The sequence below is a fragment of the Crotalus tigris genome, unplaced genomic scaffold, assembly GCF_016545835.1.
Source record: "Crotalus tigris isolate CLP2741 ecotype Arizona unplaced genomic scaffold, ASM1654583v1 scf7180000020432.61181, whole genome shotgun sequence".
In the NCBI taxonomy this organism is placed as follows: domain Eukaryota; kingdom Metazoa; phylum Chordata; class Lepidosauria; order Squamata; family Viperidae; genus Crotalus; species Crotalus tigris.
The window spans coordinates 1-61,181 of NW_024098022.1; the positions used below are offsets into that span (position 1 = coordinate 1).

Below are 61,181 nucleotides of genomic sequence, written 5' to 3' on the forward strand. Positions count from 1 at the left end.
TTGATTCCCTATTCCTGATCTGTTTCCCATGCCTCAAGAAAGAGACAATGTTGGACCAGAAAAATACCTCAACACTAGTATAGATGCACATTTGGAAGTCAAATGGCACAATGGCAAAAACCCTTTTCTTTCAAGAGGAAGCCATCCAGAGAGATTCAGTTGTATATACATTAATGATCCAGCATATCCCTATGAGAAGGAGGAATCTTTTCCTTTCTTTTATCAATGCTTGAGAAACAACATCTCTCTGAATTTCAGTCCAGAGCTCAACTACCTGAAATCCAACATAAGCAAGTCATTTGTGACCATGCTGAGACTTTTCCAGAACCACAGTAATTTTCATTCTGATGCTAATTGAAAGGAACAGTTAAGAAGTTAATAACAGGAAAGTTCTTAGATATTTTCCTTCATACTTCCAAATCATTTGGGAAAGATAACAGCCATCCAATTAACCACTGAACCTCTTTTGACACTTGCTTGAACCTGATGGCTTATCAAGAGGAGTATTTTGATCCCATGTTGGTCTGCACTCACCTCATCTCAGATCTTTGAATAATCACTCTTGTCCAAGGACACTTCACCTCATCAACTTGGGGAAATATTTTGCAAGGGCTGGAATTCAGACTAACTTGTCTTTTTGAACACTGGTCTTTCAAGACCATAAAACTTCCAACCAGCTGTTTAAATGAAGAGTTTCTGCTTTTGTTAAGCAGAAATCTCTTGTGACACAGCCACCAAACCTCAGGGAATAAGAAAGGGGTCACTTAAGATTAGAATTTTTTAATGTGACATATATTTATTCAAGTATTATACTAGGGCTGAAGAAATTGCAATTCTAACCTTTTAATTAGAGAACTAGATTGAAGCCTTTGATTATGACTTATTATTTATTTACTAAATTATATTATAGCTTTACAGCTTGTTTTTATTTCAGGAACTTAAAACACCAAGAAATCCCCATAGACACAATTCTGTGAGATTGATTGGATTAAGAGACAGTTACTGTCCCAAGTCATCAAGTTGAGGGGAGGTGTATAAGCCTGAATCTTTTATTCTTAATCCAACAGTTTGAGATAAATAAGATACTAAACCAAGGTTTTGATGAACAGCTGTTTGTGATACAGATTTGTCTAAATATCATAGTCAGAAGTCCTGCCATTTGTTCCTTGATAAACAAAATGAGAGAATATCAGGCATTTAAAATCCCCCTTGTCTTTACACAAGATAACACTCCTTTCAGACTTATAAACTTCAAATGTCTGAGTAAACTATTTCAAATTCTCTGAATCCATAATATGCACTACTGGACATGGTACTTGAAATAGGGTCTGACTATTGTGGACTATATTAGGAATGGTATTTCTTGAGATTTAGGAACTACATTTTGATTGAAATACAGTATTGTTTTGCAGTCATATCACACTGTTCTTTAACCACTTAATAATCACAGTATACATACCAGTGATGATATACAAAGGAAAAGCAATACTTTTTATATTTTGCTCAGGACGTTATAAATCTTCCCAATTCCAATACTGGTAGTCCTCAAGAACCATTCATTTAGTGACTGTTTGAAGTTACAATGGCACTGAAAAAAGTGACTTGTGATCGGTTATCACACTTATGACTGTTGTAGCATCCCCATGGTCACATGATCAAAATTCAGGTTCTTGGCAACTGCCTTGTATTAATGACAGTTGCTGTATCCCGGGATCATGTGATCATCGTTTATAACCTTCTCGGCTGGCTTCCAACAATTATTTACTGTAGGTAACTGTGATGAAGCCAATTATGTAGAAAGATAATAGACTGTCCTTCACTGGAAATCTTCCAAGCAAGGGCAGCCACCACTTGAGATACTTTGATGTTGGTTTAATTACTTTACAAACACAACATTTTCTAGCAAAGATGAGTGTGATTTTAAGCCATCTTTTAACCATTGCATACCAAAGATAATAAGTACATCAACTATTTCCAGATTGCTACCATCTTCATACTAAGAAACAAATATGATCATCCTATTCATGAACCAGAATAAGTTATGTTGCTTTTTTTAATGATTTAGAGAAGACCTCAAGCTATTTTTGTATAACAAGCTACTGAATAGCAACTGAAGCACGCACATGCAAGTGAGATTATTATCTTCAGGCCTTTTTCTAAGAGGCATCAGTTGCCCACTGCTAAAACCAGGATTTTGGATTAGTCTAGCAGACTTCTTGCTTGCTTAATTAAAATTAAAATTAATTTTAGGGCAGCATCATTAATGGCTCTCAGTTAAAGGCCATGAAGTATAATATGTGGGGTACCTTCTTCTTATAGCATCTCAATTTTCCCTTCTATTTGCAAGTCCCAAGCTTTACCATTATTTTGATTCGTTGCTGCCATAAGACATTTGATGCACACAAGAACAGATTTCTATCCATCACAGACCTTGAAGAAGTTCAGAGAGGCCCAGCAATTCAGAATGAGAAACATTCCTTCCCCAGAACTCCTCTGGAATGGAAAGGGGAGAAGGAGGTAGAGATAAGGACACTGCTAATTTGTCTTTTTTAATTGGCTTGGAATACTTGAATGAAAGCTGTTTTGTTATCCTTGGCTGAGCCTTGGCTGGCTTCCAACATCTCGAGCTGTGCCAGAGGCTTCTGAAGTGTGAGCCTCTGATAAATACTCTATTATGATTGACTCCATTTCATGTCATTTGGATGGAGTCTAGGGGAAACTGCAGGATTTATTATTACCATATTTTTATTTTGGGATTGGAGTTGGATTTGTGGTAGCCAATTCAAATGAAAGCTATTGAAACCTTTTTGTTTCATTTGTAAAAAAGACCAGTAGTTTTTTTTTTTTGTATTCTAACCTCAGTGGTTGAATGTATCTGTTCACGTGCAAAATATTCCCCATAGAACATATCCAGATTTAAGTTATATACATATTTTAAATAAATAAAATAAAATAAAAGAAATCTGGGACACTTCACATCCTCTTCACAACCTGTTTTCCTTGTTACTTTCTGGGAGGAGGCTTCGTGGTATCCGTAGCAGAACATCCAGATTCAGCCATAGTTTTATCCCATACAGCATTAACCTTGTGAACTCTCAAGCTTCCTCCTTCCGTTATATATTAAAGATGGACAGTATTTAATATTTATTTGCTACATATATATATAGGGATGTGGGTCTGTACATATGTTGTTCATAGTATGTTTAGGTGTGTGTCATGTATGTGTTTCACTTTTGAGAGCGGGCAACTAAATTTCATTTTTGATGTGTGCCATTGTGCCCACAGTAAAAAAAAATGACAATAAAGGTTATCTTATCTTATCTTATCTTATCTTATCTTATCTTATCTTATCTTAAATATAAGAAGTTGGATTAATGAGAGGTCAAGCTAGGTATAGTATCTTGCTTCTCCTAGTGAGCAATGTCATGGTTCCACATCGAGTTTGGAAGCTGCAACTCTCTTTGCATAATTCTCCAGCAATCTCCTACTGATTAAGTAAGTAGGAAGACTATTTCCAATAATGAGGATCCAGTTAATTGTCAAAGTTATATTCTCATTCTTGAATACTGTCTTCTATTTATTTTTAAAACAACTTTTCCTAATTTTATGTTCTGATATACTAAGCTCTGATTCCTATCTTCCCAAACCAGCATGGCTGATAAAAGTGGCAATATGGCAATACATTTCAAAAATATACTCTGTTTTAGGAAGGTACAGTGCTTTTATTAGAATCACAAAATTGTTGTTACTTGGCTACTTGCTATTTAGATGTATAATTAATCCATAATTATAGTAAAAAGTTTTGGTTGTAAGGTCATCCTGATTCACCCTTTAGAGTGCCTACATACATGCTGATTAGAAAATATGAGTTATCATGCTTAAAGAGAAAAACAAGCCAACAAAATAAGCTGTGATGCATGCTACATTGCTTGTGAAAAATAATTACTTTAATTTCCTGTGCTCCTCTTTGGAGCTACAATGCCAGTATCAATGCACCATCCTCAGGTTGCCTGTCTGTACAATGATAGAATACTCCCCTTCTCTTGCCATCCATCCAAACCTTTGTTTGACCATCTTTAAGAAGTCCCATTACATTTTCTATGCAAGCTGGCTTTAGTAGGGCGTAGCATGGGATGGAGTCATAATTAATCTGATTAAAATTTTTAAGGTTTAAAACAAACATGTATATAGTTGTTTCTTGCTACGTTTTAACTTAAATTGAATTTCATTTGGGGATTTGAAATCTATTGTTTCTCCTTGTTTATTTCTACCAGAATACAGCCCTAGAAAAAGTTTCTGTCACAGATTATGAGTGGGAGAAGATGACAAAGAAGAAAAATAAGGTATAAGAATAGGTTATTATTGCCAAATAAGGAATTTGCATCTCAGTAAGCCAAGCAGAGCAGTAACTCACTTTTTCTGGAAAAAGTAAGCTTTGATTCACAACTGGAAATAAATTCTTTTCTAGAAGACACGAACATTTTTTAAAAAAAAATTGATATGAAAACTTGTAATGTGAACTGCATTATTTTTTATGAACTGGAATGAAAAACATTTTCTGTTTTAGAGTGAGATAAAATGTTACAGGTGTTAATTAGATACCTCCTATGTAAGCAGTGCTAATTAGATACCTCCTATGTAAACAGTGCTTTTATGCAGTCCATATTTTGTCTGATCATCAGAATACCATCCCCACCTCCTCTCCTGCCTATAAAATCATCTTTATCCATCCATACCTAAGCGTATATGTGTATATACATACATATATATATACACATAGATATTACTGGAATACATTGTGCATTAGTGCATTTAGCAAAAGTAGCAAATTATAAGTGATATACTGCCCCAATCCTCCCTAACCATGCACCTGTATCTTTGGTTGTCCGACATAACTGATAAGAAGTACTGGGGCATGAGTGCCAATGGCAAGTCTGTTTTTTTTTCTAGGAAACCCATTTTCCATTCAAAGTAAATTTCTAGGAAGCTATTCTTCAAAATCCTTAAAAGGCATCTATCGTAATGTCTTGCAACATGTGCATGAATTTCATGGATTAATTGAAGAACGAATTAAAAGGCAGACAGTTAATCCATTTCGCTCCCCCCCCTTTTTTTGAAGTGATTTGACAGCCATAGTCATTTTCTGCAAGAATCTGACACTGTTTACATGCTATTTGAACTGATCACCAGGCTTTCTATCCTAAACCCAGCAAGATGTTTGATCTTTTTTTTTCTTTTTGTAGAAACATGAAGCTTACAGAAAAAAAAAAAAAATCCTGTCCCTCTGAAAGACAAAAAAGAGAAGAGGTCTGAAATTTGCTGTTCACTGAGGTACTTTGCTACAGTAGATAAGGATAAAAATGTGTTGAAGACCCGCGCCAGGTATCAATGATAGTATTTTTTTTCTTAACGTTATCTGGACCAAAATGGTTAAAAAGTATTGGTTGCTAATGCAGCTCTTGTCATTATTCTGGAATATTGTTTATATTTCAGAGATGTGGATAAAGTCTTCTGTCACTTCTGGCACCACTATACCTCCTGGGAGATTATGGGGAACTGTGGCTGACACTGGCCAAGTTAGCTTTGATGGACATTGTAGAGAGGCATGGTTCCTGTCAAGAGGAAGGTCATGTGGGGAAGAGAGAAGATCTCAAAAGGGTATTTAGGGTATTTTTAGAAAACTTCTAGAGGGACTCTTCAGTTCTGAGACAGCTTTGCAAGAGGGATTCTTAAGGCTGACTCCCTCAAAGTACAATGGCAAGTCAGAACAATACAACACGATACACAAAAAATGAAATCTATATCATTATGTTTCTGGGTTTCTTTTTTCTTACTCATTTACAAATGGTCATTTACTGATAATAGTCCAGATAAGCTACAAAAAGAAGGGAGAAAAAGACATATTCATGCCAGGTATAATTAAGCTGTAACCAAGTTATAGTGGTCATGGCAACAAATTTGTTTGTGAGTAATCATTCCATCCAATCATTCCATCATATGTATGTATTTATGTACATATGTGTATTCCTGTAAATGTACAAACTGTTTTTCACTATGAATTCCAAAGAAGCAGTACAAAATAGGATAAAAGGGCAACACTGTTAAAATGATTAAGCCACAACATTGCAACATCTTAAGATCAAGATAACAAAAAGAGATAACATGAGACTCAGCAGCATAGATCCAGTTGGATAAACAATTAAATTTTCAGCAGGAACTAAAGTTTTCTAAGACTTGGCATCATTTGCAGTTGGACTGGGAGGGAATTCCATTTTCAGGACAGTGAGCACTGGCCAAGTTTCAGTGGCGCCATCAAGATTGCAACTGCATTTTAATGATGGGTCTGATATTCAAGATAAAAAAATATTCAGATTAATTAGGTATCCAAGTTCTAAGCCACAGAGAGCTTTATATCAATAGAAGTACTTTGAACATAGATCAGTAACAAATTAGTGGCAGAGACAGCTACTTATGTCCTCAGAAACTAGATAGAGCCTCCACATATATACAGAAGCATATCCAGCTGTATACCAGAAGCTTTTAACATGATTTGAGAAAGAAAAATAATGCTGATTTTATTACAGTTGGGAGGATTGTAATCTCTGAAGGTGTTGGCCAGTTTAAAACGCATGAACTTCAGCTCCCAGAATTCCCCATCTAGAGTTGAAGTTGAATTCTGGAAGTTAAAATCCAAACATCTTAAATTTGCCAAGACCAAGACTAAAAAAAACCAAAACCTTGAATAAATCTACTGGATGATTTTTATGAACACTGTAGTCCAGCGTTTTTATAAGTTAAAATCTGGCTGCAGCCTTTGTTAGTACAAAGCAAATGTATATCAGATCATAATCTGATATCCTCTAGAACTTATTTTTATTTTGCTTTCAGATTCCAGCAGTTTACAGACCGTGGTGCTATTAAATCATCAGAGATAGTGAGCAATGCTGTTCCTGCATAGAGCAACATTTAAACCTTTTGATCTTAAACATTTATACTTATAGAGAAGTCTTTATATTCAACTCTTTGTTTAGTTTCATTTTTTTTAAATGTGAGAAGAAACAAATTTGAGATGAGCCCAACTGCAGTCTGAAATGATAGAGCTCTGCAAAGGCAGCATCTTGCCAGCCATGTGATAGGCTGTGAGAGATCATGCAGGCTCAATAATGGAAATTACTTCACACATTTTTAAAAATGACACCGCCAGCTCCTGGAATGTTTTCTGGACTTCCCAGTCTAACTTACGGTTTTAAGATTTCCTGATGGTCTCTCATTCTAGGACTAAAGCTGAACTCGCTTAGTGTTCCTTATGGTCAACCAAGCTTGGCCAGATGCTGCCACCTGTTGGAACTCAGATTAAATGTAAACCTCAAGATACAACCCACATCACATAGGTTTTTCACCAGTGGGCCTGATTGTAGGTGAAAGGTGGGGAGGTATGTTTTGAAATCTTTTTAGTGCCAGGCAAAGATTTTTTGAAAAACAATCTCATGGATTAATCCTTTTTAAAAACATGTAAGTCCTTCTAATTTTTTTACTGTGAATTTTAAGCTTGTTTTCCATTTTCTAGTTACATAAGGTTTGAAGTGCTTCCTGTATGCTACCTAGGTAACTTTTAGTTAATGTTGGATGTTTTGAAAAAAGCATGCAAATACATTTTTTTAAAAAAATCTCTGTCTACTCTAACATGAGAATAACAGGAGTGGAAAGCTTTCACTCAATTTTTTGTAAATGCCCCTTCCCCATGAAGTGCTGCTCCTGTCACCAGCAAGACAAATTGGAACCTGCCCCTTCACGGATCAGAAACAAATGGCCACACTCTTGACAGGATGTAGTAATAAGGAGATTAATTCACCTCACAAGTGGCTTCTGAGGGGAAATCCTTAACTCAATCGGAGGAAACCCATGGCCAGCAAAATTCTGCCTAGTTTTCTTCTGCTTCAGCCAAGCTCAGCATTTTGCTGACACAAATGATATTTTTTTCAGTAATCTCCAAATGTTTATTATTCAAGCAGAGAATTTTTTTGTTGGAATTAAATTAAAGGTAAATCTACCATCATATTTCTCCACTCTTGCCACTTCAGCCAACTGAAGTTACCATTTATGTGGTAACAGATCACTTGGCATTGCTTCACCTGCATGTTTTCCCTACCTTTTATATTCATTCATTCATTCATTCATTCACATTAATAGATTCCTTTGGGCTGTTCATTTTATTAAGGTACTTATATTTATGCAGTATATGTTCATCTGTACATACTTCCTGTGAGGTTTGATTTGTAGGTTTTTCTATAGTTCATCAAAACCTGCAAAAGATAGAAGATTGATGGTAACAATCCATATAACCCTTTCTTCACTTGCATTTTCAACAGTGGGTGCAGACCAGATAAATATATGTATTAAGTATTATCTTAGTGTGCCATTTCACTTTTATAAGCCCCTTCACCTTTTAAAAAAACTATGAAATTCATTGTCACAAGATGTGTTGACAGTTTAAAAGTTTTTAAATTATTTTTACCATTAGTTCATAATATATTAGGCTATAGTTGGGGGTCCGGGTGGGCAACATGCATCTGGATATATTTGCCACACCATTGTTTCTGTGTCCAGCTTTTGGGCTTTCTGGGGACATTACTTGGCCACTGAAGAAAAGAAGATTAGGGACTAGATAAATCTTTGTCTTAATCCAGCTGAGCTCTTAGAAAGTTTTGATGTTTAATGAGTTGCTGCTGCTCCCTGATAGCAATGAAGGCAACATGCAACAAGTCAGTTCATTATTGTGTAGAAGATTTTAGCACTGTATGTTCTAGGTAAGTAGTAGTATTACCATTAGTACACCCAGATTTATAGAGTTGGAAAAGAACTTGGAATTACTCTAGTCCCCCTCCTCCAATGGATGTAGAAAGCAGGTCGTAAATGCAACCCTAATAACTAACTGGCATTTGCCAGAAATGGTATAACTATTATCATTAAAGATCACACGGTCGATTTTTGCACAGCATTCAATACTAAAATGTTTTGCATAATGTATAGCCTACAATGTCCAATCATTGGTTCTTGTTCTGCCCTCTGAGACATCTGTTCCACCTTCAACAGCATAAATCCAGTCAGCTATTTCACATGCTCCTCATCAGTGTTGGTTTCCAGGCAATAACTCAGCAGTTCAGTACATGCTATAGGGACAAAAGAGCACAGGTTCAGTCCCTCCTGTAGAAATCCAGGCAGCGACTGCCAGTCTGTTTCAGCAAATCTGGCCTGGACTATTCTAACTCAGTACAAAGCAGTAAATCTGTCACCAACTGTCAGCTGATTCTGCTAGAGTCTTAAGACATAGCTGGCTATTGATTTTGTTCATCAGTGGATTGAGGTTCATTCACCAATGGCTGCATATGCATGCATCAGTATGGATTTAATTTCCCAGCTGTTCTATTTGCCTTTGTAATCAAGATTTGTAACATGCCTTTCATTGACAGCAAGACTCCATGGCCTCCCCCTCTCTCCCATGTAAGGAGTCGAGGCTTCTTAGCTGGGGCTGGTTGATGCAGGTTACTGCTCTCCCTTCTTTATTTCAACATCCCCCCCCCCCAACTGCTGGGTACAGGACAGTCCTGCCAGAAGAGAAGGGCAGACATGGGAATTGGATGCAGCTGTTCTTTGTTGTTACCTTGAGCTTCAGAGAACTTTCTTTCTCTTTCATGATTTAGATGTGCTCAGCTTGTTTTCTCCCCAAAGCACACGGGAGTTGTCCAAGAACTGGAGGAGGATTGCTGAAGGGAGGGAGGCTTCTGGGATGCTAAGGCACACAGATGGCCAGATCCCATGGCCTTCACCTTGCCTCGCAGCCGAAAATGCAGGGAGGGTGGCCTTCCAGATTTAGTTGGGCCTGTCCAGGTTGTAAAACAAAAACAACCTGCTTAGCTTCTGCTGATGCTAATCAGCCTAGCAACCTTGTAAAAGACAACTTTGCACAGCTGCCTGTGTTCTCCAAACCTACAAACAGTGAATGATATAGCTACACTGGAGGCCCAGCTTTGTTATTCCGCTCCATACTTCCTCAATCTGATGTGCATGGTCAGGCTGACCCGGAGTTCTGGGAATTGAAGCTCCAAAAGGTCCAGAGGGCCCCAGCATGGGGAAGGCCATTCTCTACATGTTCTAGAGGAAGCAACAAATTGCCAGCCTCTCCACAGACCCTTATTTGACTTTCTTCTCTATTCTTCAGGCTAACAATGTACAGCAGTGACTATTAGCACAAAAAAGAAAGAAAGAAAGAAAGAAAGAAAGAAAGAAAGAAAGAAAGAAAGAAAGAAAGAAAGAAAGAAAGAAAGAAAGCACTTGATTATGGAGAATTCTTATAGATGACAATATTTCTATTCAATTGATGACAACTGTACTGGATATTCTGGATGGAAAAAGTATGGCTCCCAATAATCTTTTTGCTATTTCCCCAAGTGACTGAAGGCACATGTTACTTTTTGGGGGGTGGGATGGGGAGGAGGGAATGGATATGGGAGATTTGTAGGGGGAGGGGCTACAGGGCAAAAAAGTTGCCTTATGTTTTGCAGAAATATAAGGCACTATTCTATCTCAAAGAATGCTGGAAAAAAACCTTAAAAATTAGAACCTTGGCCCACTATTTTTTAGATTCTAGTCCTTGGCATGCCATACAGGACCAGGTGCAGGCTTTAAACTGCTGAAGGTTGTGGCCTTACACTTTTCAGTTTAGCACAAGAATATGCAGAATCTGAGCCACAGACCCTTATATTGCTATTAGTTAGATTCTCTCTTAGAAAGTTGATGAAGCTGGATGCAGTGAAGGCCCAAAAGAAATAGGAAGTGCAGGATATTGGTGAGGGAGGAAGTAATCAATTACAAGATGAAACCCCAGTCACATCAAGGAGAGGGCAGTTTATACAAACTGCCACCAGAGTATGAAAAATCAGAGCATAACTGGCCTTGGATATAGCTTCTGCTGAAGTCCATTGTCTCTAGAAATGGGTAGTACATATGCAGGGTTTTACCTCCAAGTGACCTCTTCATCCTCTGCTTTATCCACAGGGAAGCAAATCCTGTGATGGCATTGAGGACCAAATTGCATGCAGTCTGAAGGACACAAGAAAGAGAAATGAATGTAAAATATTAGTTGGTTGTGAGGGTTGAAAAGATAGAAACAAAAGGGAATATGACAACGGGGGGGGGGGGCAGTAGAAAATCTGGTGCTTTCCACATCTTGGAGACTACTGTTTTCTTAAGTTCTAAGTAAAGGATCCAGTGAGAAGATCTTATATAATTTTTCATCTGAAAATATCTGGAAGATAATAGGTTGCATTTCTTGTAAACATGTTTGTAATAAAGTCATTGGGCATTTACTTGTTCTTGGGAAGAGATATGAAAATATTAATGTCATTCTTGAAATTCTACGGCAGGTGTCATGAATATTTGGGCCTTCATTTATTGCTGAACTACATTTCCCAGCAATCTCAGCCAATGTGAACGAGAATGAGCTATGCTTGGAATTTAGCATTATCTAGAATCATATATCCCCAGCTCCTATCCCAGAGCCTTGAAATGTGATGTCTTCATAGCCAAATACAATCAAATTATTAAACAATTCTGAAATTACAAGAGCCATGGTGGCACAGTGGTTAGAATGCAGTACTGCAAGCTACTTCTGCTGACTGCCGATTGCCAGCAGTTTGGCAATTCGATTCTTGACAGCTCAAGGTTGACTCACCCTTCCATCCTTCTAAGGTTGGTAAAATGAGGCCCAGATTGTTGGGGGCAATATGCTGACCCTGTAAACCGCTTAGAGGGGGCTGTAAAGCACTATGAAATGGTATATGTCTAAGTGCTATTGCTATTGCTATATGTCTCCTTTTCAAATGGGAAATTTATTAATGCACTCCACCAATACATAAACCAATTAGCTTATGACATAAAAATGGAACTCAACACATACACATGCAGGGTCTGTGACAATGTGATTGGTTTAAAAAGTGTGGCTGAAAAGCATTGTAATTCTATCTTCAAAACTCATTATAATATACCCAAAATGGTTAGTATACTTCCAGGAATATCGCCAAGGATATTTTTTCTGGTCCTTGATTTTTCACACACACATACACACACACACACACGACCAAAAGAACAAAATTTTGCTCAAAATAAAGCATCAAACTTTGTCCACAAGGAGTAATGAAGTTCACTCTATCTATTGATAGAGCCAGTTCACAAGCTATTACAGTTATGGATGCTACATCAGTATGGGTAAATGTCTCTTGCACCATTTCTTACTTCTGTATTGGAAAGTTTAAACATAAGCAAGACAGGAAGAAAATTGACTCGCTTGTGCTGTGGTGCTGGAGAAGGCTCCAACGTATTCCTTGGACAACTAAGGTGACCATCAAGCAAGTACTGGAGCTCATAACACCAGACATGTCACTGGAAGGAAAAATCTCAAAACTGCTTCTCACTTACTTTGACCATGTCATGTGGTGCAATTCATGGAGAAAGCACATATGTTGGGAAGAATTAGTAGTAAAAGGGAATCAGGCTGCCAAAGAACATGATGGCTGGATACAATCAAAGCTGACACCAGCCAGAGCATAGAGAAATATCAAAGAAGCAGTGCAAGATAGGAAGATATGGAGAGACCTGGCCCAAAGAATCACCAAAAGTTGGACACAACTAAATGGATAACATCAACATCATCATTATGAAGTTAACAAACAGCTTCTTTTAAACATTCAGAGGTGTTCAATAAACAGAAAAAAAAACTCTAGTTAGATAAATCTCAAAATTGTAAGAAACACAATAAGTATCCTTATTCACTCTAATAACACTATGTATAATGTCCTATTTAAAATACCATTAATGTGGATTTGTTCAAAACATATTTTAGTATTAATAATACTTCAAAGGTTTTAGGTGAGAAAATCCCAGGATTGGAGACCAAGCAATGGGTTTATAATCTGAGTTTATTATCTATTTTTAAAACCACAAAGTACCTAAATTCACATTAGTTTAGCCTATCATTGTGCAAATCCAGCCACTCTCTATCAAGATTGTTAAGTTCTCAGTGAAATGGCAATGATGCGAGAAGCAGTTGTAGTTCTCAGGAACCTCTTTATTTCTGTTCAGCATACTGGTTACAAGACACCGACAACGCCCAAGTCTCCCTGCCCCTTTTATAGGCGATCCCCGGGCCAAACTGCAACATTTGGCAAAGATGATATTAGTTGCCACTATTTTTATTATTATTAATGGTTTTAATATGAGAATCTTAATGGTTTTTGACTTTCACTTAAAATCTCCTTCAAATTGAGTTGGTGAAAATATTTTCCTAGCAATCATATGGGTATGGTTTGTCCTTACCCCTTTCAGCATTTTTTTCAAATTCATAGTATTAACCTTATCAATTTAGGACACAAAATAATAAGACAGAGTGAGTAAGAAGAAGCCACTATTATTGCTAACTTCACAATTATACATATCAATAATAGGAGAGAATATGTATAGTTCTTGTGTTGAACTGTTGAACACTCCCACATATGTTTTAATGGTCAAGAGGGACAGTTTGAAAAAGTAATGCATATTTTAAACATTCTTAAACATTTAATGCATTACTGTAATGCCTTTTGGAGGAGACTTGAAAGTGTTTTGCACAACGTCTTTTGCACTATTATTCAATTTTCGTCGTAAAAAGCTCTCTTAGCATTCATCTTTTAGCATACACTGAGAGAAGGGAGACACCAAGTGGTCAATTAGAAGAACGATACAATATTTTTTTTCTTGTCCCGCCTTCTGTGTTAAACCTCTTACTGGTATTGCGACAGGAAAATACATATGCAGATTTGTGAGTTTGAATCAGTTTAATCCGAAGCTAAATCCCCTGAATCCATCTTTGGTGGATTGACTGGTACTATTATCATAGTCCTAGGCACTCACGTATATTCTCCCCTTAATATGACTGCAGGGTCCCACATCAAGCTGTATGTTACATAGTGACTGGCAGTAAACTGAGGGCATATACTGGTCCAGTATCTCATTCTTTTATAAACCACACTGTGCTTAAATGGTTAGATGGCCTAGACGTTGGTATTTGGACATAGATCTTTTAAACATTTATATTTTATTGTGTTTTACTAAATCTAAGTGAAATGTTAATATGCTGTATATTGCTAGCCCCTATATGGCAATGCCATACGCTAAATAAATAAATAAGATGTACCTTTATTGATTGAACAAAATATTTCCATTTCAGCCAATTCTGCAATTACTCATCAACATCCACAACAGGAAAAGATGCAGGAAAAATGGCTTTTCCCCTTACTTATGAGAAAGAATATTTGGCTGCAGCTGCCACTTGCCCAGGAGAGCAGAGCAGGCAATAGATTTTTTTAAAATGTGTGCCAATGTGCCTACAGTAAAAAAAATGACAATAAAGGCTATCTTGTCTTGTCTTACCTACCTTACCCTACCTTACCCAACCTTATCCTATCCTATCCTGTCCTGTCCTGCCTTGCCTTGCCTTGCCTTGCCTTGCCTTGCCTTGCCTTGCCTTACCTTACCTTATCTTACCTTATCTTATCTTATCTTATCAAGACCCATCTATTTTGTGTTTAATTTTCTTGATCATTTGTAACTGTCCATACATAATTTAATTATATTCATAATTTTACTCATCATTTGTATTATAATAATTCACTTCTGCTTTACATTTTGATATACATTTTATATGCTATTTGTACATTTTATACATTTTGTGAATTTTATGCATTAATGCTGTATTCTGCTACAAAATACAAAGTAAATAAAATCAGTGCTACATCCTAACCTTTCATCAACAACATATTGATATGTGCTTTTGTGCATATTTGATGCCTAAATTATGTATAATTATAATTAGTATAATAATTATGCATTATAATTATTTAAAGCAGTGGTTCTCAACCTTTTTAATGCCCCGACCCCCAACCGGTCGTAAGTCGAGGACTACCCAACCGGTCATAAGTTGAGGACTACCCAACCGGTTGTAAGTCGAGGATTTTCCCTGCCCGGGAGTGCCGCGCATGCGTGGTGCCGCCCCCTGCACGGGCCGAGGCGTAGCTGGCAAGCGGCAGAGATGGCACAGGCCGACCACTGGCTGGGCCACCAGCTGGCCCAGCCCAAGGGAGATAAGGCTCCCACGGGGCCCCATGCGCGCCAGCAACCCTCCCTGTGCCCGCCAGCCTGCCACCTCCCACCCCTGGCCCTCTTTTACTTACATTTTTAGTAGTTGCTCAGCAGGGAGGGGTGGAAACTTCCAGACAGCTCGCCTTCACTGCAGACAACTTGCAGCACCGTTTGCAGAATGGGACTTTTGGCGGGCTCAGCAGGGCAGAGACAGTCTGGACAATTCCTATTGGCTTTTGAAAGCCCATAGAATTAGACTCTATTCAAGAGAGTCTATTCTATTGGCTTTCAAAAGCCAATAGAATAAAAGGGAGTAGCACAGCTAAGGAAAGGGGGAAAAAATGGCGGACTGCGTTGTTTGGTGACCCCCGTGAAATGGTCGTTCGACCTCAAATGGGGTCCCGACCCACAGGTTGAGAACCACTGATTTAAAGGAACAGTTTAAATGCTTACGGTAAATGCATTCACTAGTTATCAGAATTGTGAGACAGCCTAGGACAGTAGTTCTCAACCTGTGGGTCAGGACCCCATTTGGGGTCGAACGACCATTTCATGGGGGTTGCCAAACAATGCAGTCCGCCATTTTTTCCCAGCATTTGCATTTTGCAGATCTGAAAGACGCTTGCTAGCCTATATGGGCTAGACATTCAGCCACCCCCATTAATCATGTTCATTCCCAAGTCACAATTTAACGCCTTGGTGCATGAATGATTACACATGACTGTACTTCCTCCTTAGCTGCATCCCACACAGATTGTACTGAACTGCGCATTGGCAGCCGTTCATCCACCTACTTGCACACACAGCTCTTTGAATTTGCATGACAACCTTAACACCAGTTCAGCTAGTTAACCAGCTGGCAGAAGGTGCAGGAGCAGCAAATCTGCCCTGGAAGCTGCCAGGTGGAGACTACCCTTGGAGAGAACTTTCTTAGTTCATAAAACTATTGGTCTGATTCCTTGATAGGGATTTCCCAGCTGTAGAGAAAAAAAAGGAAGGTGCAGCTCAATAAAGGATCAATGAATTATATGCACAGCTCAGGTTCCATCTTTAACATTTCTTTTTTCTTAAAAAAATAATTTTATTGAACATTACATATACATATAAAACTAATACAAACTATAAACAAAAAAAATTGCAGGAAAAAAGAAAAACGGAGAAGAAAAGTTTAAAAAGAGAAAGAAAAAAAATGTAACCTCCCCTTTCTTCTCACCCCTTTCTTCTCAGCAAGTATAAGCAATTTTAACAACTTATTACCCTCTCTTAAAATACAACAGTCTTTTCACTCTGTGTCTCACCCAATTCTTTATAAATGCATCTTTAAAACTTCACCTTCCATCCTATTCAGTAAAAGTCCAGGAAGAGTTACCACAAATTTATTTGTTATAAACTTGATCTAATAAATACATTTGAATTCCTTCCTTTTACATTATATCTCATTTTCTATCATTAAACAAAACCTCCAAACACCACCTTTCAAATTTATCAGTAAAAATCTAATAAAAGTTACTGGAGGTATCAACATAACCATTTTAAATATGGGGTCTTTGATGCTCTCTGAGCTTGATCGTTTTCCTGCAGACATTTCATTACCCAACTAGGTAACATCATCAGTGCTACAAGGAAGTGAGGTTTGCTCTCTGTTTATATACTAGTGACATGTCAATGTCATGTAGAAGCTGTTAATCTTTATGTGCCTATTAATGATTGATTAGTCTGAGGCTTCCAAGTATTCTTTAGCAGTTTTGGATTTGGCTTGGTCTAGGATGCTCACAGTTTCCCAGTTGAAACTATGGTTAAGTCTGTCCATGTGAAAATAAAGAGCTTTCATCTTCTAATGCTAATGGGTGTTCATGGATCCATTAAAAATTTCCAGAAATAACCTATTTATTTTAACCTTGATCAAACCAACTTTATATTACTTCCAATGTCCCAACAATCTTTAGTTCTTTTCATTTTCTCTTTGTCTTTCTCACAAAATCACTGACAACCTTAACAAATCCCTTTTGTAAATCCAATACAAAAAAGGTTATCCAAAACAGTCTTCTGATCTTCAACAAGCCCCTGTCGAAAATCCAATACAGAAAGGTTATCCAAATCATTTTTCTGGACTATTATTTATATGTCCTTTTTAGTTATTAGAATTTCAGCTGGTTTCATTTGTACGTTCAATACAAGTAGACCTCGATTGTGACAGTTCATTTAGTGACTATTTGAAGTTATCACAGTTCACATGATTAAAATTCAGACACTTGGCAACAGGCTCATATTTATGATGGTTGCAGCATCCCTGGGTCATGTGATCCCCTTTTGTGACCTTCTGACAAGCAAAGTCAATGGGGAAGCCAGATTCACTTAACAAGTGGTGCTGGGTTATTAGCTTAACAGCTTCAATGATTCACTTAACAGCTGTGGCAAGTGTTGAGTCCGTGGCGGGAAGCAGACACGAGAAGCAGTTGAAGTTCTCAGTTTTCTTTATTCTGCGTTCAGCTTACAAGTAGATGGCTTCTGCAGCTCCCAAAAACCTCCCAACTTCTTATATAGACATTTCCCGGGTAAATGCGATACTTTTCCTGCGCCAGCACCCGCGCATGCGCACGGCGCTGGCGACAGCCTGTCTGGTCCCGGGCAGCTTTGCACCTGCCCGGGACTGCCTGCAAACGCCCGAGCCGTTTGCAAGGCTCGGGACATAACACCCCTTTCCCCCGGGCTAAAACTACTACCAACATATAATCATTTATTTTATGCAGTGTTCTGCTTCTCAGTGCTCCTATCGTTACCTGGCTTTTGTTTAGCCAGCAATGTTATGTAATCCTCTAAGTATTTAGGAGACTTCTTTGCTCTCTGTGACCTTCTCAGCTCTGGGTTACTAGCATGAGTTCCCTGACTGGAGGGAGATGTGAGCCTGTTCTCCTTATTTTGCCTTGGTGCCTTCCAAGGACTGTGCCCCACTGCCTGGCCTGCTTGCTCGCCCACCGGGCTCGTCAGGCCAGGGCTTCTGTCACTTTGTGACCTGGTTGACCTGCCTAGCTATAGACCCTCGGGCCCCTTGAAGTGATAGCCACTGCTGGGCGTCTCTGTTGAACCTCCTAGGTCCATCCAAGACCTGTCAGGAGGCTGTCCATTCCCTGAACCCCGTTCTGTGTCCGGGCTTGTGTGGGTTTCTGTACTTTCCCAAAACTCAGTTACTCCCTGATTTGGGCTAGAGGTGTTGTAGTCGGGACTTGGTTCCTCGACCACCTCCCTGTATGTTTGACCCCCTGTAGGATTTGGGGTAAGGTCAGGCCAACCTTGGGAATTGTGTGCCAGCTCTCTTGCGGGGAATGATTTGTTGGGATGCCCCCGGGTATCCTCCGTGACTGGAGTGCTGTGTGATGTGTGTGGAAAGTGAGTATGCCCCCGGGGTGACTCCCTGGCTGGAGTAGGCGTGGATGCCTGGTAATTAGGTAGGCTCGTAGAATTCTTGTTCGGAGCTCTCGCGGAACCCTGGGATGGGCCGTTTGTAGCTCCATCAGTGGAGATGGGCAGCAGCTCATGCCCTTCCCTTTGCTCCAAAGGGTCCCCCTCCCCCCCTGGAAAAGACCCAGGAGTCTCATCTGAAAAGTCCCGCCGAGGGCGGAGTTGGTCGATGTGCCGACGCAGGACACGACCGTTGTCCAGGGCTACCTCGTAGGAGAGAGGACCTGTGACCCTGGAAATAGAAGCGGGGACCCATGTATGACCAGGCCCGTAATTGCGAGCCCAAACCGGGGCACCCACAAGTAGTTGTCTAGGTGCCCTAGGATGTGAGGTAGATGAAGGCAGTCTGTCCGGATGCAACCGGTCAAGTTTAGTAGTAAGTTGACGCCCCCAACGAAGTTCAGCTGGGCTTCTCCCTGTAGAAGTGGACGGTGTGGTGCGATAAGAAAGGAGAAAGTCAGCCAACCTGTGATGCCAGTCCCCGTAGGTGAGTCTTTTCAATGCGTCCTTTGTGATGCGCACCATACGTTCAGCCATACCGTTGGTGGACGGGTGGAAGGGTGCAGACGTGGCATGACGAATCATGTTTGCCTGTAAGAAAGCTTGGAATTCGGAGGAAGTGAATTGAGGGCCGTTGTCAGACACAATGACATCTGGCAGCCCGTGTGCAGCAAAAATCCCCCTCAGTACCTGAATAGTCTTTGCAGTGGTGGTGGATGAGACAGGTACAACCTCAAGCCATTTCGAATGGCTGTCAACAAGGACCAAGAAGAACTGGCCCTGAAAGGGTCCAGCGTAGTCAATGTGCACCCTAGACCATGGGGACTGTGTTTCCTCCCATCTATGCACGGGAGCTTGGGGCATCTCTGGGCGAGATCGTTGGCACAAGTGGCATGCATGCACCTTAGCCTCAATATCTTTATCTAAACCAGGCCACCACAAGTGGCTGCGCGCAAGGGCCTTCATACGAACAATGCCAGGATGACCCTCGTGGAGGGATTCTAAGACCCTAGTCCTCATTGAGGTGGGAATGACAACTCTGTTTCCCCAAAGCAGACAACCCTGAGAAAGGGACAGCTCGTTCCTTTTGGACCAGAAACTCTGAAACTCAGGACTAGGGCAGTGCTCAGGCCAACCAGACAAAACCCAGGAATGGACACGTGAAAGTGTGTGATCTGTACCTGATTCAGCGGCAACATCCCTGGCACTAAGAGGGAGCTCGGGCAAGGCTTGGATTGATAGAATGTTGACAGCTGGCGCAGGGTCAGCTTCTACTACTGGCAGAGGCAATCTACTGAGGCCATCAGCATGGCCCATTTCTTTTCCAGGCTTGTGGAGTAAGGAAAAATCATATGCAGACAAAAAGATAGACCACCTAAGCATTCTAGGGGAAATGATTTGGGGAGTCTGCTTACGTGTGGTAAACAGTCCCAGCAGAGGCTTATGGTCAGTGAAGACCGTGAAGTGCCTGCCATATAGAAAGTCATGGAATTTTTTAATTCCAGCAACAACAGCCAGAGCCTCCCTGTCTATCTGAGCGTAGTTGCGCTCAGCAGAAGACAATGTTCTGGAGTAATATGCAACAGGAACCTGAGTTCCATCAGACCTGAGGTGGCTCAGGACAGCTCCAACCCCGTAAGGGGACGCATCACAAGCGATGCACACAGGAAGGGACTCGTTGAAATGTGCAAGTACACTGTTAGAAGTGAGCAAAGCCTTGACTTTGTTAAAACAACCCTCATGCGTTTGTGACCACTGCCACACTGCTTGCTTGTCTAGTAGCCTGTGAAGAGGCTCAGCTACACTAGCTTTTTGTGGAAGAAAAGAATTGTAGAAATTCAGGAGGCCCAGGAAGGCCTGAAGTTCGGCCTTGGACTTTGGCCTAGGTGCTTCTAAAATAGCAGTCAGTTTGGATTCAGCAGGGTGAATCCCAGCAGCATCAATTTTGAACCCCAGAAATTCAGTAGAAGGCACCCCAATCATGCATTTGTCTTTTTTGAGCTTGAGGCCTGATTTCCTGAATCTTAACAGAACAGCTCTTAGCCTTTCAGCTAGAATGTGTGTGGAGTCTCCTGCAATTAAGACATCATCAAAGTAGGGGCAAACCCCCGGTATGCCCCGCAGTGTGTTTTCCATTACGCTTTGGAAAATCCCAGGAGCGACATTCACTCCAAACTGCAGCCTTTTTACCTTAAAGGCTCCCCTGTGGGTCACAATAGTCTGAGCTATAGCAGCATCATCATCAACAGGCAGCTGTTGATACGCTTGAGCTAGGTCAAGCTTTGCAAAAACGCACCCCCCCTTGAGGGAGGCCAGAATATGACTGACCACAGGAACAGGATAGGCATGTTGCTGCAATGCCTTATTAAGAGTGCATTTGTAGTCAGCACAAATGCGAATGTCCCCATTTGCCTTTAGAGGCGTGACAATGGGGGTCTCCCAAGGGCTGGAATCAACAGGTTCTAGGATTCCCTGTTGGATCAGTTTGTCTAACTCAGTGTCAATTTTACTCTTTAAAGCAAAAGGGACCCTTCTTGCTTTAATTCTAATGGGAGTGACAGTGGGGTCTAGCTTTAAGGACACAGGGGGTCCTTTGAATGTGCCCAGCTGGGGGCTGAAAACATCTGCAAATTCTTTGCAGACTTCCTGTAGGTCGAGTGTTTGTAAACTGTTGAGTCCTGTGACGTGTATCCCCAGGGCCTCAAACCAATCGAGTCCTATGAGACTCGTTCGTTCACCCCCTACTACTAATAAGTCTAGTGGACCTTCAAAACTCTTGTATTGCACGTTAAGGGTGGCCTCCCCCTTAACACACACTCTTGAATTTTGAAAATCTGTTAACACAATGTCAGAAGGCCTTAACTTGGCCTGAGTTCCACTACCGGAACAAATCTTCCTAAATGTATGCAAGGAGATAATTGAAAAGGCAGACCCTGTGTCTAGTTCCATAGATAATGGAACCCCTTGTAGCTTCACCTTGAGTGACAGCTTTTTCTTAATGGGCTTGTGTGTGCCTGTCCTAAGGATGCTTCTTCGCGAAGCGCAAAACCCTACCCTATTCTGGCTGGGGAATCTGGTATCTTTCAGGCGCAGTTCTTCCTGAGGTTGTACCTTTTGTCGGCCCAGACACACAGCTGCAATGTGTCCTTGTTTGCCGCATGCCCGGCAGGTAGCGGAGCGGAACTTGCAGTCGGTTCTCCTGTGGCGACCTCCATAGCCGATGCACTTGAGCGGAGCTGGAGAGCTTCCCTTCTGTTTTTCTTCCTTCATGGGGTGGAGACGGTCGACTTCCTCGTCCGGATCCTCCTCGGAGTTTCTTTGGACGTCTTCCTGGTGCACGGATGCAACCTCTGGACTGTTTCTGATCGGCCGCATGTTCTTGACAGCGCCGCCTGCTGCTTCTTCTGCGGTGACTTCCCTTAAGGCATCTTGGTAGGACAATTCTTCTTTAGCGAAAAGTCTCTGTTGTAGATCTCGATGCCTTAACCCGCACACGAATCGGTCCCTCAGTCGTTCTTCGAGGTCTTTGAACTCGCAGTGCTTGGCGGCCTTCCGTAATGCGGCGATGAATTCTTTGGCCGACTCACCGGGCCGTTGATCCCTCTGCTCGAAGGTGTGGCGCCATGCGATGACGGACATCTTGGGGTGGAAGTGCTCCTTCAGTAGCTTCTTCAGATCTGCGTAGCTTACAGACTCTACTGGAACAGGTGCTGCAAGGTTTTCTGCGATGTCGAAGGCGTCTTGGCTGCAAACACAAAGCAGGGTGGCAGCCTTCAAGCTCTCTTCCCTCACTTGGTTTGCCTTGAAGTAGTTCTCCACCCTGGCTACGTATGACTCCCACCGCTCTGGATGTGAGACGTCGAATTCCGAAAGCCTTCCGATTTTTGCCATCTTCAGGAGACGGGTCTATCAGCCAGCCTACCCCCGAATGCGCACTGGATTGGTGGGTAGCTGCCGAGTCGACGCCGTTCCGCCGCTCAGGACTCACTTGGGTAAGCTTACACTTCTTCCTTTCCAGGCGGTGTAAGGCGATCCCACCTTCGTCGCCAGTGTTGAGTCCGTGGCGGGAAGCAGACACGAGAAGCAGTTGAAGTTCTCAGTTTTCTTTATTCTGCGTTCAGCTTACAAGTAGATGGCTTCTGCAGCTCCCAAAACCTCCCAACTTCTTATATAGACATTTCCCGGGTAAATGCGATACTTTTCCCGCGCCAGCACCCGCGCATGCGCACGGCGCTGGCGACAGCCTGTCTGGTCCCGGGCAGCTTTGCACCTGCCCAGGACTGCCTGCAAACGCCTGAGCCGTTTGCAAGGCTCGGGACATAACAGCAAGAAAGACTGTAAAATGGGGCAAATTTTACTTAACTGTCTCAGCAACATAAATGTTGGGCTCAGTTGTGGTCATAAGCTGAGAACTATCTGTATTTTTCACTTTCCATAGCCACTTTGTAGTTCATCACTGGGTGATGAAACCAAAGCCAGGCAAAGACATGCAGTAAATAGAGCTTCAGAGATGGATATGCCTTTACTTCTATGACTGGGAACAACTTTGCAAAGTGCAGCTAAGAGGAAATTCTCCCCAACTATTCCATGCTATGATAAAACCAACTTTAGCTTTGATGATCACAGATCAGGTCTTTTGGGGTTCTGATTCATAATGTTTTTCTGTGGTTATATAAAAGTCTTCAAGGGTAGACTGGAGGTATTCAAATGTTGGTCGTTCTTCTGGGTTGTCCTTCCAACATTTTAACATAATTGCATAGAGATTAGACGGACATAATTCTGGACAAGGTATCCGGTAGCCCTGTTCTAGATGTCTGATAACGTCATGATTCATCATAGCTATTGGGAAAAAAAGGAAAGATCAAACTATACACAAACCATATAATGCACAGATAGTTCTTAATTTACGATGGGACCAAAATTATATATTCTGAAATTCTGAACCAACTCAACTATTTCGAGTTCCTGGTAGCTTTATATCTTGCACAATGTATTTTCCAAAACTATTTAAAAGTAAGATTTTCTAAGCAGGAAGCATTACCATTTAAATGTGTTTGTGGTGATTATTACAGTTATTTATTAAGTTCTCCTATTCTTGTTTACCATTCAACTTTGCAAATGCATACAAATCCCACCTGTTTCATCAAAAAAAGCTGATGAGCCCCTTAAAAATAAAGACTAAGAACCTCATGAAATCAAATTCAAACACATTTGAATCTGAATTAGTAAATGAGCCATTTGAAGTGCATCTGAAGGCAATTGAAATATATATTTGAAGCCAGTGGCTAAGGCATCAAGCTAGAAAGCTGGAGACTATGAATTCTAGTCCCATCTTAGCCATGAAAGCCAGCTGGAGATCTTGGGTTAGTTACTCTCTCTCAGTCTAACTCACCTTACAGGATTGTTGTTATGGGGAAAATAGGAGGAGGAAGGTATATTGGTTATTTATTTATTTATTTAAATTTATTTGCCTCCATCTCGTATCAAAACAACTCTGGACAGATAAGTTTGCCCTGAGTCATCTATAAAAATAATAAAGGCGGGATACAAATAAATAAATAAAATAAATAAATATACAATGATGAAAAGCTGTCTAGTACTGGGCTGAACAATTAGCCTAACAATATCCCTTCTGAGCTTTTAGCCATAGCGGAGGAATCAGAGAGAAGCATTGGCTCAAAGCAGTGAAGGGTTTTTGATTGCAGCCTGCCTTACCTGGATAGGGAGTCTGCCCATACGTAATAATTTCAGTGAGAAGAATTCCAAAGGACCAGACATCAGATTTGATTGTGAAAAGTCCGTAGTTAATTGCTTCTGGTGCTGTCCATTTGATAGGAAATTTGGCACCTGCCATTAAAGAAGTCATTTAACATGAAAACCTCCCAGCATAATTTGGTTCTGAATATCTATTTTGAATTTCTTTCTTAAACTAGACAAGATATTCCAAAGTGTAGGAGTATGAACAAGAACATAAAGATGCCAGACCAGGAACTTTTGACCAGCTCACTGATACTGATTACTATTTGGGGATGTGAAGAAGTTCAGCACTGAAAGTGATCCTAAGTGGTTTATTTATTTATTTATTTGGCCAACTTAGTGCAGCCAATATATCAGAGCCAGTTCAGTGTATTGGTTAAGGAATCATGCTAGAAACCAGGAGAGCATGAATTCTAGTCCTGCCTTAGACACAAAGCCATCACTCTCTTTCAGAAGGACACAATGGTAAATCACTATATCAGATAAAATTCAGGAGTCAAGGTTGTGTTTTGAGCTTACCGTGCACTAGATTTTGCATATCTCAATTCTACCCAACATTACTTCTCAAGTAATATTTTAGGCCTGCAGGAAGGGAAGTGGGTACACTGTGTCAGATAAAGGAGGATATGTTCTCTTTTCAAAGCTCAACTATTTAAAATCCTATGCATAGGAGAACAGTTGGGTTAAGCAACATCTGATTTATGTGTTATTTCATACAGGATATTTGAATATTGCCTCTCATGTACTAGACATCTAAGCAGAATATAATAATGAAAGACCAGGCTAGGCTAGGTTAGGCTATAAAGGTGGAGGGATGGATAAATAGAACAGTTTGTCTTTCTGCCTCGATATCCATGCTGTTTCGATATTTTTGACTATAACAAACACTCAGACTATTTCAAAGCATTCACAGAGCTTCCAGTAATCTTTTGTCATAACAATTTGATAATTTTCCTCTCCTACAATCTTTCTGCCATTAACAAAGTTACTAAAAGTAATACACCTGAATACCTATTAATAGGACAAAAATGGGAAATTCTCTTAGGAGGCAAACTTTATATGGGATATCTACTTTCTAAGCTATATATTAATTTATAGGTAACAGCTGGCATTTTGACTTATACTCAGAAATAAATTAATAGCCAGTGCAGCTCCTAAAGTAACAACATTATGTGACATCACCATGATTGTCCAGTAAGTACACTGACAGCTCCATTTTGTACCAGCTGACTCTATGATTGAAACCAGACAGCATTCTTTTGTAGTCAGGTAATAAACCTTGTGCACAAAAAAGCAAATCTTTTACCTCCAGACTTTTCTTGTTCAGTGGAATATGACCCACAATTCTATCTCTTTTACCACAAAGATTCACTAACCTGCCTGTGCAAGGTATTCATTCTCTATGAGTCTAGCCAGGCCAAAATCAGCAACTTTGCAACAAAGGGACTCTGAGACCAGAATGTTGGCTGCTCTGAGGTCTCTGTGGATGAAGTTCATTCTCTCAATGTATGCCATCCCTTCAGCAATCTAGGAGAAATAGTCAACAGTGAACATGTCTGGTGGTGAAATAATCCAAAGGTTATCTTGCTCAATGGGAGAGGAGAGTTTCTGGGTTTGGTGAGGGATAAAGAGAGCCACATATTTCTATTTCTCTCAGTTTTTTTTAATTGCAAGTTGGTTCCATCATATTTCTGCATCAGCTTGCACATTTACAGTTTTGCAAGTCCTTTTCCTCTTTTTCATTACATTCACTAATGTGATTTTTTGAGTGCCATTGTCCTTAACAGATCCATTTGGGAAAAACACTTTAAAAAATGGAAAATTGAGTAATACTGTAGTGAATTCCAAAACAGAAAAGTGTTTTGGCTTTTGCTTGCGGCTTCTGGAAATGAAAATCCTAGTCATTTTTTGCTCTTGCTAAGCCAGGCACGTTATTGAAAATGACTTTCCTACTGTATTAGCAATTAAGATGCAATCCTAGATCTTCTGCCAGCAAACAAAGCTCTATAGCCCTGATGTTCTGCTCAACCCCACAGCTTTTTATTTTCTTCTAACTAAAAGGACACTACATTTTAAAAAATTCCATATAGATTTGTTGGGTTTTTTTCACACGGTTTCAAAAAGGATATGAAAATGTATTTTCCACAACTATGTCATATGCCTAAACTGATTTGCTTTTTGTTCAAATGCTGCTCACCTCAGTGGAAAAAGGAGCACCCAGAAGAGTGTTATTTCCTGTCCTGATGTCAATGTGATAAATATTGGTCTTGATTTCCTCTCAGTGTACTAGTGAGGCTGACCACAGTACCAAATGCACACTGATAGCCTTCTAATTTTAACTTTTGTGTAGAAATAAGGGGTCATCGCTTGGTGTGCCTGGGGCCTATTTACACAAACAACACTATTGCAATGACATTTGCTACTAGACTCTACTTCTGGTAGTCATCTATTGCTGGTATTGGCTGTGTTCATGATGCAGGTACTTTGTGAAACAATTTGAAGTAAATTGGCATTTCAATCAATATGTGTTTTATAGTTCATGGAAATAACTCAAAAAAGTATTTTGTGGGCTTCTACTGCATTCAGTCTTTACCACAACATTGTCAGGCATGTCAGGCTTTGAAACTGATCTCTCCATGACCATTTGGTGAATGTCATGATAGGGTAAAGAGACTCACCTTATTGAGGAGATGGGTGGCATGTAAATTTAATACATAAAATTGAGCCTGAATCTTCAAATATGATACAATAACCAGGAAACCTCTTTTGGGGGGCTCACAGTCATGTTCCCTCAGAGATTATCTGCTGGAATTTACATCTCAGTGGTGATCGGGAAACAAACCTCTCTGTGTCTCTTCTTATTATTTCTGTTGTTTCTTTTCTTTTTCTTTTGTCTCTCACAGATACCCCTTCAATACATTTTTTTTCTTTGTCTTCCTCCACTACTCCTTCACATTCTTTCATTTTGACTCTCTTTGGCAACTCTTTCCATTTTTTTTTCTCTACCACCTAATTTATATGTCAATCACTTCTATTTTGGGTTACTCCCCATTTGCATCTAATCATACCAGAAACATCTCATGGCACCATCTTTGCTTTTTCATGTCCTCAAGATGTTGCAATCAACTTGTCTTCAGCTCTTCCATGAGACACCCTTAAGTTCTTCCTAATTGTATCAGTATTTTCTCCTTAAGCCAAAAGCAACTTGGGGTGGTTTCAATTTATTTCAAATCTGACATGCTTTGTTGCCCATCATGTTGACAATACAGGGGATCGATCTAGTATCTATTATCATTTCAGACCTGTGCTCACATGCTTCCTTCCCTTAAGTTCCTAAGCACTTTCCACTTCTGTCCCTTCCCCTTCCCTTCTTTCCTCTCTGTCTCCAGCCTTTATGCTTATCTGTGCTACCTTTCCCCCTCTCTTCTCTCTTTTGAAAAAAGCTAGATAGACAATGATTGGGGATTCTGATACTATATAATTTCTAGGTTGAGAAGATAATGAGACTTTGTACCACTAGGGCATTAAATAATTTACCTGAGCAGAGAAATCTATCAGTTTTGAAAGAGACAGCTTCTTCCCTTGATTGGTGTCCAAGAAATCAAGCAAGCTTCCTGTCCAAAAATAAAAACAGCAATAAAAATATAAGGACATTTTTGGTTGAAATAAATATTCATAAAGGTGGATGTGAGAATACTTTATTAGTTAAGTCAGTTTTCAGTTGGTATTTGGGTTCAGCTTTAGGCTTTGAATCTTGCCAAGGGGCGAGAATTATACCACTTAATTAGTGATTTTTTAAAAAATCAGATTTGAAATGATTTTGTAATGGTTGCATTACTATATTACTAGATTGGGAATTGACCTCTTAGAATACTTTTCAATTTGCTGATTCTTCAATAAAATTTTGTTTATATTTATGAATAGATTTACTATCAGTGTGGCCTGCCTATGGCACAGCCTTGGGTTTGGTAATCATATTGTCAACATTACTCAGTCCCTTCTTTGGGAAATGGCTAGAGAAGGGGAAAAAAGAGGGAAAAAAGTTGAAGGAGAAAGACTAGATGCTTCCCCTAAAATAGGTCGCTGTTAACAACAGAGTTCCTGCACTCAAAATGCTAACAAAGGTAAGGATGGAAAAATTACAGGCTTTGTGTTGTCTTTGGGCAATTTACTTTGATAGTTGCTTGTACTGTGAACCTTTCCCTATGAACAGGGAAAATAGACTACTCCAAATATTTGAGGCTCATTAAGCAAACCACAATGCTTGGGGAAAAAAAACCCCTACAATCAGGTTTGGCCTGCTTAGTTCAGATCTATAGCACCGATAGAGATCCATTAGAATGATTAACAAGACATCCTTACCATTGGCCATGTATTCTGTTACAATATAAATTGGCTGCTGGGTCACCACAGCATACAATCGAACCAACTTATTATGCTGAAGTCTTTTCATCAAGTTGGCCTCAGCCAAAAAGGCATCGGGGGCCATGCTGCCTTCTTTTAACATCTTGACTGCAACCTTCACATTGTTCTTGTAGTAACCTGCAAAGGGGGAGGGGGGATTAATGACTATTATATAAAACAGGTTTGTGGGCAAATGGTGGCTTTCAAACCTAAAATCAGCAGCCCCCAGAACACTCCAAATCTGCCCCACCACCTTTTGGGAGCAAACCACCGAATAAGAGTGTCAAAGTTTCCATAAAGTTTTCATAGGAAACAAAATAAAAACTGGGGAAAGGGAAGGGCTTTTTAAACCATGGGAAGATTTGAAAGTGGACAGGGAATCATAAATTCCCCCAAACAGGAGGAATTGTTGGGCATATTTTCCTCATTAAAAATCTTTCTTTTGAATTGTATGGCAAGATTTTGGAACTGAGGGTGTGATCATTTATTAGAACAGACTGCTTATTACTTTAGCATAGCTATATCTATTATGACTGGCTGTGGCTGATCAGAATTTTTCCCACCAACTGCTATCTGATTCTTTTTTCTTTAACTAAAAATACCACAGATTGAAACTAGACCCTTATTTTATTTGCTTGTTAGATTTATATTAAGAAATTCAGGATGATTTCTTTAAGAAACACAAGGCTGGCTCAGAACCATTGTATGAAATGAAGCAACATAAAAACAATGCAATAAACAAAGCAATTCAAGCAAAAATAGAACTAATCATCTTTGATACAACTATACCACTGTCTTCAAGCTTCAGTCTCAACTTATCTCAGTGTTGGGGGAAGATCCAATACTTTGGGGCCTTTTGGAAGGTTAAGAGGATGAGGCCTGCTGGATTTCAAGGGGAAGGTTTTATTAGGGCAGGGGCTGCTGTGGAAAAAGCATGCTTCCAAGTTCCCACTTGATGGCAACATTTTTTTTTTTTTTTTTTATTGAAATTTTTCAAAAGTTTTACAAATAAAAATCCACCCCCCCCTCCCCAACCACCCCACCCCCCCCCGACTTCCCAGAACTGAATATAGGATTATTTAACAAATATTTTAAAAATAACATTTGCAATTTATAAAATAATTAATAATAATAATAAAAATCACAGTAATAATATATATAATAATAATATACATAACATAAACTTTAAAATGAATAATATATACTAAAAAAGAAAAAAAAAAATAAAAAAGAAGAGAGAGAGAGAAAGAAGAAAGAAGAAAGTAGACGAAGAATAAAGCATATATATATATAAAAAAAAAAAATATATGAATAATAATACATAAAAAATGTATATATATAAAAAAAGAAAAAGAAGAAAGAAAGAAAGAAAAAACAATCATTACAAATTATAAAAAGGCTAAATAATATTTTTCCATATCCAAATTATGTTGTATAAAATTTATCCATTTTTCCCATACCGCAAAAAATTTTTCTTGAGATTGCTCCTTTAAGAAAGCCGAAATCTTTGCCATTTCTGCCAAATACGAAACTTTATGAAACCATTCTTGTAAAGTAGGCAAAGATTCCTTCTTCCAATATTGTCCTATTAACAACCTAGCGGCTGTAATCAAATTTAACATCAATATAACCTCCTTAGCATCACAGTCAATAACAATACCTAGTAAAAATAATTGCGGAGTAAATTTTACCCTCCTTTTAAAAATTCTTTGAATATTCCACCATATCTTAATCCAAAAAGCTTTTATATGCTTACACGTCCACCAAATATGGTAATAGGTAGCATCCAAATATCCACATCTCCAGCATTTCGGCTGTAGATTAGGGTACATAATGGACATTTTCTTTGGGTCAAGGTGCCATCTATAAAACATCTTATAAAAATTCTCTCTTAAATTTTGCGCTTGTGTGAATTTAACATTTCTTATCCAAATAAGTTCCCAAGTATCCATTGAAATCGTTTCACCAATATTCTGTGCCCATTTAATCATACAATCTTTAACTAGTTCAAGTTCTGAATCTAATTCCACTAAAACCCCATAAACTCTCTTAATATGGGTTGGCCTTTGATCTCTTACTTGTTTTAAAAAAATTTCATCTTCTCTAAGCCAGCCCATTTTACAATCCATCTTCCATCTATCCACTATTTGTCTATATTGGAACCATGAATAAGTTAAGTTTTCATGTGTTAACTCTTCCAAAGATTTTAACTGCCAGTCTTGGCCATCCCATCTTAATAACTGTACGTAAGAGACCTTGTCCATATTTACCCCTTTCCTTATACCTTCTATGGCATGCCGAGGTATAGCCCATAATGGTATTTTGAAGTCACTTTTATAATACTTTCTCCACACTCTTAGCAAAGAGTTTCTTATAATATGAGACTTAAAAACCCAATCCACTTTTTTATTAAATATTAAATAGGCATGCCATCCAAAAAATAGGTCCCAGCCTTCCAAATGAAGTATTTCTGTATTTGTTAAATTCACCCAGTCGCTAATCAATGTCAATACTACAGCATCATAATACAATTTCATATTTGGTACCTTGAGTCCACCTCTCTCACGAAAATCTTGCATTATTTTAAGTTTCACCCTTGGTTTTTTCCCTGCCCAAACAAATTTATTAATACCTTTTTGCCATTCATCTAAATTACGTTCGTTCTTTAAGATAGGTAACATTTGAAACAAAAAAATAAACTTTGGCAGGACATTCATTTTAATAACTGCAATTCTGCCCATAAGGGATAACTGTAAATTATTCCAGTTTTTTAAATCCTTCTGTACCTCCATCCACAGCTTTTCATAATTATTTTTATACAATTTTACATTAGAAGCAGATAATGTAACCCCCAAATATTTTACCTTATCAACAATTTCAAAGTCTGTTAAGTTAACTAGAGCCTGTTTATCACCATTAGTCATGTTTTTAGCTAATATTTTGGTCTTATTATTATTAATTTTAAAGCCAGAAACACGTCCATATTGTTGAATCAATTGTAATAATTTCACCACCGAAGAAACAGGTTGAGACAAAGTAACAACCAAGTCATCTGCAAAGGCTCTTAATTTATATTCTTTTTTATTAATTTCTATTCCTTTTATTTCTTGAGACTCCCGAATTTTAATCAACAAAATTTCCAGTGTTAAAACAAACAATAACGGAGACAACGGGCATCCCTGTCTTGTTCCTTTTTCTATTACAAAAGCCTCTGACAAACCCCCATTTACAATAATTTGAGCAGTCTGTTTTTGATATATATTGGATAATACTTGTAATATATTTTGTCCAAAATTCATCTCCTTGATTAAACACAGCATAAACTGCCAATTCACTTGATCAAAGGCTTTTTCAGCATCCAAAAATATCAGGCCTGCAGAGACTTGGTTATTCTTTTCTAAATACTCTAATAAATTAATAATTTGTCTAACGTTATTCTTCATATACCTTCCAGTTATAAAACCCGATTGATCCCTATGTATAAACTGCTGCAAGATCCCCATAAGCCTGTTAGCTAAAATTTTTGCAAAAATTTTGTAATCCACATTTAAAAGAGATATAGGCCTATAATTTTTAGGCAAAGTAAAATCTTGACTATCTTTTGGAATCAATGATATAAATGCATTACGCCAGGATGGAGGGATCTCTAACCCCTGTAATAAATTATTAAACAGTTCACACAACGGTTGAGTCATCTCTTCTACTAAAGCTTTATAATAAATAGATGTCAACCCATCCGTACCCGGCGCTTTGCCCAATTTCAATTGTTTAATAGCTGTAACAATTTCTTCCTTAGTAATTAAACCATTAATCTTTTTTTCCTGATCTTCTGTTAATTTAGGAAAGTTAACTTTGCCTAAATAATTATTTATATCTGTAATTTGAATATTAGTACCCTTATATAATTTTTGATAGTATTCTAAAAAAGATTTCTTAATCAATTCTTTCTGATAAACCAATTTACCATTATAATTTATTTTATCTATATTCCTCTGTTTCTGTTTTTTTCTTAACTGATAAGCCAACCATCTCCCTGGTTTATTAGCATTACAAAATGTATTTTGTTTCATAAATAGCAAATTAGTTGCAGCTTGATCAGCCATCAGCATGTTAAATTGTGTTTTTAACAATTTTAAAGCTCCTTTAACCTTTTCATCTAAGGGATTTGAAATTAAAAGTTTCTCTTTTAATTTAATCTCCTCTTCCAAGTCTTTCCGTTTCTGAGTCTGTTTCTGTCTATGCAAATTATTCATTTTTATCAAAATACCACGCATAAAAGCTTTACTTGCATCCCAGACCATTGACATTGATGTTCCCTTGTTCATATTTAAAGTAAAATATTCCTTTAAACATTCCTTTAATTTATGAACATTTTTTTCTTGTTTAAATAAATTCTCATTCACCCTCCAGGATCTCCTATCTTCCTTCTCTACAAACAGTTCCATCCAAACTGGACTATGATCGGACAATGTCCTAGGAAAAATTTTTACATTCTTCACCCTGTTGTATAAATCTGTTGTGATCAAAAAGAAATCAATTCTTGAGAAAGATTGGTGTCTATCTGAGAAAAACGTAAAATCCTTTTCTTCTTGATTACGTTCACGCCAATAGTCTCTCAATTCCCAATCTTCTTTCATATCAAAAAAGGCTTTAGGTAATTTAGCCTGTTTAAAAAAGGTAGAAGAGCCTTTTTTGTCCATTTGTATATCTAAGACACCATTCCAGTCTCCCATTAAAATCACAGATCTATAGTCCAACAAAGTTATTTTCTGATGTAGTAACCTATAAAATTGCTCCTGTTGCTGGTTTGGTGCATACAACCCCACAATAAGAATTTTCTTGCCATATAAACCAAGTTCAAGCATAACATATCTTCCGTAAGGATCTGATTCTAACAAGGTAGCGGATAGATTCTGTTTAACATAGATTACCACACCCCCTTTCTTCCCAGGGGCGGGAGATACAAAATGAGATCTTGATGGCAACATTTAAAGGAAGGGACCTGGAGCATGCCTATTTTCCCATTTGGTAGAATGGGTAAGCATCATCAGGAAGAGAAAGTCCCACTGATAACATGCGATATACTTTATCCTCTACTCTACTTGTTCTCATAACTGCAACCATATGAGATAGGTTGACCTAAAGTTGCCCATTTAGCTTCCACAGCTTAGAATGGATTTGAACTTGGATTCCCTGATGCCATTCCAATATTTTAACTCTCCATCTCATCAATTCTGCCTTCATTTCTACTACAATTGATGATGATTCCTCCCTATTTTCAAGGACACAGCCAATGCTAAGCACTTTTTCCCACTGAGGAGCTGAAGAATTCTCCATCCCTCTTTCAGCTCCTGACTACTATACCACTGCAAAATTAACCATCCCCCATGTCAGTCCCTGTTCTACTCCGTTGCCTCTCATTCAAGTAACCTTAATTATCTGGCTTTCTTCAAGGAAGGATATGAATGACAAATCCTAGCATATGATATGTATCTTGGTGGTCCTTGAATACTGTTGGAAGAAAATGTCTAAAACACTTCAACACTAGAACAGCTAAAATGATTTGAGGCTATCCTATATATGGGTTGGGGAAGAGGACAGAACATCATGGGGACACAGTAGGAAAAAAAAAGGTTTCCCAAGGCTTATTTGTTCCATAGGTAATTGCTAGAGGTGTCCACCAATGTGGTGGTAGTAAAAATTGTAAAAATGGTATCTGTGATTATACAATCAAAGCCCTGCCCTTTTTTAAAAGAACACATATAGAAAAGGGGTTTGGTTTCAATTATACAGATGCTTCTGCCAGTTTGTTTTTAACTCCCTTCCCTCCTGCATGGCTGTCTTTGTTATTTACAGTGGGGAGAAGTTCTAAAAATACTCAGATTTAAAAGAAAGTACACATCCAAAACAGGCCTTAAATAAGATTTTCAGGGAGTAACATTAGAAGAGAATTATCTATCTTCTCTGTAAGCTTCCTGAGTGTGTAGGTGTGGCTTGTGTAATGTAGAAAGTAGATCAGAAGGGGTCTTGATTGATCTGATACCATTATTTTAATGTTCTTAAATGGATTGCAATTAAATATCACAATTTTGCCATTTTTGTAAGCACTTTATAAAGTTGAAACCAAATGGAAGCCTAATATCTTCACACAGGCCATTACTTCCTCTTCGCATGTCATACCCTTCAACTGAAAAGCAAGAGCTCATATATGGAATGGACAGTATCAAACTTTTTTCTTTCTCTTTTAATTAGAGTAGAAGTAAAAGGATAGGAATAAAATACCAATGAGTAAATAAGGGATTTCATAAAACCATGGATGTTATAGTATCAGTCTTAACTTACCCATCCACACCTCACCAAACTGGCCTGCTCCTAGTTTCTTGATGAGTTTTATGGCGTCTCGTGGGATTTCCCATTCATCAGCAGCCCAGGGTATTTGTGGAGTCAGAGTCTTGCATGGATATCTTAGCCTCTGGCACAAACCGTTCTCATTAGCTGTGCAGGATGGTACAAAGAGGAAGTACGACAAACCAAAGATAAATTTTCAGAGAATGAGGTAACGAAAATCATTTGGACAGTTTCCTGTTGTTTTGAGGTTGGAAAAGCCACCTCTCTCCCCAAATTAAGGAAGAAGAGAACTTCCAGATATCTTTCCTGAAGGTAAGGAAAGAATCAAGATAAGCAGAGATTTTCACATTTTGCTGCATCACCTTGCCCACTAAAGCTTTTGATCCTTTCATAATGTTAACAGTAGAACCCTGATACCAAAACTTTATGCAATGGGGTAAATGTGTGAAATGCATGGAATCATCATCATCATCATCATCATCATAGATCACTTGCTTCAGGGAACAGTAATTATTCAAATCATCTGCTCTGTGGTGATCTTACTCATGCAGGTAGGATTTGTATGTGAAAAATACTAATGCAAACGGACAGTTTCTCAGTCTTGCCCTTATTGCAGCTTTGCAACTAACAAACAATATATTTGCGACAGCACTGATGGGTTTCCATTTCCTCTACCTCTGAGAGAAGTGGAAGGGGAATAGTCAAATAAGTTTTGGGAATACAGGACAAAAAATAATGTGGTATCTGAAAAAAACAAATCTAATGCAGAATTCAATACAAGATGAAAACTCTTCTTGGGCTATAATTCTACACATGGGCTTTTACTGCATATAAAGTGTGGGTTTCTCTTAAAATAAGAAGTTAACATTTAAGTCTTGGTTTGATTTGCTAAACAAGGATAGGTTCCTTAGATAAGTCAGAAATCAGTGCAATTTCCTCTTCTTAGTTATAGTTCATATTATATTGATGACTTAATTAGATAGATCTAAACTACAGTCAGCTTTTTATTTATTTTATTTTATTTAATGTGCTATTTATCTTTTTCTGTTTTATTTTTCTTGATTGTACTTTTAAATATTTAATAAAAATCAATTTAGGAATAGAAGTTAATAAAAAAGAGTATAAGTTAAGAGCTTTTGCGGATGACTTGGTTATCACTTTGTCGCAACCTACTTATTCTGTAGTAAAATTATTACAGCTGATTCATAATTATGGTTTGGTTTCGGGTTTTAAGATTAATGTTAATAAGACAAAAATTTTACCTAAAAATATGACTAGTCGGGAGAAGCAGACTTTGGTTAACTTGACGGGTTTTGAAATTGTTAATAAGGTAAAATATTTGGGGGTGATGCTATCTGTTTCTAATGCAAAATTATTTAAAAATAATTATGAAAGGTTGTGGGTTAGGGTACAGAGAGACTTGAAGAATTGGGAAAAGTTGCAATTATCCCTCATGGGAAGAATTGCAGTGATAAAAATGAATATTCTACCCAAGTTTCTCTTTTTGTTCCAAATGATACCGATTTTGAAGAATGAGATCAATTTAACTGAGTGGCAGAAAGGCCTTAATAAATTTATTTGGGCAGGGAAAAAGCCAAGGGTTAAGTTTAAAATTATGCAAGATTTCCGTGAGAGGGGAGGACTCAAGGTGCCGAATTTGAAATTATATTATGATGCGGTGGTTTTAACATTAGTTAGTGACTGGGTAAATTTGACAAATTCTGATATACTTCACTTAGAGGGATGGAATTTACTTTTTGGGTGGCATGCCTATTTAATATTTAATAAAAAAATGGATTGGGCTTTTAAATCTCATATCTTAAGAATTTCTTTACTTAGGGTTTGGAGAAAATATTATAAAAGTGATTTCAAAGTACCATTATGGGCTATACCTTGGCATGCAATAGAAGGAATAAAAAGAGGGGTTAAAATGGATATGGTGTCCTATAGACAGTTACTTAAATGGGATGGACAAAACTGGCAGTTAAAATTACGGGAAGAGTTAGCACAAGAAAATATTATTTATTCTTGGTTCCAATATAGGCAATTATTAGATAGATGGAAGATGGACTGTAAGGTGGGTTTTCACAGAGAAGATGAAAATCTTATTAAGCAAGTGAAGGATCAAAGACAAACCCACATTAAGAGGATCTATGGGGTTTTAGTTGAATTGGATTCAGAAACGGAACTAATTAAAGATTGTATGATTAGATGGGCGCAGAATTTTGGTGAGCCAGTTCCATTGGACACCTGGGAAATTATTTGGGTGAGAAATGTCAAATTTACACAAGCACAGAACTTAAGGGAGAATTTTTATAAAATGTTTTATAGATGGCACCTTGATCCACAAAAAATGTCTTTTATGTACCCTGACTTACAACCTAAATGTTGGAGATGTGGTTGTATGGATGCTACTTATTATCATATTTGGTGGTCGTGCAGAGAGATAAAAGCATTCTGGATTAAGATATGGTGGAATATCCAGAGAATTTTTAAAAGGAGGGTAAAATTTACTCCACAATTATTTTTGTTAGGTATAGTTATTGATTGTGATACAAAGGAGGTTATATTGATGTTAAACTTGATAACAGCTGCGAGGCTGTTAGTAGGACAATATTGGAAGAAGGAATCTTTGCCTACATTGCAGGAATGGTTTCTTAAAGTGTCTCATTTGGCGGAAATGGCAAAGATTTCGGCTTTCTTAAAGGGACAAACGCAAGAGAAATTTCTTGCTGTTTGGGATAAATGGATAAAATTCATACAATTTAAATTTGATATAAAAAATATTATATAGTTTTTTCATAATTTTTAACTTTATATATATATATATATTTTCTATTTTATATTCTTTTTTTAAATTTTTTAAACTTTTTCTTTAATTAAGCCTATATTCTGCTCTGGGAGGTCCTGGGGGGGGAAGGGGGGGTTTGGGTAGGGGTGGGGGAAGGGGGGTTTTGTTGGGTAATGTTTGTTTTTTATTTGTATATGTTTTTTGTTTTTGTATTGTTTCTTATTTTTTGTAAAATTTATAAAACTCTTTAATAAAAAAAAATCAATTTAAAAAATAATAACATCCATATGCTTACATTGGCCATCTCAACTCTTGGATCCTCATTGATTTTGGACAAACTGAACTGGCTTGTGTTGCAAACTATTCTGCTTTCGTCATATGTTACAAAGAACCCACAGAACTTAAACTAAATTGTTCTGCTTCTATGGAACAGTCTCCGCTTTATGTCTTATTAAGTATGAACCTGACAGCTTTCAGAAGTATTCTTACTGCAGTAATGCTTGACAAGCTTTTGCATAGAAGAAAATGTAATCCAGGGGCAGATGTAGTATCCACCTTGGTCCATAGTGGAGATTTTATAATGCTTAACAATATCCTCTTGAGAGATGATATCTCTAACAGAAAGTGAAAATGCACCTGGAACAAGAAAAAAGGGGATTATTTATTAGTGCTTAAATTGTGCCATCAGAAGGAACAGTCTATCATAGAGGGGGCTATTCCAACTTATACTTCCAGGGCAGCAAATCTCAGAATTCCCAGTAGCTGCAGCATTCTGGGAAGTGAAGTGTCACCTTGTCTGAAAGGTGCCAGACTGGAGAAAAGTACTTTTGAATTTTTAGCAACATCAGAATACAGGGTCTGATTTCATGTGACTAGGGAAAAGCACTGAACAATGAAAAGAAGACCAGATAACCCTAACCCATCCAAATATGCATATCTATCATTTGTGTCATCTAATGTGAATATTCAATTAATCACTGCTGATCTGGAATGGAAAGAGGCACAGATTCCCTCTATTCCTGACCATTTCCATTTCGGCTCTCTTTGCAAAGCAAAATATTCTATGGTCAATCAATCATTATATCAATCAATCAATCAATCAGAATAGAGCTGAAAGGGATCTTGGAGGTGTTCTAGTCCAACCCCCTGCTCAAGCAGAAAACCCTATACCATTTCAGACAAGTGACTGCCCAGTCTCTTCTTAAAAATCTCCAGTAATGAAGCACCCACAACTTCTGAAGGCAAGCTGTTCCACTGATTAATGGTCCTTATGGTTAGGAAGTTTCTTCTTAATTACAGATTGCTTCTCTTCTTGATTAGTTTTCATCCATTTTTTTTTTTTGCCTAGCCCTCTAGTGCTTTGGAAAATAAGTTGACTCCCTTCTCTTTGTGGCAATCTCTCAAATACTGGAATGCTGCTATCACATCTCCCCCAGTCCTTCTTTTCTCTAGACTAGCCAAAACCAAGTGAGGTTTTTCCCCCCCTTGAAGTTGTAGGCCAAAAGCAGCCAGATTTGAAGTAAACAGCTCACAAAAGCTTATGCCACTTAATAAAAATTATAACTTGAAAAACAATTTTGAATGTGCATTTCCCCTCCCTGCACTTATCTTAAAGAAAACTAGGTACAATCTCAAATTCCATTTCCTGCTTTGGGCTGAGATTTCTTTTATCTGACTGTTGCCAGGGCTGTGACTCTTCCTCTTCTTCTTCAAGATTATTCTCACAGCTCATTTTATAATTTCTACAGTACCCACATCAAGAGTTTTAGGCAAGATCTCCCTCTCTCCTCCTACCATCTTGTCAATACTGCCTGGAAGAAGGGAGGAGAACTATTATAGCAAGAATGCCCATTGTTCCTAACTCTCATAGGTGGTCCTGAATGATACTATAATGGAAGGCATCACAATCACTAAGCAATCAGAGAAAGCTAAGGCAGTTGCATCATTCTTGAGCTGGTTCCCCAGAAGTTACCAACAAAGATGATCAACACAGTTTCGGTATTATTTTCCTGTCTAAAAAGGATTTAAATAATTTTCCTCCAGAGCTATCTGGATCCATAGCCAAACTATCTTCTCAACAACCTTCCCTAGAAAGAAAAGATTGGAGATTGGATGAAAATTATTTCAAACTTGGGTCCAATGACAACATCTTGAGGAGGGATGTACTATCACCTTCAAAAAAAGTGGGACCACTGACTCTGTCATATTACTGTATATACCCAATCAAATATCACCTCCTGGATGGCTTTCACCAGTCAATAGAAGCAAAATTGAATAAACAGTTGCTTGGTGTTTTGTGTCCAAATCTTTAAGAATGACAGGTTCAAACTCACCCCAGCTAATCATACAAGGCCTTAGTTCAGTTACCTCAACAGCACTTGACCAGTTCCAGTCTCTAAATCTAGGTGAATCAGAGTGATTTACTCTCAGATAGCTAGAATATTTCTCATAAAAGCTCTGAAAATGATCTTGCCACCTGCCCTTCCCCAGTCATCTTTAAATAATCTCTAGACTGCTATCTGTGGGCAAGATCCAAATGAAAAAAAAACCCATCTTTTTGTGGTTTTTATTACCATGATATAATCCCTAATCTGGGCAACTCATGTAAATTTTACCTTTATATACAAAACAATTTTACAACTTCTTACCTGGAACACTTTCACTTTCCCTTATCAAAAATGAACCTACACTGTTGCCAGGCATCATTAATAAACGTTCAGCATCTTTTCTGTTAAGGCCTTTAAAAAACCACCTGAAAAAGAATGCAAATTTTTATAGAATGATTCCAACTAGAGCAGTTTTTTTTTTCCAGGCTTGACAACTTCAAGCTTGGCTGGAGAATTTTGGGAGTTGACATTCACACATCTCAAAAGTGTCAAGTTTGAAAAACATTGAGTTTGATCAATAATTTTTAAAATAAGCCTGGAAATCCAGAAAATTGCAAATTATAATTGTTTTTCCTTAGTTTTTCACTAGGTTTTATAGTGAAAATGTTTAAAAATGTTATTTAATGCTATGTAACTGTAACAATTTATTTTTTATATGTTTTGTATTGGAAATTTTTCAAACTTAATAGGCAATTGTACTAGTTTATTCAGAAGAATATATTAAATTTCTCCTGAAAATTCTCCATTTCTTTAATTAACAGCTTCCTCTTTGCTTTCATTTTTATTTTACTTTTGCTTCCGTTTTTGTCCTTTAAATCTGCAGTCTTACAGCCCACACACATTTTTCTGAGATAAGCTCTCTTAAGCTAAGTGAAGATGCATACAGTAAATATACATATGATTGCTTTTGTTAATTGGTCCCTGTCCCTTATAAGGTCAGCCACATTCCTGAATCAGCCATTAACAATACAGAGATTGTGGGTGAAACTTTAATTTCTTCCTTGCAACATCACAATATCACAAAAATATCAAGAGCTCTCCATCTCTCAGCTTCCTGGCTTTCTCAAACTTACTCTTCTTCTTCCAGGCTGTTGATGTAGACCACAAAATTGCTAGGAATGTAGCCCTGCTTTCCAGTAGTAAGGGATTTTGCTAACCACCATTCCCCATCACTGTGAACAAAATACAAACGTAAAAGAAATGAATAAATGAACAAATAAACAAAGTAGATTGAATAAAGAATTAAACTTTGTTTAATCCATTACATATAGGAAAGAGGCCTTATGACGCCTTATTATAGGACAGAGGCCTGCGAGTGGCTATTATGGCATTGTGGCTGACTAGCACTGGGAAGAATGAACAGATACCTGAAATCACTTTTCGAACATTTCCCTAGTGCAGGGGTAGGCAACCCAAAACACTCAAAGAGCCACTTGGACCCGTTTCCCACCAAAAACAAAACACAGGGAGCCGCAAAACCATTTTGATATCTAAAATGAAGATAACACTGCATATATCCTTTTTTACCTTTATTATAGGTGTGTGTGTGTGTGTGTATGTGTGTGTGTGTGTGTGTATGTGTATACACACACACACACACATACACACACACATTAAAAATAAAAGTAAAAATATGACTCTTGGGAATATCCATACTATTAAAACAATGATCACCAAGAGAATGCTTTAAGAGAATAAAATTACATACACACAAAGGTAAAAAAAGGATATATGCAGTGTTATCTTCATTTTAGATGTCAAAAGGGTCTCTCTCTCTCTCTCCCTCCCTCTCTCTGCCCTTGGTCTGCCACTCCTCTTCCCCACTCTCTCTCTCTCCCTCTCTCTTTCTCTCTCTCTCTTTCTCCCCCCCCCTCCTATCTGCTGCTCACCTGGCAAGCTTCAAGCTGTTCTCCAACAAGCTGGGGGTAGGCAACCTCGTCTCTTTTATGACTCATGGACTTCAACTCCCAGAATTCCTGAGTCAGCCTAGCTGGGCTAGCTAGCTCTCTCCTGCCCTTCCTGCTTCCTGCTGCAGAGACGCAGCAAAGGGAGGAGCTCCGCCCAGAAAGCTTTTCAGCTCCTCGGAGAATACTGTGAGTGCACTCTCTTTTACACACACAGACACACAGACACAGACACACAGACACAGACACACACACACACACACAGAGAGAGAGAGAGAGAGAGAGAGAGAGAGAGAGAGAAGAGAGAGAGAGAGAGAGAGAGAGAGAGAGAGAAGCAGGGAAGTGCAATTGCCTCTCTCTGTCTCTGTCTCTCTCTGCAAAGGCAGAGGAGGCTGGGAGCCACAGGGGAAGGCTCAAAGAGCCGCATGCGGCTCCGGAGCCGCAGGTTGACGACCTGTGCCCTAGTGGCAATAGCAATAGCACTTAGACTTTTATACTGCTTTGTAGTGCTTTACAGCCATCTCTAAACAGTTTACAGAGTCAGCATATTGCCCCCAACAATCTGGGCCCCCATTTTACTGAAGGATGGAAGGCTGAGTCAACCTTGAGCTGGTGAGAATCGAACTGCCGGCAGTCAGTAGAATTAGCCTGCAATACTGCATTCTATTCACTGTGCCACCATGGCTCTTGCCTCAAAAAATTAGTAAAAGACTCATAAATGTTCCTCTCCAAGGAAGGTTTTAGTTAAAGGCAAAAGATTTATGCAATCTGAAGAGAAACCAGAGTATGTCCCAGGTCAGATGCAGATGAACAAAACAAGCATAATTCAGGACTTTTCTTTCTGTTCTGTTCTGTTCTGTATTTGAGAAGTATTTTTCTTCACTGATGGCAAAAGGAATATTGGGGCACGATGGAATCAGTCGAAAGCCAGTAAGTTCACCTACCTGCAGAAGACTTCAAACTTCTCTCCTATGGTCAAAGGCAGATCACGATCACTCATAGAGACAAAATCATATTGTGCAATTACACATTGCTTGCCTATAGCGTGAGAAAAACAGAAATATTGGCTGGATCTAGAGTGTAATATAAGTAGAACAAGGCTTTTGGCTCAAAACTTCAGTTAAATCAGGAGAGTTTTCAGATCTTATTCCTTATTAGACAAAGCCAGAATGGGGCCTGAATGACCAAGGCTTGATAGTCTTTTAATAATAGTTTTCACTTGGCTATAACATTCCTGAAACCAGTCCTTCTATAGCCAGTTCCAAGGAAATACAGTAGTAATTCTTTTTGCTGGGACCAGAAACTAGTAAGATACTACCAGTCAGCAATCTTGCAAAGAAGAAGTCACATTCTGTAAAAAAAAGGGCACTGAATAAACACCATAATCCCATACTCTTGGACTGCAGAGCTATCTGCATTCTCCCCGATTCTCTCCTTCCCCCCCTTTTTTGTCTATTTCAGTGTGACACCAGAGAGCACAGAGCATGTATATGTATGTCTATGGAAATTCTCAGTCATCCAGGACACAGTCATCCCAAAGGTGCTTTTTTTCTCTCTCTCAAAAGGCAACTGGACTTCCTTGTTTTTTTTTCTTATGAAAATGTTTCACTTCTCATCCAAGAACATCAGAACTGAAGAAGCTTCTTGAACGAGAAGTGAAATATTTTCAATGGGAAAAAATCAAGAAAGTCCTGTTATCTTTTAAAGCACCTTTGCTGTAGATTTTGCATCACACTGTAAATTATCACAGGAAAGGGGATTAGGAAATATAACATTGAGAAACAATTAAGATGTAAGAGAGATTCCAATCATATGGAGCAGCTACAAAAAAGGCCTGAAGGATTCTAGGCAAATGATCATTAGCCTTGAGATATAGCACAGCAGGCTATAAAAAGTACAACAGAATCAGTCTAATGCTTGCTAAAATGGCTCCTCCGCATGTTTTTGCCTTCCTCAACCAGATGGTCTCTATGTTGGGGATTATTAAGATCATCTCATTTATGTTCTGCTTTCTATTGTCGTATTTTTTTGTCTTATATTTATTAAGAATTCTACATAAAGCAAGAGACAAATCTAAAGAAGAAAGAAAGGAAGAAAGGAAAAAAGGAAAGAAGAAAGAAAGAAAGAAAGAAACCCAAAGTTATGAAATATGATTTTTATCGTCTCTTCAACCAATAATTGCAGTCTTCTAATCCATTCTCCTCTTGAATGAGTGAGTTACATTCTCGCCCAACATGAGATGAGATGGTGATAGCCACATCATCATTTAGTTGTTATTCTTCAATAAAGACTTGACTTCCCTCCAATGCCTCCTCCCCAATAAAAGAGAAAAAATGATTTTATAATTTGAGCTTGCTAGTTAATTAATGGATGGGGAACAGAATATTTTTCTAAATATAGGCACTCATGAGACAGATACTTGTAAATCTCACTTGCCTGACCTTTTCAAATAAAAACACTTTCAAGCTTCTCCTTTTCAATGCAAGGTCACATGTCTCTGGAACAATATATAGTTCTGTGAGAACATAGCTGGGTATTTCTTCTTTTGGATTTAGGAACAGAATCAGAATCATTTCGCAAGCCAAAATATTGAATAGGGGAAGGAGGCAATTTTGATTTTACGCTCACCAGCATTTTGCAAACAAAAGTAAAAGTACAGATATTTTTCCCTAGGAGAAGCTAATGTCTACACTCTTTCTCTCCTTAATCCATAGTACATGTTGCTAATGGTGTTTTTCACTTGTTGTCTGTTGGTTGTATATTCAGTTTGTCTAGTAATCTCTTTATTATACTTTTCCATCTTTCAGAAGTTTATTTCATATGAAGCCAAAGTCTGGAATTATTTTCATATTAGAGCAAATAGCCACAACTCAAATGCATTGCTCTTAACTTTGTTCTTAACTCTGATTTATCTTTATATATATATTTATTTTTATTCCACTTTTTATGTTTTATTGTAAACCACCCAGAGTCATTTAAGTAAGATGAGCAATGTAGAAGTGTATAGATATATTAATAAGTAAAATTGTTCTTATTTCTCTCTTTTATTTAAATGTCATTTCGTGATATTTTATTTGTGAAATTGTTGTTGACATCGTTAAGCATCATCTGGTAAAGAATCTACGATAAATATTCAGAAATAAAGACACAAATCCTTTTTACCTTTACCAAGCTGGTTAGCAAAAGTGATGGGTAAATTCTTGCCCTTTGGAAGAAATAAAAAGAGAAGCCAAGCATTACTTAATTGCATTGAAATTGGATGCGAAGGATACATTTGTATATAATTCTGTTACCAAATGTTGTCGGGGAGCAAAATTCAGCCTGCTGAGAATTTACTCATTCCAGTTAATAGCAGAAGCCATCTGTTTATCTGGAGAGAGCAAATTGGGACCCTTTGAAGTTGACTGAATTACAGTTTCCAAGATCCCTCATTTCTGACCAGGCTATGAGAAGCTGATGGAAGTTGATATTTAATATCAAGTGGAAGATTAGAGTTTCATCCCTCTTGAAATATTACATTATGCTGAAATTTAGCCAGAATCAGCAAGCAACCATATTGAACAAAAATTTTCGCATTACTTACCCGAGGATGGGAAGATACAGGTAGGCCTCGACTTACAACCAAAACTGAGCCCCAAATTTCCAAGCAAGACATTTGTTAAGTGAACTTTGCCCATTTTATGATCTTTCTTGCCACCCTTGTTAAGTGAATCACTGCAGTTGTTGAATTAATAACATGGTTGTCAAGTGGCTTCCTCATTGATTTTGTTTATCAGAAGGTGGCAAAAGGTGATCACATGACCCCAGGATATTGCAATCGTCATAAATATAAGTTAGTTGCCAAGGATCTGAATTTTGATCACATGACCATGGGCATGCTGCAATGGTTGTAAGTGTGAAAAACGGTCATAAGTCACTTTTTTCAGTGTCATTGTAACTTAGAACAGTCATTAAATGAACTATTGTAAGTTGAGGACTACCAGTAGTATTAAAATATATTAATTTAATTCATTGGCCTTAGCTACAGGGCCAATGGTGAGGGAAGATAGGTATATCTGAACACCTGGATATTTTCTCTCTGTGTTTCAGATCTTCCTGGCTACAATTTGCTTTAATTCCAGGGTTGTTCCGAAATAACAGACATTTTAATCAAAAGTCTGGACTCATATTTTTACCATCATAGTGTGACACTGATATCCTGATTTTTGCATACTGTGTTGAAATTGTGAGTCCAGTTACTGTATTTTGAATGCTGACTGAAGCCGAAGGAACAGTAATAAAAAAATTGATCTGATTAAAAATTTGGCTGCTGTTGATTACCATTTGACAGAGGCTAATTTCTTTCCTGCCTCGTGGGCTTCCTGGAAGCACCTGTTTGATTATTATGACCAAGCTGCTGAATTAGATGGCACTTTGATCAAGTCCAGTAGGGACTATGCCTGAAATGAATGCTAAATGATAGCTGAATAATTGAGAAGTATAATGAGAAATCTTTCTAGAGGAAAAGAAATGAAATTCATAGCTGATGGATGGAGATTAAGGTTGGTAGCCAGATGGGAAATTCTTTTTGGAAACTGGACTCAGTCTCTCAAACAATGCATCTGATTGCTAGAATACCTTGTCTGGGTGCAGAACTTTAGTTCTTAAATTATACTTTCTTGAAGATTAAATCTTACCGGTGGTGCAGGGGGTGGAACTTTCCTTTTCAGGGCTCTCTGATGTTTATATAGAGAATTATTCCTTTCTTTCCTGCTTCTCAGGTTTCTGCTTTCACATATTCCCATCCTGTCTCTGAAATAAATGCAAGTAAGACTGGCTTTAAATATTAGCAATGTGATTTTATGTCAACTCAGATGGGATCATTTCACGGATGCCTTTGGTTATACTTATGGTCTGAGTATTCTTCAGGATTGGAATGCCCCTCAATATTTTAAACATGGATTAGATGACAAGATACCATTAATTTAGTAATACTATTTCAGTCCTACATAAAAGCGGCCCCAAAGCTGTTAAATAACCCTGTTGGGTTTGCAGCTCTTTAGTTAAGTTTGAGGAATGACTGAAAATGTTCAGGTATCAATTTTCGTGTGGCCAGTTTAGTTAAAGGTTATAAGCCTAGATGAGCTGTGGTATGATGACAACAACAATATGACAACAACCGTTCATAATCTGCTTTTTAATATAAATATTGTCTAATCCATATCACAAATCTGAACAAATAAAAAGGATAATGAATACCACTTGTTTATTTCCAGACAGTTAGAACAATTAATCAGTGGAACAACCTGCCTCCAGAAGTTGTGAATGCTCCAACATTGGAGTTTTTAAGAAGAAACTGGACAGCCATTTATCTAAAATGGTATAGGGTTTCTTGCCTGAGCAGGGGGTTGGACTAGATGACCTCCAAGATCCCTTCCAAAATTATTATTATTATTATTATTATTATTATTATTATTATTATTATTATTACTACTACTACTACTACTACTACTACTACTACTACTACTACTACTACTACTACTGATCATTGCACAGTCAGCCAGATCTTCAGACTGGATTTGGCATTTTTGTCTATCTATCGAGTCCTTACCAGGGACCTGGGATAGGCAGATGTGGATGTTTGATGGTTTTACAGATATCATTGCAGGATGGAAGCAGTTTCTAGCCTTTTGTAATAGACTAATGGCGAATTTGTCAATGCCAGTAGTGTTCAAATGGTGCTCCAGTTGTTTTGGGATTGCACCCAAGGCACCTATTATTATTGGTACTACCCTTGCTTGCCTTTGCCACATTTGTTCTATTTCTATTTGTAGATCTTTGTATTTTGTTATCTTCTCCAGTTCTTTCTCATCTGTTCTGCTGTCTCCAGGCACTGCCACATCCACTATCCAGACTTTTTTTGTCTTTCTTATTGACAGTTAAGTCTGGGGTGTTATGTGGCAGATGCTTGTCTGTTTGAATTCTAAGTCCCAGAGCAATTTAACTTTATCATTTTCTATGACTTTCTCTATTTTATGATCCCACCAGTTCTTGCTTGCAGGCCAATGATATTTCTTGCACATCTTCCAATGCATCATTGGAAGAAATTAGTCCATCGGTCTCTTTCTTCAATTTTCCTGCTCTTAGCCATTGCCAGGTCTTGTTATTATCTGCTTTCCCAGCTATTTTTTTTATGTACTAGGCATGTAGTGCTTTGCTTCCCATGCCTCCATTCTGTTCTTCATTTGGTCGTTCTTGTAGGCGAGTTTGTTGTTGTTATTATTGTTGTTGTTGTTATTATTATTATTATGGCACTCCAATTTGTCAGCTGGAGAGCTGGGAGCCTGGGTTTGAGACCCAGAGTTCCAAGCAAAGGGGTGAGCTCTTGTTGCTTGCCTCAGCTCCTGCCCACCCAGCAGTTCAAAAGCATGAAAATGCAAGGAGATTAATAGGTATCATTTAGATGGGGTGGTAACAGCATTGGAAATTGTCTTCGGACAACACTTGCTCCCTCAGCCAAAAAACAGAGATGAGCACCATGCCCTAGGTCAGACACCTGACAAGGAAACATTTTCCTTCTTTTAAAACTTGTTTTAGTTACTGAACACATGTTCATTTGTTTGTATTCAAATGTGTTCTTTTTCAGCTGAAAAAAAAAGATTCTAAAATGTCAGAATTTTAGATTTAAACAAAGTGAATGTTCCGATCTTGCTCTTTTCCTCCCCTTTTGCTATGAAATGTTCTAAGCTACTAATTGTCAAATGTAGAGAAATGGGACCGAAGCCATTACATATTATCTACTAACTTCCAGATACCATTCATGTCCATTATACAAATTTTAAATGATTAATTCAATTTAATAACATAATATTAATTTAATGTTTTATATAAATAAAACTATTTAGTAAATTAAAACAATTTAATACATTTATATTATGTTTAATAACTAAGCATGGATCTGAAATAAAGAAATACCAATTCATTTACAACATAACTCTTCTTCTACTCTGTGCTTTTTTATGATATGTTGATAGCAAGTACAAATATTGAAAGCTCCATTGTGTGCTACTCAAATATTGTGAAATATCAGTTGACATACTGTATACTGCAATTAGATGCTCAAGTCAAGTATTAAGAATAAAAAGCCAATATTATTGAATGTCCAACTGAGAGTAGTCAATATTCATTTGCTTAGTGGTAAATTATTGTGCAATCAATACAACCTATGAACAGTCTGAAGATCTATGATTTATTGCTGATTGCTGATCAGGTGAGTTTGTTCTCGGCCATATCCTTTTAAAAGAGTACAGAGAAGAGCAACAAAGATGATTAGGGGACTGGAGGCTAAAGCATATAAGGAACGGTTGCTGGAATTGGGTATGTCTAGTTTAACGAAGAGAAGGACGAGGGGGGACATGATAGCAGTGTTCCAATATCTCAGGGGCTGCCACAAAGAAGAGGAGTCAAGCTATTCTCCAAAGCACCTGAAGGCAGGACAAGAAGCAACGGATGGAAACTAATCAAGGAGAGAAGCAACCTAGAACTAAGGAGAAACTTCCTGACAGTGAGAACAATTAACCAGTGGAACAACCTGCCTCAGAAGCGGTGAATGCTCCAACACTGGAAGTTTTTAAGAAGAGACTGGACAGCCATTTGTCCGAAATGGTGTAGGGTTTCCTGCCTGAGCAGGGGTTGGACTAGATGACCTCCAAGGTCCCTTTCCAACTATTATTATTATTATTCTTATTATTATTATTATTATTATTATTATTTTGGATCATTGCCAGTCAGCCAGATGTTCAGACGGATTTGGCATTTTCTCTACCTATCGAGTCCTTACCAGGACCTGGGATAGGCAGATGTGGATGTTTGATGTATTACAGGTATCGTCGCAGGATGGAAGCAGTTCCTAGTAAGCCGCCTTTTGCAATTGACTAATAGCGAATTTGTCAATGCCAATGGTGTTCAAGTGGTGCTCCAGTTGTTTTGGGATTGCACCCAAGGAGCCTATGACTATTGGTACTACCCTTGCTTGCTTTTGCCACAGTCTTTCTATTTCTATTTGTAGGTCTTTGTATTTTGTTATCTTCTCCAGTTCTTTCTCGTCTATTCTGCTATCTACCAGGCACTGCCACGTCCACTATCCAGACTTTTTTGTCTTTCTTATCGACAATTGTTAAGTCTGGGGTGTTATGTTGCAGGTGCTTGTCTGTTTGAATTCTGAAGTCCCAGAGCAGTTTAATTTTATCATTTTCTATGACTTTCTCTATTTTATGATCCCACCAGTTTTTGCTTACAGGCAAATGATATTTTTTGCAGATCTTCCAATGCACCATTGTTGCTACTTTGTCATGCTGCTGCTTGTAGTCAGTCTGTGCAATCTTCTTGCAACAGCTTACCAAGTGGTCCACTGTTTCTTCAGCTTCTTTGCATAGGCGGCACTTACTGTCTGTTGCTGTCTTCTCAATTTTGACTTTGTATGCATTTGTCCTTAAGGCTTGGTCTTGTGTAGCCAGAATTAGTCCCTCGGTCTCTTTCTTCAATTTTCCTGCTCTTAGCCATTGCCAGGTTTTGTTATTATCTGCTTTCCCAGCTATTTTTTTCATGTATTGGCCATGTAGTGCTTTGTCTTCCCATGCCTCTATTCTGTTCTTCATTTGGTTTTTCTTGTAGGCCAGTTTGGTCTCTCCAGTAGTTAGTAAGCCTTCCTGATATACTAATTTCAGTGCATCTTCATCATTGTTCTTCAGATATTCTTCCAAAGCCATTTTTTCTTCTTCAACCATCTGATGTACTTCAGATGGTTGAAGTACATTCCACGCCCACCTATTTGCCTTGGTAGATAAAGTCTGTCAATGTCATGTGGATGAAGGCCATGATTCATCGTCATTATTTTTATGGTCTTCCTATCCATCATCATCATCATCATCATCATCATCATCATCATCATCATTATTATTATTATTATTATTATTAAACAGAGGAACACAACTCCATGTAGATTTTATCCGTAATAAAAAATATGTTGGGATAAGAATGAAAGTACTACTTTAAATTATAATTGTCAAAGGATAAGCTCTCTCTATGAGAATGAGCTGAACGCAAAACCAGTCATATCAGAATGGTTACTAGGGCATATTCATATCATTGTTATGGTATGTGAAGAAGAACTCTAAGAAAAGCTTGGAGGCAAAAAATTAACACAAAACCAGTAACACAAAACAACCAGACAAAACCAGTAACATTCTCTTAAGGTAAGTTAGAGATTCAGGATTCTGAGCTTAGCTGTACCAAACGAATAGAAAAAGAAATAATTTTAAAGAAAAAAAAGCTAACAAAAGGGTAAAATTGATGGAGGGGACAATTTACACTATATATGTAAATGTTCTCGCGTGAGATTCATTTCTTATATATGAAATATTAACAGATCTTAAGATTATTTTTTTATTTTCATCACTTGATCTTTATCATGGATGTATAAACATTGAAATGTTTTCTGTTTTGAGATAAATGGCTTTATCATTCTTCCATGCTAGTTTAGATGGTCATGCTGTAATTACAAACTTCAATTTCTTTCACATCTTTATCATTTTATAAATAATTGAAAATTAAAATATTAGGAACATTTTATAATCTTTTAATGTTTTGATAAAGCAAAACAAGAAATGACCAAAAAGATCAATATTTTTTCACATTATTTTGTTTCTTTCTTGCAAAACTATATCCTTTATGATATCTCTATGGTCTCATTTTAATACCAAAATTTTATTTGGTATTATTGATCAACAGGGTCCTCTCACTGCTTATTCCCATATAAGCTCAAACAAAAATCTATGGGGTGTTTACATAATTTATTTATATTTCTTCTGGTCCACTAAATTGCATATACAGCTTTGAACAGCATGCACATTTTTGCCGTAATTTCCTCTCAGATAAATGCACTGTTTTGTGCTACTTTCCTAGTAATCCATAATACCGTCTACAGATTTTGTCTGTAAGAATCATTATTTGGAGAATTGCATCTTGTAACTGAAGTCCAATTTTCAAAAAAGTTACCGAGGTTTGATTCATGAATTGATTTGAGAGTGGGAAAATAGTTTTTGTGGAGATATGAATTTAGCAATTTCATTTTCTTTCCCTAACAAGCAGCATTAGCTCAGGATTGAGTCCAATAGTATTCAGTGGAATCCCTCCTCTTGTCTAGCAATACTTCATCACAGCCGCTGCTGGCTTTCCACGGCTGTTTATATTCTGTTCAATGGGATCAATCCACCACTGTGCAGAAAATTTATAAAGGAAAATAGATGCATCTATTATTTCTCCTTCAAGCAAAATAAAAAAAAAATCTTGTTCAAACTTGACAGGCTTAAAAGATCAACAATAAGTGCCTGCACAAATGTACTCAAGCCCATTCAATTCATAGGGACTTAAATATAGACAAATACTTAGGATCACCACTTTAGGGCTAATATTTATATTAGCTATTTTCAAAGCTCTGGAAAAAGGGGGATAATGTAGTCTAACACTCAGGTGAATTGACAAGGGTGAATGAATGTTTCTTTAGTCACCCAAGAATAAAATTAACTCAGATAAGTCATAACTCTTCTATAGAATGGAGTAAATTCTACTCTTAATTCTATAGCCTTTCTCTCTCTGTATTTTTAAAATAAACAAGAGAGTATCATTTCTTCAGCATTCAGTGCAAAACATCTGCAACTTCAGTAATTTTATTCGACAAGCAAATTAATAGAGCTCTCAATACAAGAATAATAAAAATGTTAAAAGTTATTATATTTGATATATTGTATATTATATCATATCATCATAGTAAGCATCCTATAAAGTTTAATATTTGACAAATTTAATCCCAGGACTTAAAAATATCATAAATTGCCCACAAACAAATTCTGATAAATATTTAAATTATCAATGAAAATTTAAATATGTCTTTAACTTCATTTTTTATTAGGCAATTTTAAGTTCTTTAGAACAACCCACCAAATGTAGTCTTTTCATTTTATTTTGTTCTGTTGTAAATAATGCAATATTGTATTTAATAAAGATCAGGACAAATATCCAAAATTTGGTGAATTTTTGGATTCAGACCAAAATGCCAGAGAAATTTCACATTTAAAGAAAAACTTCTGAGGGTGCGCCTCCATTTCTGTATATAAAATACATATAAGCAATTGCTGGGAGCCATATTTGTGTGACCATTAAAAAATATTTATTTACTTATTTATTACATTTATATGGCACCCATCTCACTCTGCAAAGCAGCAAATTGCAAATGAGTGGCTGGGGTTCATGATAATCGCCAAATTTATCTGTGACTGCCAACAATTTTAAGGAACAATCATTCATCAGTTATTAGATGGAGACTGTATATTAGTCAACATTATATATAATTTATCTTGATTTTTTTCATAAAGTTAGCTGTCTCTAATACACACTTAAGACAATCTTTGACATGACTGCATACTTACAAAATACCAAAAGAAAGAGAAAATGGATGAAAATTGAGAATGCTGAATCATGTTGAACAAGAGGAGCAGCGAATATAAGTTTGGATACATTTTCTCCTACTTACGGTTAACATCTGTTAAAACTATTCCAACTTTACAGATGGGAAATTAAGTTTAGGTGAATGGCTTACACTTAGCCCCTGGGCAGATTTCTGAACACTAAATCAAGAGCTGAACTGACTCTTTTGTCCAATGTTCAGTTCTATGGATCACATTCAATGCCCTCAAATACAGTCCCAACGGTTAATATTTAATTCAGTTTTTCTCACCTTAGAGTTCCTTGTGTGTGGCTCAAAACATATTTCATGAAATTCCAGAAATCCTCCAGAACTGCTAAAAGCAAGAACAGACCAGGTCTTTTTCTAATGATCTATTTGATAAAAACACATGCAACTAGAGAAATGCTCTAATAAAGTAACTCCGCTTTGTCAGTTGACTTCTGTTAGTGGTTTCCTGCCAACACCATCAGAATAACAAAGTGGGAAAGGGTTGCTGCTGTCTAGAGCCTTAAGACCAGCAAATCAACTAAGTAGCATATTTTGAGCTAATCTTAGACTTGTGGCTACTTCAGTGGAAAATAAAGTGTCCTTAGGAAGAAACCCAAGAGGACAAAAATAAGCTGTTCTTTATGTTTACAAACAAAATTCTTTTTTTAAAAAATTGTATTTATTTACCCTTTTCTTTAGTTCCCCTAATTGCAATTAATTTTTTCTTCCAGAATTGCATTCAATAAATCATTTTTATGTGTTCCTGCCTCTATAAAAGAAATTACATTGTGGTAAAATACAATAAATAGACAAACAAAAGAGGTTTCACCCATTAGGAAAGTATACTTTGCCCTCAGAAAATGAGAGAAGCAAATTCCATTTTGTAATAAAATATCTAACAACGTCTTAACAGTTGGATATTCTAGCTGAAGAACCATGTCCCAAACTTTTTATGAGAACCTTGCCCCATTTTGTCTCATCCTGATATGCTAGACTACAACTCTTCATTCTCTTGGCCACTCCTAGGAAATGTTAGAGGATGTAGTCCTAGACATTTTCCTACTACATTAGGGAAGTAGGGCCAGACTTACAGAATAAGAATGGATGTTGACTGAATAACAATGGAGTCATGTGTTCTAAATAAATCCGTCTGTCAACAGCATGGAAATAATATTTTGAAGCAGCAGCTGTTATTTTCAAATAGTTTCAAAAGCGGCTCCATATAAAAGGAATGCAGTAATCAGACTAGGTGTGTCTGCAGAAGGAAGGGAATACAACTGGAAAAATGCCCATACTACTTCTCCATTTCAAAGAAAATTTTATTTTGTCGTCTTCCAGGGCACCACTTCTTTTTGTCCTCTTTCTTGGGTCTACTACCTTATCCAGAGGACTGATAATGATATGGAGCATCAATGGAGAAGAATCTGAGTAACCTGAGAAAGTGCTGGAGAGAGGGATGGTGTATAAGAAAGAGGAGCACACAGGAGGAACTGTAAGGAGGGGCTTGCAGGAAAGCAGCATGGATGAAAGGAGGGGTGCACCGAAAAGAGTTGAAGAAAAAGGTAAAAGGGGTAATTGCAACAGCTCAGCAACCCATGGTTCCCAGCTGTGAAATCCAGCAATGCTACAAGCCAGAAAAGTCCAGCAACACTGGCAGTGAAGAGATGCCAACCAGTCACCATCCCCAAAATGTTTCCTTTCCCCTTTCCTTGTTCCCAGCATCAGTCCCTTGCTTGCACACTCCAACCTTTGGAAGCAGGGAGGAAAGTCATTCTTTCCTTCTTTGCCCAAATCCCAGGCGCTTCCAACCAACCTTTCTTTTTCCTTCCTGCTGGGCTGTTCTGAGCGTTTCTGTTTCTACAGAGCTCCTTTCTGTCACTGTTTCTGCTAGCTTGATGCTGCTGCTGCAGAAACTGTGATCCTTGGTTGGTACAGTTGGCTGCTGCTGAGTTGAGATTATTGTACTGCTCTGGTCTCTTTGGGGTTGGGGTTGGCTGGGCAGGTTGGATGGGGGTTGGCACTGCTGAACTGGTTTTGTCCTTTTTTTTCTGTTGGGTCTATAAGGCTGTCCCTGGTCAGGTTGGCTATATTGTTTGTGGTTGCCAATGGTCAGAGGAATGAAATATTGACCATTGTTCTTTTCTTCCCCTTCCTTATCTAAGACCCAGGAGTTAAATTAATTACCCATTCAAGTATTTGTTTAAGCCACTCTTTATGTTAACAGAAAACAGGATAGCATGCAAAGGGAGAAACAACATAAGGCATGTTACAAATGGCATAAAAACATAAACAACATCTCAGAGTAGTAAAAACAGTAAAACAGACTACAGCAATGTTTCTCAACCTCAGCAGCTTGAAATGTATGCATTTCAATCTCAGAAGTCTCCAAGATATGTGCACTTCAAATTTTAGAATTTCCTAGCCAGTATGTTGGGATCCACATAGTGAGAAGCCTTCAAATAAAGCCATTTTTTCTTAGCAAACCAATAAAAAAAGGAAGAATTTAGTATTCCATGAAAGATTTATCTGGAATATGGTTTTGCATCTTCTTAATCAAATCAGTACCAATTGAAGTTTAATTCAATGTTCCCAATCCAGATCAATTTTTCTTTTGTGAATGGTCTACCACTCACTTCTTTCCCAGGACAGGGGATGGGTGAGTGCTTGTTTCTTTGGATTATATTCTGCTTTTCTTTTCCTGTTGAAAAATCTCAATCATAGCACAAACCTAGCAAGCACACAAAAAACCCACAAAAGACATAAGCAAGAACAACAACGAATGAGGATCAATGTCATAGTCTAAACTATTATTCTCAATCTCAGCAATTTTAAGATGTGTGAATTCCCAGAATTCCCCAGCCAGCATGATTGTTGGAAATTCTAAGAGCTGAAGTCCACATACCTTCAAGTTGCCAAAACTGAGAAACATTGAACTATAGTAACATCAGCACCAACTGAGCTATCCAGAGAATGTTCTTAAGTAGGGTGTCACCTTTCTCTTCCTTCTATATTTCTGGCAAAAGAAGTTCCACTGATGATCTTCAGACACACAAGTAACTCAGAGAGTTGATTGGAAGTGAATTCACACAGAGCCTCTGAATGCTAGTGAGTTGCTAATTGTTTTTACCTGGTTCTTTGCCAACTGAGGCTATTCCAGGAGGCTATTCTACTTTGTGGCATACCACAAAGGGTTATCTTGAGAGTTTCATACATTGTGAGTGTATATTGTATCAACAGAAGAACAGGCATCTCCTGATATTGTCTTCCAGGTCCCAAAGCCACAGATGAAGCAGTAAACATCTATACTTGTCCAGTGGAAGGCAGTCATGTTCTCCAGTAGAGAGCTTGCCCACCCCCTTTTTAAGGAGCGTGAGAAACTCAGTCGGCATTCTTAAATTCCAGTCCTTCAACCTACTGTTTTAGTTGCCTTTTAAAATTTGTCTAACCGCAGCAACCTAAAGGTCAGAAATGGAACATCCTGACAGATTGAAATGCTTTTTACCCATTAAATTCCCATATTAAATGACATCCAATCATGTCAGGTCGCTCCTAAATAAACTGCTGAAGAGCATTTTTCATGTTTCATCAATCTTATGCTCTCACATAGATACAGCATCAAAATAGAAAAAATCCTCCCATATATCAGCAAAGTATGCAAATTAAATGACCCAGCTTATTTCCTGCAATTTGTTTAGATTGTTTGACATACAAAAGATTTATTGTCAACATATCCAAAAGATCATTAGAAGATTTACAAAACTAGCCAGTCTGTCACAGCTCAGCTTGATTCAAAAATGGGCTCATCCAGACAGTCTTGGTTTCCATATGAGGAAACTTTAGAAAGAGTTAAATTACTAGCCATCAAGCCAAATTCTTTGACTAGCAACAGTTCTTGGAGGTTTCAGATTTTTGTCAATATCTGCTACCTGGAGATACCAAGGGATTGGCATATGGGTTCTGTTGACATAATCCATATGGTGTAATGGTTGTAGGAACTGATTATGCTAGTCGTTATGAGGGTTACTTTTAAATGTTCAGTTATAGACACTATACATTCCAGGAATAATAGTTATTTCCCTCCTTGTCCCTGTCTTGGTAAATTGCCCTCTCTAATTTCCCCCATTTTGTTTTTTGATAAAGCATTGCCTTGTTAACATATTTTGTGTTACATTTCTAGGTTGACAATAGAAAATGAACAAGAACATTAGAAAAGGACTATCATACAGGGAACTTCTTCTATGTTTTTCTAGAAAGAAGACTAAGGGATAAAAAATCTCAAGGAAGTAGATTTCTGTTAAACAATAAGAAAAACTTCAAACTTTGACAGTGAAATAGGCTGTCTTTGGAGGCTCTGGGATTTCCCTCCTAAGCAGAAGCTGAATGCTTATTGGCTGGGAATACTATAGTTCAGCTTGTTCAAAGTTGGTATTGTGTGATATATTGGATTACAATAGTACAAATTCCACCTGCTTTCAGTTACATAAACATTATCCAGGTTGGTTGAACATGACAGCAATTTAATACACATGTACAGATAGTCCTCGACTTATAACTGTTATAACATTTAATGACTGTTTGAAGTTATAAGACTGAAAAAAGTGACTTATGACCATTCGGCTGCTTGAAAACTGGTTCATCTTTATGACGCTTGCAGTGTGACCTTCTGACAAGCAAAGTCAATGGGACAACCAGATTCACTTAACACCTTCAGTGGCAAGAAAAGTCATAAAATGGGGCAAAACTCACTTAACAAATTTCCTACTTAGCAACATAAATTTTGGACTCAGTTGTAGAAGCACTGGGTTGCAGAATGTATTGTGGTGGAATCTTGCACTGTAGATCTCGAACTGAGTAGAGATCTGGACTCAATTATCTCCAAGTCCCTTTTCTAAATTTAATGTTCTATGACCATGTTATTACTTTTCAAGACTTTTCCTCGGGATTTTTGGAACTTAACATCTTGTCTCAGATGTCTCAGATGTCTTCTAATTTCTACCCCTTTTTCCCAGCCAGTGATAACCTATATCCCTTATTTAAAATTAAGAGTTGAGAAAAAACAGGGTATTGGTTCAATAAGGTGGCCTCAACTGCAAATATAATTGAGATATGAGCTGGATAGAAAAGATGTTATAAACTGGAACTAATTTTTATTAGATATAATATTAGAAAAATATGATGAGGAAGTATATACTTAATGTTGTATGCATTAATAGCAGTAAGAATTGTATTTGCTTAGTGTTTGAAAAACGAAGAAATATTACCCGAAGAAGAGATCAAGAAAACATTGGAATGTGTAGAAATGGACAGAGCGATATTGAAGGACAAAGAAAAAGAAGACACAGAATAATTTTAAATAAGGGATGCAGTCCAAGTCTTGAAGCACAGAGTCTAGCACAATGGGACCATTTGAAGTCCATTGTTGTAGTAACTGTGGGTGTTATTTTGTGTTGCTACTCACAGTTTTCTATCAGTTTTTGGCAGCGCTTTTCTTCGAATCAGGAGGAGGCATCATAGCAGAGGGCTCACCAGTGGGTTCTGTCAGCAGCCACAGCTTGTAGTTTCCTTGGCTGAATGTCACAGTGGAGTGGGGTCTCTTTCACAAGTGTAGCATTTACATGGTTGACCTCAGGGTCTCTTTCCAGATTCCAGTGCACTATAGAACAACTGGCAAGGCATATGGCAGTCATCCATTCTGGTGACATGTCCCACCTATTTTATTTGGACACAGATAATCAGGGACTCAGTGTTGGACTCTGCATGGTTTAAGACCTCCAGGTTGGAGACATGGTCTTGTCAATGAGCGCAGAGGACAGAGCAGAGAGTGCACATGTGAAATTTCTCCAGTTGTTTTATGTACCTTTGGTCCAGAGATCAGGACTCATATCCATGTAGGAGGGAAGGGACAACCACTGCTCTGTAGACCTTTAGTTTTGTGGAGATACAAAAGCTGTGTTCATTGAGGACACTAGTATACAGCCATGCCAGTGCCTGGCTGGCCTTGCTGATCCTGAAGTTTGTTTCTTTGTCCAAAAGCCCATCACTCAAGATGAAGCTTCCTAAGTATTTGAAGCTGTTTACATTTGTCATCCAGGTATTTCCAACAATGATTTTTGGTTTTTAGGCATGGTATTTTGCATGGGCTGGTGAAGAACTTCTGCCTTGTTCAGGCTGATAATCAGAACAGCATAGAAGTTTCTGAGAATCAGCAAAAAGAGTTTCTTAAATGACTATGTGGAGGCATTTTGTGCATTCAAGCAACAAAAGTAAAAGAAAATGCCTTCCAATCAGAAGCTGATATACACTTCCTCTTTCGGACATTGGACAGGACTTGATAATGTGTTAGCAAAAAACCAATTGAATAGAATTGGAATTAGCACACAACCCTGTTTTACTCATTGTAAATAAAAAATGTAGCTGATGTACACTGTTGTCAAGAACCTGTTCTGTCATTACATCAGAGAATAGTTGAATCAACTTCATGAATTTCCTTGGGCATAGCCCTGCTCTCTTGGCAGAAGAGACCTTAATCCAGTGGCATGGAGAACCATTACATCTGGAGACCATTCCTGTAGCAGTGGATGATCAGGAAGTCTAAGTGTCTTATCATGCTCTTAGTGCTCCACAGTGCCTGCTGGGCCTGCCTTCTTGATTGTTAGACTCTTGATCAATTTCCTCCACTCAATCTGCCAGGGCCTGACTTCACATCCTGAGAGAGACAAATTCTCTACCTCACCAAGGACGAAAGACCCATCAACGACCTTCATCTGGTTTGGCCCATCTGCCCAGATGGTTTACTGGGATATGGCTGCTGCACATTACAACTATTTGGAGCTACAGGTGGTTGCTGAGAGCCAGGTGGGGATGAAAAACAAACAAGCAGCCCTTAAAAATGAGGGAAGTTAGCCCAGAGAAGGAAATATTAAAAGGGCAGAAAAATATATTTTTCCTCAAAAGGATTTTTTAAAACCAGAAACCAATCCTGGCCTCAAATCTCTTTGCCCCAAGCAGGAGCCAGCCCTATACAAATGCAGATGTAAAACCATCAGAAAGTTGGAGCCAGAGAACTCAAGAAGACAAAGAGAAAATCTGCATACCTCATCCAACTCTAAGTCATTAGCCCAGCCCCAGGAAAGCAGGATATGACTTTTGGGACATAATAGGACTAACCCATTACCATCAAGTATACCAGAGAGGCACACCTAGGCTCAGGTCAGAATATGTGACACAGGAAATAGCCTCAAAGTTTATGCCACAGGAACAGGAAACTTCCAAACAAAAGGCTAGAGAGGGTATAAAAACCCCTTGCCCATGTGCCCAGCCCTTCTCTCCTCTGTTCTTTCCTGCAAAAACCATCTTTCTGCTTCTTCAATAAACTGTAATCATCTTCCCAAAGCAGCCGCCATGTTGCATATTTATTCCCGGCTTGGATGAACCAGGATGAAGATTTACTTCTAACAAAAGGACACTGC

The 61,181-nt window shown here is 38.0% G+C and overlaps 1 protein-coding gene, 2 long non-coding RNA genes and 1 other non-coding gene across 7 annotated transcripts; 1 reads left to right on the forward strand and 3 right to left on the reverse strand.

Moving 5' to 3' along the window:
* Positions 1–4,316: 4,316 nt before the first annotated feature.
* LOC120318779 lies at positions 4,317–11,384 on the forward strand. Of its 2 annotated transcripts, XR_005559585.1 has the most exons (3): positions 4,317–5,331; positions 10,220–10,412; positions 11,056–11,384. It is a non-coding gene; the product is annotated as an uncharacterized LOC120318779 (long non-coding RNA). The 2 variants fall into 2 exon arrangements; XR_005559584.1 differs by lacking the exon at positions 4,317–5,331 and having other exon boundaries at positions 9,272–10,412.
* LOC120318780 lies at positions 5,244–9,785 on the reverse strand. Its single transcript, XR_005559586.1, has 2 exons — positions 9,662–9,785; positions 5,244–9,170 (listed from the first exon to the last, which is right to left on the reverse strand). It is a non-coding gene; the product is annotated as an uncharacterized LOC120318780 (long non-coding RNA).
* Positions 11,385–22,949: 11,565 nt separating the features above from the next.
* On the reverse strand, positions 22,950–54,175 carry LOC120318778 (tyrosine-protein kinase Blk-like). Of its 3 annotated transcripts, none has more exons than XM_039366838.1 (13): positions 53,995–54,175; positions 46,898–47,012; positions 45,384–45,426; positions 43,166–43,259; positions 41,391–41,489; positions 40,579–40,682; positions 38,486–38,566; positions 35,134–35,286; positions 28,750–28,929; positions 27,925–28,001; positions 25,764–25,914; positions 24,346–24,477; positions 22,950–23,469 (listed from the first exon to the last, which is right to left on the reverse strand). In XM_039366838.1, exons 1-13 carry the CDS (start codon positions 54,030–54,032, stop codon positions 23,258–23,260), a joined length of 1,479 nt encoding a protein of 492 aa, XP_039222772.1. In that variant the 5' UTR covers positions 54,033–54,175; the 3' UTR covers positions 22,950–23,257. The 3 variants fall into 3 exon arrangements, with proteins under 3 accessions (XP_039222772.1, XP_039222771.1, XP_039222773.1); XM_039366837.1 differs by having other exon boundaries at positions 38,420–38,566; XM_039366839.1 differs by lacking the exon at positions 53,995–54,175 and having other exon boundaries at positions 38,420–38,566; positions 43,166–43,572; positions 46,898–46,967.
* LOC120318781 lies at positions 42,895–43,009 on the reverse strand. Its single transcript, XR_005559587.1, has one exon. It is a non-coding gene; the product is annotated as a U5 spliceosomal RNA (small nuclear RNA).
* Positions 54,176–61,181: the final 7,006 nt, after the last annotated feature.

What these genes read in the sequence shown, in the direction of transcription:
- LOC120318778 (XM_039366837.1), bottom strand. Translation starts at nt 54,032, where the DNA reads ATGAAATATGTTTTGAGCCACACACAAGGAACTCTAAG. An exon ending in AAGTTTGAAGTCTTCTGCAG is followed by an intron (nt 41,490 to 43,165) that starts GTAGGTGAACTT and finishes TTTTGTTCACAG; the next exon opens with TGATGGGGAATGGTGGTTAG. An exon ending in TGATAGATTTCTCTGCTCAG is followed by an intron (nt 25,915 to 27,924) that starts GTAAATTATTTA and finishes TATTTCTCCTAG; the next exon opens with ATTGCTGAAGGGATGGCATA.